The sequence below is a fragment of the Lactuca virosa genome, chromosome 3 (assembly GCF_052849685.1).
Source record: "Lactuca virosa cultivar CGN04683 chromosome 3, Lactuca_virosa_CGN04683_v6, whole genome shotgun sequence".
Lineage (NCBI taxonomy): Eukaryota > Viridiplantae > Streptophyta > Magnoliopsida > Asterales > Asteraceae > Lactuca > Lactuca virosa.
Genome location: NC_136428.1, coordinates 227450563 through 227522651, shown reverse-complemented (window position 1 = coordinate 227522651; position 72089 = coordinate 227450563). Strand labels below are relative to the sequence as shown.

General features: G+C 36.2%; 2 protein-coding genes and 1 pseudogene across 5 annotated transcripts; 1 reads left to right on the top strand and 2 right to left on the bottom strand.

The window, feature by feature from the left end:
• Positions 1–19265: 19265 nt before the first annotated feature.
• On the top strand, positions 19266–22586 carry LOC145167030 (rhamnogalacturonan I rhamnosyltransferase 1-like). The gene is made up of 8 exons (XM_079086110.1): positions 19266–20140; positions 20249–20316; positions 20410–20498; positions 20575–20740; positions 20843–21132; positions 21221–21425; positions 21641–21798; positions 22207–22586. Exons 1-8 carry the CDS (start codon positions 19789–19791, stop codon positions 22427–22429), a joined length of 1551 nt encoding a protein of 516 aa, XP_078942236.1. The 5' UTR covers positions 19266–19788; the 3' UTR covers positions 22430–22586.
• Positions 22587–36948: 14362 nt separating this feature from the next.
• LOC145167029 (transcription factor BIM2-like) lies at positions 36949–40086 on the bottom strand. 3 transcript variants are annotated; one of them, XM_079086109.1, is made up of 8 exons: positions 39878–40086; positions 39705–39813; positions 39531–39618; positions 39000–39069; positions 38815–38910; positions 38377–38732; positions 38166–38295; positions 36949–37273 (listed from the first exon to the last, which is right to left on the bottom strand). In XM_079086109.1, exons 2-8 carry the CDS (start codon positions 39796–39798, stop codon positions 37157–37159), a joined length of 951 nt encoding a protein of 316 aa, XP_078942235.1. In that variant the 5' UTR covers positions 39799–39813; positions 39878–40086; the 3' UTR covers positions 36949–37156. The 3 variants fall into 3 exon arrangements, with proteins under 3 accessions (XP_078942235.1, XP_078942233.1, XP_078942234.1); XM_079086107.1 differs by having other exon boundaries at positions 39918–40080; XM_079086108.1 differs by having other exon boundaries at positions 39922–40080.
• Positions 40087–49266: 9180 nt separating this feature from the next.
• LOC145167028 (F-box/kelch-repeat protein At5g15710 pseudogene) lies at positions 49267–51042 on the bottom strand (annotated as a pseudogene). Its single transcript, XR_013740856.1, has 2 exons — positions 50874–51042; positions 49267–50706 (listed from the first exon to the last, which is right to left on the bottom strand). The product of XR_013740856.1 is annotated as an F-box/kelch-repeat protein At5g15710 pseudogene (transcript).
• Between the last annotated feature and the right edge of the window lie 21047 nt (positions 51043–72089).

Here is a 72089-nt window from a genome sequence, read left to right as displayed (position 1 = left end):
TGTGTAACAAGATGTTCAATCCAATCGACATGCAATCAATAGCTTGCAATGAAAATTTTACAGCATTGTCAAGTCAAATTTTCTTAAATGGGTAATCGGGGAAATGTGCCCTTAGGCTGATTATTTATGCAAGTAATCTTGCACAAACCAAATTACAACTAGACAACAAGCACACATGTGACCATCTAGTTGACTCATCAATTAAAACCATAAAATATCTAAATGGTCCACATGCTGGTTGAATTGGTCCATATATATATCCCTTTGAATTCTTTCTAAAAACTACGACTTTCATACCCAACTTTGTTCAATGATGGATGAGAAATTAATTTTCCTTAAGAGCATGCAACACAAGAGAATTCATTAGCTTGAAAAATCTTCTGGTTTTTCAAGGAATGACCACTTGAAGTTTCAATTATTTTGCGCTTCATAATTGATACATGATGGCCCAACCGGTCATGTCAAACTTTGAAGGTGTTATCATACCTTTTATTTTCAATAGCATGGGATTCAATGATTCTAATATTTGTATAATACAATCCGGAGGACAATAATTTTTCCAAAAGACTTTTCTTACCCGAATCATTTTTGTAATATTAAGATACTCTTTATCACCATCATTGGTTGTTTCAACATGATATCCGTTGTACCGAATATCCTTAAAACTTAATAAATTTCTTGGTGATTTTGATGAAAATAATGTATCACCAATTGTAATTATTGTCCACTGTGGTAATATTATATTCGCTCTTCCGGAGCCTTCAATCATCTTTGCATTACCTATTATTGTATTAACATTTGCTTCTCCAATTGATAAATAAACAAAATATTTTTCATTATTAAAAATGTTATGTGTCCTTGCACTGTCTGCGGACATATATCTTTCTCATTTCTTTTGCGAATATTCATATTTCTCTTCAATAAATAAATAAAACATAAGAAACATCCGACTTAGATAAATAAAGTCATATTTTACTTTGAGAAGATTGTGATGACATCATTTCTCATGAAACGAATATGACATAAAAACATAATAAATGACATGAAACAAAACTATTATATATTATTTTTCCATCACCATCCATAGCACCACTTGTCCCTTCTGGATAGACAAGATAATTCGCAACATCCAAATGTGCCATTTTTTTGTTGATCTTCGTGAAAATCGTTTTGAATAAATTTGTTTCAATATTTTATTTTTCTTTAGATTTAGAGAAGCTTGATAAAGATCAACAAAATGCTTTGGAGAACGGCATGTACAAGACCAATGACTGGTCATTCTACATCGGTGACAAATATTTTCAACTTTCTTTTTTCCTTGACCACTTTTATCTAGGATGTGGGTTTTGTTATTTTCCAACTTCTGGTGGTTACTTGTAATCTTGTTATTTTTATGATAATTATGATAACCTCCATGACCTCGATTATACCCATGACTATTATGATTATATGATGTTGCATTCACTTCAGGGAATGCACTAGAACCGGTCGAGATTGATTGGTGATTTTTCATCAATAACTCATTGTTTTGTTTAGCCACAAGAAGACATGAGATTAATTCATATTTATTTTAAACTTTTCTCATGATATTGATGCTGCAGGAGCATCTTAGTAGCATGAAAAGTAGAGAAAGTTTTCTCTAGCATGGTCTTCCATAATGAAAATAGTAATCAAAATAAAGAATTGTATGTTAAGGAATTGTTAGTTAAAAAATTCCATAAAATAAGTTGTAAGCATTGTACATGTAAACTTATAAAAAAATACATACCTGAAAATGACAAGAACAATAAAGAGTTAGAGCTCTATGGTAGAGTCGTGCTGATAACGTGTTATAAAATATGATCAAATAACAAGATAAATTATAAAGTAAAGAAAGATATGAGAGTGGAGAGAACTTTTATTCCAATACTTGTGATGAAATCATCAACTTTCTAATACATATGACTCACTATTTATACAACCAAAATAAGATGAAAGGTATGCAACTTTTTTTTTATTATGCATTTATACGTCTTCGCCAAGACATAGCCCCGCTTCCGTTAACCTTCGTAAATCGGAGTTTCCAATGTTACGTTATCGAATTCTCCCGGATCAAAGCCTTCATAAAATGGTTTCAAACGGTGCCCATTCACTTTGAATATTTGATTCGTTTCCAAACTCTTAATTTCAACCGCACCGTGGTCAAACACTTTTATAACGATAAAAGGTCCGTGCCATCGAGATCGCAACTTTCCCGGGAATAGCTTTAGGCGTGAATGATAAAGAAGAACTTTTTGGCCCGGAACAAAATGTTTTCGAGTGACTTGTCGTGAAACGCTTTTGTCTTGTTTTTGTAAATGCTTGCATTTTCATAAGACTCGTTCCTCAACTCTTCGATTTCTTAAAGTTGCATCTTGCGGTGCTTCCCGGTTTCTTTAATACTGAAATTACACTTTTTAACCGCCCAATATGCCTTGTGTTCTAATTCCACCGGTAAATGACAAGACTTTCCATAGACAAGGCGGAATGGAGACATGCCAATTGGAGTTTTATAGGCGGTCCGATACGCCCACAATGCATCTTCTAACTTCAAGCTCCAATCTTTTCGTGTGGTGTTGACCGTCTTTTCAAGAATTTGTTTGACTTCTCGATTTGACACTTCGGTTTGGCCATTTGTTTGTGGATGGTAGGCGGTCGAAATCCGGTGTGTGACACCATATCTCTTCATCATGGCTTCCATCATTTTATTGCAAAAATGAGTGCCACTATCACTCACCAAGGCTCTCGGTACACCATATCTTGCGAAAATATTTGACTTCAAGAAGTCAACTACAGTTTTAGAAGCATCATGCCGTGTAGCCTTTGCTTCCACCCACTTTGAGACGTAATCAACCGCCAAGAGTATATAAGTATAACCAAAAGAAACGAGGAATGGGCCCATGATGTCGATTCCCCATACATCAAAGATCTCACAAATGAGGATAGGGCTTTGAATCATTTCATTCTTCATGGATACGGTTCCCATTCTTTGACATCTATCACAACTCTTGCAAAATAGATAGGTATCTCTTGACATTGTTGGCCAATAGAGTCCACATTCTAGCACCTTTCGCATGGTTTTGTTTTGACCAAAATGTCCTCCGCAAGCATACTCATGGAAAAACTTCAAAATTGACTCGACCTCATTTTGATGAACACACCTCCGTATTAGTTGATCCGGACAATGTTTCCAAAGATAAGGGTCGTCCCACACGTAGTATTTGGAATTACTCTTCAACTTGGCTTTTTGGTACTTGGTAAATGCGTGGGGAATTTCTTTAGTAACCCAGTAATTCACAATATCCGCATACCATGGGATGGTGTTTGAAATGTAGAAGAGGTGTTCATCCGGGAATTCATCAATGATAGAAGAAGAGGAGCCACCAATATTCAACCGACTTAAGTGATCCGCAACTAGGTTTTCGACACCACTTTTGTCCTTTATCTCAAGATCAAATTCTTGTAAAAGAAGAATCCACCGAATCAACCGTGGCTTGGCATCTTTCTTGGTCATGAGATACTTTAAGGCGGCATGCAATCACTTTTGTCCCGAGAAGGTATTGCCGGAATTTCTCCAAGGCGAATACAATGGCTAGAAGTTCCTTCTCGGTGGTGGAATAATTGGCTTGAGCATTATCCAAGGTTTTGGAGGCATAGTAGATAACATGTGATGTTTTTCCCTCCTTTTGAACCTAAGACCGCTCCAATGGCAAAATTTCTTGCATCACACATAATTTCAAAAGGAAGCTCCCAATTTGGAGGTTGGATTATTGGAGAGGAGGTGAGCAAGTCTTTAAGTTTGTAAAAGGCCTCTCGGCATGCTATATGAAGTCAAAATCAACGTCCTTTTGGAGAAGGAGGCACATCGGTCGCGTGATCTTCGAGAAATCTTTGATAAATCTTCTATAGAATCTCGCATGTCCCAAGAAGGATGTCACTTCTCTAACACATGTTGGGTAAGGAAGGGTTTGTATGACATCAATTTTGGCTTTATCAACTTCAAATCCCTTTTGGGAGACGATGTGTCCCAAGATGATGCCTTGATTGACCATGAAGTGACACTTCTCAAAGTTTAACACCAACTTCTTCTCAATGCACCTTTTCAAAATCTTCTTAAGGTTATTCAAGCATTCATCAAACGAATTGCCATATACGGTGAAGTCATCCATGAATACTTCAATTATATTCTCAACGTACTCAGAGAAGATGCTCACCATACATCGTTGGAATGTGGCGGGGGCATTGCATAATACAAATGGCATCCGCTTGTAGGCAAACAGGGCATGTAAAAGTCGTCTTGTCTTGATCTTTGGGGGCAACGGGTATTTGATGAAAACCCTAGTATCCATCGAGGCAACAATAATGCGATTTGTCCGCCAACCTTTCGAGCATTTGGTCGATGAAAGGAAGAGGAAAATGGTCTTTTCGTGTGCTTGAATTTAACTTCTGATAATCAATGCACACCCTCCATCCATTTTGAACTCGAGTGGGAACCATGACGCCTTTGTTATTCTCAATAACCGCGATTCCCGTTTTCTTGGGAACCACTTGAACCGGACTAACCCATTTGGAGTCGGAAATGGGGTAAATCATGTCCGCATCAAGGAGCTTGATTATCTCTTTCTTGACAATGTCCATCATATGGGGATTTAATCGTCTTTGAGCTTCCCTCCTAGCCTTACAATCTTCTTTCATGAGAATTTTTGAGTGCATACATTATGAAATATCCCCTTGATGTCCGATATTGTCCACCCCATGTCCTCTTTATGATCTTTCAAAACTTCATCCAATTGGTTTTCTTCAAAGTCTTTCAATTGAGATGATATGATCACCGGGAGAGTTTCGTCTTTACCGAGATAAGCATACTTCAAATGGCTAGGTAAGACTTTTAATTCAAGTGTGGGTGGCTGAATTATGGAAGGGGGCATCTTGTTTGGAGAATGAGATAGGGCAACTTGAGAAACATCCTTCTTTGTGGAATTGTTAAATTCTAAAGTCTTCACAATCTCTTCAACTTCGGGGTCCAATGTATACATATCCAATGTTTTCTTCAAACTCTCACAATCAAGACTCATGTTGAGCACCATCTTCAAAATGTCTCCATATGATAACTCGAATAGTTCTTGAGTGATTGGCTCAATCACATCAATTTGATACAATGGAGAAATGTTGCAAAGGTATCTCATTGCTTCAAAGATGTTGAAGTGAATGGTCTCTCCATCAAACTCCATGGTGATTTTCCCATTATGAACATCAATAATCGTGTGAGAGGTATTCATAAAGGGTCTTCCAAGAAGGATCATAGACGACTTGGAAGGAGTCTTCTCTTCAAGGTCAATGACATAGAAGTCCGCGGGAAATACTAGTTGATTGACTTGCACTCGTACATCCTCCAACACGCCTCTTGGAAATACACTTGACTTGTCCGCTAATTGAATGATTACTCCAGTTTCTTCCAAAGGTCCAACATTGAGAGATTGAAAAACCGAGTATGGCATCACATTGATCGAGGCTCCAAGATCTAGCATGGCACTTTCAACATGCAAATCACCGATAGTGCAAGGGATAGCAAACATTCCCGAGTCCTTGCATTTGGGTGGTAACTTCTTTTGGATGACTGCGGACACATTTGCATTGAATTGAATCTTTTCATTTGCCTTAAATTTCCTCTTATTGGTGCACAAATCCTTAAGAAACTTGGCATAGCGTGGAATTTGTTTTATAGCATCCAATAGTGGAATGTTGATTTGGACCTTGCGGAAAGTCTCAAGAAACTCTTTCTCTTCTTCTTGTTTCTTTGAGGAAGCCAACCGGGACGGGAAGGGTGGTGGTATGACCAATGGTTTGATGGTCTTGTTGGAAGAGTCGGGTTGGTCAATATTTGGCACAATCGGGTCCTTTGGAGTAGCTACAACTTTTGGAGGTTCAACAATAATAACTTCATCATCTTCTTCTCTTGAAACTCTTTTAAGGTTGCTTTCTCCAAGTGTTTTCCCACTTCTCAAGGTTATTGCACTCACATTGGGGTTCTTCTCGGTTTGAGAATGAAGTTTACCCCTTTGTTCGATCTTGTTGAGAGCGGTGGCCAAGTCTCCAATTTGTGCTTGAATGTTGGAGAAAGTGTTCTTGGTCTCTTGTTGAAATTGGGTTTGGCTTTGAGCAAGAGAAGTGACAAGTTATTGAAGGCTCATTTTGTGGTTACCACTTGATTGGCCTTGTTGTGGAGGTTGTTGGTAATTTGGAGTGGGATGAGATGTTTGGGGATATGGAGGTTTTTGTGATGGGTATTGAGAAAATTGGGGTCTCATCATAACATGTGGTGAGTTTTGCTTTAGTGGGTATGGGTTGGTTGGGTTATTCCTCCAATTTGGGTTGTAGTAGTTTTTAAATCCCATGGGTCTTGGTTGACCTTGATATCCTCCCATTTCATTAACATCCTTCGGTTCACTACCAAGTGAGTGACACTTATCCGTATAATGTCCCGTCATTGCACAAATTCCACACACCATTAATTGTTGACCACTTCCCACCACCATTTGACTTAACACATTAGTCAAATCCAAGAGCTTTGATTCCAAGTGTTGGGTGTTGCTAACTTCACCGACCACTTGTGGATAATTTCTCTTTATTTCATTTCGAGTCCTAAAGTTCATTTGATTTTGAGAAATGGTTCCAAAAAGTGATCTTATCTCTTGAGGTGTCTTGTTGAATATGTCACCACCACTTGAAGCATCAATCATCCTTCGATCTTTTTCATTCATGCCCTCATAAAATTGTTGAAGAAGTAATTATTCGGGTATGTTGTGTTGAGTACAACTTGTACACAAGTTGTTGAATCGCTCCCAAAAATCATGAAAAGTATCATTCTCCCCTTGACGAATCCCCAAAATGTCACTTCTTTGACTTGATATCCGGGAGGTGGGATAGAATTTGCTATTGAAGGCTTTGAGTAACTCTTCCTATGTGTGAATAGATCCTGGTGGTAAGTTGAATAACCACTCTCTAGCTTTATCTTCCAAGGTGAGCGGGAAGGCGGTTAGCTTGAAATCATCCAATGTCACATGTTCGGGCAACATGCTAACACATATCATATGAAAGGACTTAAAATGCCTTTGAGGATCTTCTCTATCCAAACCATGGAACTTGGTGAGTTGATGTATGAAACTTGACTTCAATTCAATCCCTCGGCGGTTTGCGGGATAAACAATACCAAGAGGCGTGTGAGTAACATTCGTCTCCATCATTTGTCGAAGTGTCAACTCTTGAGGGGGATTGGGTGGATTGGGGTTATTGGGATATTGTTGCATGTAATTGGGAGGTTGTTGGTAAGGTGGGTATGTGTATTGTTGGTGATTGTAAATTTGTGGTGGATAAGGTTGGTAGTTAGGGTATTGATTGTAGGGAGGTTGTTGTTGGGGGTACATTGGTTGTTGGTATATTAGAGGTTGTGGGTAATGAGGTTGATTTGGTTGATGTGCTTGTGGTTGTTGAAATTGAAAAGCATTGTTTTGAGGTTGGTTGTTTTGATGGAAGTTTTGGTTTTGTGGTTGTGGTTGTTGATAATTGGGTGGATTTGGTTGATGATGGGGTTGATTCCAAGGTGGCATATCAATGAGAGGTTCTTGGTGTTGTTGTTGTTGTCTTGGTTGTTGGGGTGGGGTATTGGCATCTTGATTGTTTGGGTTTGGGTTGGGATTGTGAGGTGGAGTGTGATTCATGGCTATGTAGTTTTCAAACGGAATGTCTTCAAAGGAATGACCAACAATTGGAGAACTCGGCTCGGTATCGGTATCATTTGAAGCTTGAACTAGTTATTGTTGCTTTGCTTGTTTGGCTAACTTTTTCAACCTTTTTGCTTCTTTTTCAATCTCCGTATTGTAGAGTAGTTCACCGGTTCTTGTAGACCTAGGCATAAAAAATCAAATAACAATAACCAATTTCCCCGGCAACGACGCCAAAACTTGGTGGGATGTCAAGTCCACCAAGCAAATTACACCATTTGTTTGCAAATAAAACATAATATAATGGTAAAAAGGGGTATCGATCCTCGAGGAAATGGTTTTATTCAATCACCAATGCAATCCAATAGAACTAGTGTAAATAAACTAACTAACTACAATTAAACTAAAAGGGGGGTGTTGTGATTGCTTGAAAACTAAAAGATTGGAATAACTAAAAAGCTTGCAATTAAACAAGATGATGAGATGCTCAAATATTGGTGAGAATTGGTTAACCAAGGCAATTCAACACGATGAACATTTGTGTGTTTATCATTAGGATTCAACATGAAGCTTATCATTCATCCCAAATTGCTTATAGCAATCATGAAGCATGATATGTCAAGATTCCTCATAGGTAGTATGGAGGTTGGGGAAGCCCACAACACACATTCTTAATCAAAATCAAAGATCCAATTGATGCAATTGAACCCAAGAAGTTAATTAGCCTTAAGAATGAAGGAATCCCCAATTCCTAGAGGATGTCAATGCTCACACATCCATAAAGGAGCTATGATTCATAAGCTAGAGATGATTGCTACCATCATAAAGCTCTTGTTCTAAGTAAATTCAATGATTCAATGCTAAACCAAAGAAATAAACCAACAATTGCTCATTTAAGTACCAAGCTCATGATCAAAGTATTAAACAAGCATAAAAAATATGAACTAGAACCATAAACATAAGATAAATGATAAATAAACATGAATCCTTCAAAAACCCACAAACATTCAAAGGTTTTAGCCAAAGTTAACCAAAATAGAGAGTTTAGCCACTCATGGCAATAGAATAACAACTACAAAAGTCTAATTGCATAAAGAAACTACCAATAACTTGGAAAGATGAAAAGAAATGAGTCTCAAGCTCCAAAATCGTCTTCTTCTGGTCTCCAATGGTGCAAAGTCTCAAGCTCCAAAATCGCCTTATTCTGGTCTCCAATGGTGTAAAATCGAAGTGATAGCTGATAGATCCAATCCCCTAAGGTAATGGTAAGCCAAATGACCAAAATGCCCAAAACTGGGCAGTTGCGCGGGTACCCGCGCGACGGAGATTCCACCCGCACAATTGTTGCCGGAATGCTATTGGCTCATTTTTCCTCCACTAACCATCCCACTACCAAAGATTCCATTGGTCCCCTCCATATCTCACATGATTCAAATTAACCAATCATCTTTTAGCTTCAAATATGGATGCTCCAAGCCCAAAATAACAATCCATGATCCATCTTCACAAGCCCACTTCATCCAAGTCTTTAGCCTTTTTAAGCCGAAATCTCCTTTAATTGATCCACAAAGCCCAATAATGCCCCGGAAGCCCACAAAGCCCATTTCCAAGCTAACCCATAACCGCAACAAGCTCCAAAACCCTGCAAAATACCTCATACAACATAAAAAGTCCCCGGTATGATCCATAATAAAGAAAATAAATAAAATACAATGCAATAATGATAAAAAGAGCTAAAATACAAAATAAACTAATAAAAATAAGGAAATAAAATAAGCTATCAAATGCACATTATGATGGTGCATTATTACACTCATAAAACACAGTGAAATGGTTGTTCCTAATGCTAAATAATGATAGAGAGTTATGGGAGAAATGAAGAATCCAATGGTCATTCACAAACTAATATTTCATAACACTTTTCAGGGAAAAATAGGATAAAAATACTTTGCAAGACACATGAACCACCTGTCACTTTTATAGATTTACTCTTCCATCAAAGAAATCACTCTCTACAATCTGAATAACCTAAATCACCAATACAAACTAACTTATGAAGTCATTATTGCAAATTTAAACCCCGTTAGAACATATTATATTCTTATTAATAATTTAGTTGACATTTGTGGCTAAATTAAAGAGGATTCATGAATGTCAGCATGGTTAACTAAAAATAACCACCCTCAAATACCCTTTTAATATATTTTTTTATAATTAAAACCGTAACCTCAAACACCCATTTAATACTTTTTTTTGTATAATTAAAACCGTAGCAGTTTGTTTTTAGATGTTTAATTCTAAATATTGAAAACCCAATTTTTTTTTGTTTATTCTCAAAGCTAAAAAGATACAACATTACAACTTCCCTACGTCTTGTGATCTTCATGACTGGCTTGTTTGATATTGTTTTGGAAAACAAAGTCACATTCATGCATTAGCACCAATGTCTCACATCTCACAGAAAACACCAAAACATTTCATCGTTGTCATTTGAGATTATTTTTATAAAATCCTGAAAATCAAACTGATATAGATATGGATTGGAAGATGTCAAGTTTGGATTATCATAATCATATTATATTTAACAAAACTTATTAGCAGAAAATAAAATATTTATAAAATTATATGATTGGTCTTTTTACATTTGCCAAAACAGGCAAAATAGCTCCAATACATTTAGTTGGGTTTTATTTCTTGAGTGATTAGTCCATATAGTTTCATTTTGTTTCGGAATGGATCTGAAATTACTATTATATCATTAGCTGATTTTTTATTAATTTTTATTTGTTATTTTATTTTAAATTAACATATTATTATTAAAAAGTAACCCACCCACCAAACCCTAAAATAACTCTTAATTTGATTTTCATGTAGACAAAAAATTCATCCCGTTGTCCCTTCGTCAACCACTACGTATTGCCACAACTACCACCACCGATTCTAGATTTCAGATTCATCCCATTGTCCCTTCGTCAACCACTACGTATTGCCACAACTACCACCACCGATTCTAGATTTCAGATTCACACATGATTTCAGAAATTAAACCCACATAATATTTCAAACAGACACATGATTCCAGATTTTCGATTAACACATGGCTTCAGATTCGATTTCGACAATGATACCCACACACTACACACATACGATTTCACATTTAAACCATACACTACACATACGATTTCAGGGTTTTAGATCCAACAATGAGTCCAGTTTCGTAACCCAAAGCGTGTTAGAGTTTTGGTAAATAAATCTAAAACGAAAACACATACACAAATCTTTGTGGGTGTGTTCTTAGTTTCAGAAACGACAACACAAAGCGTCTTTACGGGTTCATTCTTAGTACCTGAAATGAAAATCGCTTTTAGAAAACCCTACATGATCTGGAATCTGGGGTGAACACCCATACACAAAAGTAGGGCTATCAAAATTGTAACATGGAAAACCAACCAACATCTTACCAACCGAATCAAGAAAGTTGACATCCAATATATTTGGTAGCCAATATGTTTGGTTGGTAGTACCGTACCAACTGATCAATTTTGGTACAGTAATGGCACAAAAAGTTGAATACTACGGTGATACCATACAAACCAATTTATATATATATATATATATATATATATATATATATATATATATATATATATATATATGTAAACGAAATCATATATTTCAAATGTTAATTGTGTTTAGTGTGTATCGTGTTAAGAACATTATGTTATTCATTTGGTCGTATTAGCCAATTGTTATTACCAAGTTAAATCACAAAATTAAAACTTTACTTTAGCATTACTTCAATAGAATTCGTTTGTAAATTAAAAGAACTACGTAACTAATTTCTTTACTCAACATCAAAATTATCTGACGTATTTGCTTACTTTTAAATCTTTCAATAGAAAATTAAAAGAAGTTGATATATACCATGTCCAATTTTTACCAACCAAACTTGTTGGTAGCCAAATATATTGGTACCAAGTATACTTGGTATGGGATTTGTAGCAAATTTTTTATACCAACTATAGTTGGTACGGTACACGGTTTAGGGAAAAAATCGGTATTGTACCAATTCCACCCCTACAAAAAAACATCCTTATTTAGAATCCGACCATAATAATAGGTATACAGGTATGATGACGATGTTGGTTCTTGAGAGATATCTTGTAACACCCAGTTTTTCAAGTGTAAGTTATGTGCTTTGCAATATTGTGGTTTTATGATTTTTCCTATTACCACGATGTGGTAGGCCTTGTACCACGACGTGGCGGTCATTTAATTACCACGCTTTGGTAATAACCTTGCCACGACGTGGTGGCGACTGGGGCTCCAGATCTCAGGCCTTGGGCCCTATTTAAAGGATGTGATGGTTATGGTTTCATCTACCCTTAGCCTCCATCACCTTCATGAGTAGAGAAGCAAACCCTAGCCTCTTTATAATCTTTTGAGTTTATCTTTGGGTGTTTTGTGGCCTTTAAAGGAAGAAGAAAAGCTTTGTAGAGAAATAAGTCATCAAACGACCTCATCTCCATCTCCTTTTGCATATTCTGGACTTTTGTAAGTCTCCATGCAAGTCCTCACCTTTGTGATTCATTCCTTCTAGATCTAGAAAGTGATCTTGTTTCTTCATATTTTTGTTAGTTTGAATGGATGGTTCTGATAAAGTTGGCAACTTTATGGATCATTGAGGTCCAGAATGTGTTAGGGTGCAAAGTCACTCTTGGATGTAGTGTTTTAGGCTTACCCTCTTGTATGTGTAAATGGGTTGAGTCTTTCCTATAAATAGGAAGTGAGTGACTCCCATTATGAAAAAGAACCATTTTGGAGTGTTAGACTAGAGAGAGAAATTGTGTACAAACTCATTTGTATATCCTTTCTAGATCTAATATGAGCTTACAAAGATTTATTTACTCATTGTGTTCTTGATTTTACTTGATGATTCACTAGATCTTTCATATTCCGCACATGCCATCATAATCAACAACACTACAATTGGTATCAGAGCGGGTGTTCTTGATTGGATCAAGAATTGATCCTTGATGGCTTTCTAGATTTGGTGATTCTTCATTTTTTGATCTTTGATCTTCATGTTTTAGAGAGTTTTTGGATTCTAGAAATCGAATTCATCTTTGATTCTATTCATAATTCGATTTTCTTCACTAGAATTCAAGTGATTTTTACTTTCTCTCTCGAGATAACCCATTCAAAATCACTTTCTCTCTCTAGAAATTTTCAAGGTTTTGTGATCATGGTGGATTTGCCATATGATTCTTGGATTGTGATCGTTGAAGGTATCAAATAAAAAGTCAATGAAGATCAATTTTATGGGTTGGTGTTAAGCAAATTGATTTCATGGGGTAATATGGTTTCTTATGGAGATTTGAAGGATGATAATGGAAGCTTGTTTTTTCAACCACTTTGTAAGATTGTATGGTTGAATAAAATTGCATTGTCCATATTAGTTCGTAGTAGAAATCAAAAGGAAGGAGAAGAAAGATATTTGTTTAATAAGAAATACATTTCTCTAATTGAAAACCCAAATGATCTTCGTGCTCTTAAGGTTGTTGAAGTTGTTGACAATGGAGTTCAATGTGATGTTCTTGATGTTCTTGAAGTTCATGATAAGAAGATTCAAGTTGATTTTCAAGATGAAAAAGTTTTTTGCTAGATTGGAGTTCAAACCGATGATATTTTGTGTTCTTGTGATTCGTTTGAAGGAATGATTCCTTATCGGAAGCCGGTGATCCAAGAAATTCACAAGTATCAAACTCCAAAAGATTTGATTCAAACTCATAAAGTTGAAGTTGTGGAAAGTGGGTTTGTTCATGAGATCAAGTCTTCAAGATGCAAAAAGATGATAAAGAAAAAGAAGAAGAAGATTAATCGGAAAAACAAGCGGGTTTACTCACAAAAATCGTCAAATGTTGTGAAGTCGAAATCCGTGAAGCAAATTTGGGTTCCAAAGCAACAATCTCCAAGTGTTGCATTGAATTTGAAGTCAAAACCCAAAAGTGTTGGTGGTTCTTTTGAAGATGTTCTTGGTTTGACGAAGAACATGAAGAACACGAAGAACGAGTTGTACATCTCGCATAGTGGGTGGTACAATGTTCAAATTGGAGATTTTCTCGTTCCGACAAAAGAACCAAGATCTTCTAAATTTGATTCGTTCGTTGCAAATGGATCTCGATTCGTCAAAATGGTATCACAAAATCTCAAATGGATTCCAAAACATCCATGATTTTGATTCGTATTTTACGTTTTTCATTTTTGATCGATTTGACACATTGGATCTAATTCGTTTCAACCCCATTGTTGATCCAATTATTTTTTTTAGATCAAATTCCTAAAAATAAAAATCGAAATTCATTTTTGTTGCTCAATTTCGATATGTACTGTTCATTCGAATTTAAAAATTGTTTGAGCATTGTTCATATGATACATAATTCAAAGTCCAATTAATAATCAATTCATGGATTATTGATTTGAACCCAATCCAAGTTATATTCGATATTGTTCATCATGAAGCCCAATCACTGATCGATATTTAGTCCAAAACATGTGAGCCCAAAATTCTTTTGATCATTTATCGTTAATTGAGTCCATAAATCGATTGTCTTACTCTCAGTTCTTCATTATGCTCGATATGCATAAAGGTGTTGTACCTTCATGGTTTTCTTTATGATCGAGTTCTTGAAGTTCCGTTTTCTATCACTGTGAATTGAACATATGATCTTGTTCAATAGGTCGATTATTGAATGTTGTTTGAAGTCGATTGGTGATTTCACTCTTCTATTTCAGTCGTTGACTGATTTTGATTAGGTTACATGTTCGTGATGCCGACTTCTCTTGACATCAGGTCGAATCAAGATTGGAATTGATTAGAGTTGATAGTACTAACATTTGGATTCGATTTTGATAAAGTGTTCTTTAACATGATCGATTTTGTTGATTTGGATGACTTTTTGAAGTCAAAATCAATGTTCTTGATAAATCGAACAATTGGAGGTCGATAGTTCGATGGTTTATGTATGTGAATATATTTTGGGTTCAATTGGTGATGATTGGGATTTGGATGTCGAATGTTTACTAAGGTCGACTGTGTAAATATGTGTTTGAGTGGTGAATGGATTCGTTTTTAGATGACAAGTTGGAATGATCGAGGAATCTGATTTTGGGGATGAAATCGGTAACTGATAACGAAGGAATCGGTATTTTATGGTTGCTGATTAATTGACGATTCGTGAAGGAGAAAGCGAAGTCTTGGGATTGAACAATTTCGTTAGTGGTTCAAGATGTTAACTGGAAATCGACAGTTTACGAATCGAATTTGATTTTGGAGTTTAATTCAGGTATTAGAAATCAAGAGATTGGAAAATTGAAGAATCGAAATGGGTCTGGTGATCAAAGTCTTTGAGTTAATTGTGATTCGATTTGGATTGTACACTAAAAGCGAAGGCAGTGTTTTTGAAGATTTCGCTTTTATGATGACGATTTGGTTGTATGGGTTAGTTCGTCAATGAGATTTGGGGTCTGATGTCGAACTACTTTCAATTTGTAAATTGATTAGGTCGATTGTCCAACAAGACTTCGCATGTAAGATTGTCGATTGTGACTTGAAGAAGAAAGCAAAGCATTGATTTTGTTTTCAAAGGGTTGTGGTTGATGTGCGAAGGGTATGGTGTGTTGGATTCGACGTCGACAAGAAGCTGGTCGAGTAACGAAACGAAGATGCTTAATGCTTTTGTGCTTGAAAAATCTGATGTGCGAAGGGTCGATGTTCGAAGAATTGATATTTGGAGTCGTTGAAGTCGACTAACGAAAATTTTAATGTCGATTAACGAAGGGTGTGGACTCTCGCTTCGTTATCATGGATCACGATTCGTTAACAAAACCTTCCGATAAAAACGAACCCTGTTGAGACTTTGTTACCTGATTAACGAAGTGAAGGAAGAAAGTTTCGTGCTTGGGAAACAAATTGGGGAAGAAACATAAACTTTCGAAATTGGTCCCTTGTAGTTTTGAAGACATGGCAGAATTCGTCCAGTTTCGAAAAGGTGACAAAAATTATGAAGAAAGCTGAAATTTCTCAATTAGCCCCTGCAGTTTCGAAAGTTTGACAGAATTTACCAAATTTCGAAAATAGCTTCATAAAGCTGAGAAATTGCAAAATTTTACATTTCTGGACCCTGCAGTTTGTGCAAATTGACGCTTTCTACCCAGCTTTGGAAAAGGGGGAGAGTTTTGCATATTTGGCTATTTTGGGCGCAACGGGTCCCTGTAAGTTTCAGAAAGTGACAGTTTCTACCCGGTTTTTGAAAAATCTTGCAACTTTCACCCAAAAAGTCAAAAAATTTCATAAATTGGAAATTTTTTGTGGCTTTTTCGTGATTGTTTTTCCGTGCAAGATTTTTGGTGATTCATTTTTGGTACACATCAAGGGGGAGTATCGTGAAGACTATTCCTCGGGCGCTTCTCACCCTTAGTGGGTTTTATAATCATTTTTTGATTATAAAAAGGGGGAGAATGATGGGTATTCGAAGCTTCTCGGGTTTGTCGAATATTCATTTGCAGATTTGAAGACCGGTGTTACTTCGAGGGGGAGTTTGGTCTTGATCGCGTTAGCTCGTTGGAGATTGAAGCCGGACATCCAATCCTAACTTTGAGGGGGAGAATGTTAGGGTGCAAAGTCACTCTTGGATGTAGTGTTTTAGGCTTACCCTCTTGTATGTGTAAATGGGTTGAGTCTTTCCTATAAATAGGAAGTGAGTGACTCCCATTATGAAAAAGAACCATTTTGGAGTGTTAGACTAGAGAGAGAAATTGTGTACAAACTCATTTGTATATCCTTTCTAGATCTAATATGAGCTTACAAAGATTTATTTACTCATTGTGTTCTTGATTTTACTTGATGATTCACTAGATCTTTCATATTCCGCACATGCCATCATAATCAACACCACTACAGAATGCTTTATATATCTTAGATCTAATCTTCTAAGTTATATTGAATGCCATGCATGACGTTTTGACCCTATTTCTTACCTTTGTGACCTAATTTGGGATGAGACATGCATGTCCTTAAAGAAATGATTTTTATGAAGCTTTTGGGTGCTAGGAAGCTTTCTGGAAAGTATGAGTGTTGAGCTTAACGGATTAGGAACTTAATCTAGTAAGTTGTTTTGGTTAGTTCCCATGGTGTGGGGAGTAACTCACCACGGCGTGGTGATGGGTTTCACACGCGTCTGTTTTGTCATGTGGCTGCCACGACACGGTCAGTGGTTGGCCCGACATGGTGGCTGACCGTTGACCATTGACTTTTTAACCATGATAACTTTTGGGCAATTTGTTAGTTTTAGTTAGTAGACTAATGCTTAGCCTTCTGTGATTCATTAGGTGGCGTGTAGTACCAGCTTCCCGACCTTGTGAGCTGTAGTGTAGTCTACTTTTATTTGTGATGTGAGTCTTCTCATTATGTTGTATAGAATGTTGGATTGTCTTTGTGACTTTGCATGTATGTTGAGCGGGGCCCGTTATGTATAAAATTCTTCACTTCCCTATACTTTATATATACATACAGACATAGGTATATACATACATGTATACACACACACACACACATATATATATATATATATATATATATATATATATATATATATATATATAATAATAAATATGCATCAATGAGATGTTATAATATATTAGTTTGAAGCATGGAAAATAGAGAGAGATGAGAGAAATAGATATGATGGATGTGTTTCATGCGGTGGACCTTGCATCAAAAAACACACCTTATGGTGTGGTGTTACCACACACCCCTCACTACCACATCATCCTCACCGTATGGTGCGGTGGGCAGTGGTCTGTCCAGAATAGAAACTAATGTGGTTCACTAATCGAGTTTAAGCGGGTCGATTCAAGAGAAAACGGGTACCAGGTCGGTTCAACAAAAAAATGGATTAGCATGTATAAAAACTGGTGGTGAAAAGCCTGAGCCCAAATTGCTCATTCCTTAAACTTGTTGTTTTTTTTACTAAAACCATCTTATACTTGGAGTTAGTTGGTCCAAAGTAGATATTAGCATGCTTATGGTGTAAAAATATGAAAAAAGAATCATCTTTTGATAATAGAAAACCCCCTCTATCGTTTTCTTATTAGAGATAATGTGAGACTCTTTCATGCCACAAAATAATGTGTTATATTGTCTATAATTTATTATATTTTCCCTTTTTTTTTGCCAAACACATTAAAATAGGTATTTCAAAATATTTAAGGTAGACCTATAATATTTTTATACATAACTTGTAAAAAATTTAATTTTAGGTGGGTCAAATGACCCACCCTAGCATAATGTAGCCTCGCCTCTAGCGGTGGGTATAGACCGCTTACTCTTTAAAGTCATCTGGTGTACCCATCACTAACCATTAATGTCGTGTGTCACATCATCATCACCCACAACCACTAAAAGTTTGGTATATCCATCGTTATATCCTTCTTATTTTTTGATTATTTAAAAAATATATTTTTTAATTATTAAAAATGTAGAGACAGATAAACATAGATAAAAAGAGAAACAAGATAATTGGTTGTGATGGTTAGTGCTCCCGAATCCCCACCACAAATAATCACGAAAATACCCAACCATTAGTCACCACAAACACCTCAAGATAGTGTTCACATTCGTGGTTCGTGACCACGTAGACCACGACCCCTATCGTTATGGGTATACGTCTAATTCATACGACAATCAACGTGGGTATACACCACTCATCCTTAATTCATATGACAATAAAATCGATGACGTTGCATTAAAACATAAATATATATATCCAAACATTCTCTCATATAATCAGTCTTGCATAATAATTTTTAGAACACACATAAAAACATCAATTAATAATGAAAGAATTGTAAAATCTTATTTTGCTCCCTTTCTCCCACGTGAAAGATAGGATTATGTTGAAAATAGTAAATACAAAAATAAGATTTGAAGGGGTCGCATTGTTTGACAAGTTCAAGTTTGATTTTAATTTTTGATTGTTATGGAAAAAATAACTGAATTTTAAGAAATATTTGTCGTAACAAAATTGATTTTTTAAAAGTAAAAAAATCATTTACCTCAAATACCTATATAATATAATAATTAAAGTACAATTTATTTAATTTTCATAAATCACAATGGTCTTTTGAAGGTACATATACATATACATACACAAATACACAATCATTTTCCATGTTTTGATGCTTTATTCATAAAAAAAATGATTTAATTGTATTCATATTGTCATCAACAATTCTATTAAGACAAAAATACACTCCGTAATTCTTGCAAAGCAATAACAAAACCATGAATTACCAAATAGATGAAACACAAAACGAATATTAATGATAAGATAATGAAAACTTAATTTAATATCGAATCTTGAAAAAGCCTAAAATGTTACTTTTACTATAAAAACAATGAAAAAAAAAAATACAATAATCGACTGCGTAATTAGAGGGCAAAAATTCAGTTTCAACTTTCCACTCGTTTTCTAATAACTCAACAAACTCCCCCTTCTCATCTCTCAACAATCATTCACCGGCTTTCACACACACACACACACACACACACACACACACACAAACACATACACACTCTCTCTCTCATCTCCTCTCTCGCTTCTCCGGCGACACTCGCCGAAATCTGATCGGAAAACTCACACACTAAAAAGGGTCTCCGGCACTCTCGTCATTTCGTTTTCTAATTGATCACATTGATCAATTCAAGATTAGAGAAGAGAAAAGAAAAAAACAAACCCAAGCATTTCAAGATTCTTTCTTGGTTTCTACAATGGTGATTAGGAATTCACAATATAACCGGATCAAGGTCGCCTCTTTTTCACAATAAACAAATACCCACATTACCAAATCGAAAACCCACTTCTTTCCCCCTCGATTCTCGCATCAAAAGATAGTATATATATTATATAAATCGAGGGTTTCGTTGAAATGAAATCAAGAAAGTAGATATGGTGTTCTTGTTAGTGTTAGTGGTAGTATTAGTAATAAAATGTGTTGTTGTAGTAGATTAGTTGACAAGATTGAGGAGAAGGAGGAGGAGGAGGAGCAGTTGAATGAAATGGGTGGTTGTGTAACGTTTACAGGTGGAGGTGGTGGGGAAGGTAGTAAAGGGGACAAATCGAATTCAAGTTTAATGGTGTTATCTCAAGCTAAAATGATACTTTGGATGACTCGAGGAATGACAACGTTGTTACTATGGATCTGTGTTGTTCAATTATTAACTGTTGGTGAAGTTTGGGGTCCAAGATTGTTGAAAACTTGGCCTTCTTGTTACACACATCCACAAACCGACATCCGTTCTTCATCTTTGATCGAACCCAGAATCCTTCTTCCCCCAAAAAGTAAGTTTTTGAATCCAATTCGTATCAAATTCTTGTTTTTCTTAGTTGATTTTGTCCAAAATGACATGTTTTTCATTGGGAATTCTGCAAATCTTGGAAAATTTACAGGGACTTACAAGAACAATGGTTATCTTATGGTTTCTTGTAATGGAGGACTCAATCAAATGCGAGGAGCAGTGAGTGTTTGTTTGTTATTCGAATTTCATAAAATATTATTCGATTGTGAATTTTGAGTGATTAATTTCGTAATTTGTGATTTGGGTATGTAGATTTGTGACATGGTTGCTGTTGCAAGATACTTAAATGTGACATTAATCGTTCCAGAATTGGATAAATCATCATTTTGGGCTGATCCAAGGTAACTTCATCTTCTTTAATGTTCATCAATTTAGTTAAAGATAACAATTCAAGATTTTGAATTTTATGAATTTCAGTGACTTTGAAGACATATTCGATGTCGATCATTTCATCAAATCCTTACGTGATGAAGTTAGAATACTTAAAGAACTTCCCCCAAGGCTTAAAAGAAGAGTCGATTTAGGAAAATTTCACTCATTAGCACCGATTAGTTGGTCTGACATAACATACTATCATCACCAGGTTCGTTTTTTTTAATGTTTTATGCTCATAAAGACATAAACTATTTTGCTTTTGGGGGTTTTAAAGTTATCTGATTTTGTAAAAATATTCATAAATCCACAGATTCTTCCACTTATTCGAAGGTATAAAGTTGTACATTTAAACCGAACCGATGCTCGACTTGCGAACAATGGGCTTCCACTTGAGATACAAAAACTTCGTTGTCGAGTGAATTTTAGTGGTTTAAAATTCACTTCACAAATTGAAGAATTAGGTAAAAAAGTTGTGAAGATTTTAAGAAAAAACGGGCCATTTTTGGTTCTTCATCTTCGATACGAAATGGATATGTTAGCGTTTTCCGGGTGCACTCAAGGTTGCAATGGTGATGAAGTGGAAGAATTGACAAGAATGAGGTGGGTTTTTTAATCAAGATTTGATTTTTACTTTTACCCTTATTGATTTAACGTTTTTACTGATTTGGGTAAGTTTTGGAATTGTTAGATATGCGTATCCATGGTGGAAAGAGAAAGAAATTGATTCTGATATTAAGAGAAAAGAAGGGTTGTGTCCAATGACACCGGAAGAAACCGCTTTGATTTTACGTGCTTTGAGAATTGACCGTGGGATTCAAATTTATATTGCCGCCGGTGAAATTTATGGCGGCGATAGGCGGATGGCTAGTTTGGCTGCAGAGTTTCCTAATCTGGTCAGTATAATACTGTATTAGGTGTTGTTTCTTTTTGACTTAATGAAAGCCGTATATTAAGTCATGGAAAGAAGCCCTTTCCATGAAACCTTTTAGCTTTTTAAAAATTTGTACTTTTGTTACTTTTTCCTTGAGATTCCCGAAATATGTTGTTATTTTTTCAAATATTATTTATCTACAGGGTATTTTATTTGATATTATAATATTATGAACAGGTTCGAAAGGAGATGTTGTTGGACCCTTTGGAGCTAGGGTTTTTCCAAAATCATTCGTCACAAATGGCGGCACTTGATTACTTTGTTTCTTTAGAAAGCGATATTTTTGTTCCGACATACGATGGAAACATGGCTAGAGTAGTTGAGGGCCATCGAAGGTAAACAAGCTTTATTTAAAACACTGGATATGACAGAAGATGTTGTACTGTTTTTGACATGAAGTAGACTTGTGACTCATGTGATATGGAACAAAAACCACAATCTTTTTGACCTACCCAAAAAAAGTGGAACAAGATGGGACATGAACCCACTCTTGATTTCATGTCTGTGTAAAAGACGTAAATAGCCCTCGAAAGCTTATCAAGTACAGTTCAGATGTAAATGAGACAAAAACTGCAACTTTTGTCAATAGGTGAGATAAGATGTGACATGAATTCACACTAACGAGTCATAAAAATTAGTCCTTATAAACGTTATCCACTCTCAAGTTCTGTCATATCCACTCCGGTCTTTGTTAAGTCGTGTCATTTTCTTGAAAACCATCTGATTTGATTGAAATGTGACAGATACTTAGGATTCAAGAAGACGATTCGGTTTGACCGAAAGATATTGATTGACTTAATAGATCGATATAGCGAAGGGTCTGTGAGTTGGGATGAGTTTTCAAATACTGTAAAAGAAGTGCACGCGGATCGAATGGGTCAACCAATGAGACGGGTTATGATCTCGGATCGACCAAAGGAAGAAGAATACTTCTATGCAAATCCATATGAGTGTTTGGATTCATGAGAAGATTAACAAGATTTGCCACTGATTTTTAATCTGAGATAGTTGAAGATTCTCTTTGATTGTATACTTAGAGTATATACAATTTCTTGCAAAAAAATGGTTCATGTTCTTTGAGAGTATTTTGAATATATAGTATACGTAAAGTTTTTTTTACGAAGACTCAGATTATATTATATGTTGAATGAATTATGTTGGTAAATTACAAAAAATTGGCTAAATATGAAATGGGTTTTAATAACAAACTTGATTTTTTTTGTCATATTTACCAAAAATAAACAAAAAAGTTATTCAATATTAAAAATGGGTTAGATAATCACATGTTCTTAATTTGACGAACAATTACATTTATTTAACTAAGACATAAAAAGACAAGAATGAAAATTAAAACCAAGCAACAATCACAACCTAATTTTTTTGTCCTTTAATGAAAGAATATGAGCACACTATCAAATGGTTTTTGTTGAGAATTTGCATCACAACCTTTTTTTGCATTTGCTTTTCTTTTAAATGATGAAAGTAACTTGAAAACGAAATTATATTTGTACTGTTTTGAAATAGGGAGATGATACTTTCACTTTGGTTTTTTTTATTAATCCACTTGATAAAATTGTATTTTTACTTTTATACCCTTTGAAACCATAGTCATCAAAACCTTGATTTCATTCCTTATTTAGATTTAGATTTTGTGTATGTTTTATTTTTCTATTTTTTTTACACCTTTAATTTGGAAACTTGTGTCTTTCGATTTTGGTTTTACTTTTATTTTTTGTTTCCACTTTTAACTTTAATTTTATTTATATATTATTAAAATGAAGTATATATTAATAACAAAAATAACTAAATTATTGGAACAAAAAATAAATAAAACATTATAGAAATATGATACCAACACCATACGAATATAATAGTCTTGGAATCGGTTAAATATCTTCGTTTGATTTATTAAGTGTTATATCATACAATATCATACACTAGTAAAAAAAATTATTGGTGTTGTAATCTAAACTGATATCACGGTCACAAAGTAAATAACGGCCACAGACCATAAATTGAAATAATAGTTCTTACAATGTAATAGTGACGGTAATAAAACACTCATGGTACTCACGTAAGATGTTGTTCAACATAGTATTCAAACAAATGCATATCACAAAATGTTAAAACTAATGTATCATGAAATATTTAATCAATTCAAATATTTAATCTGAATTGGATGAATATTTCTTTATCGTCACTATTACATCCTAAGAACTGCTACTTCAAAATGCGGTTCATGACCGTTATTTTCTTTGTGACCGAGATACTAACTTAGATTTCATCATTAAAAAAAATTAATTTTTTTTATTAGTATATGGTATGAAATTTATTAAATCAAACGAAAGGTGTGGGTATCATATTTGTATGATTTTTTATTTAATTTTTGTTCCAAAATTTATTATTTATTGTTATTTCTATATACTTTATTTTAATAATATATAAATAAAATCAAAATTAAAGTAAAACAAAAAAAATGTAAAACCAATAAAGGGAAACCAAAATCAAGGATATGAGTTTCCAAATTAGAGGCGTAAAAAAAAGGAGATGAAATCTAAATGAAATCAATTTAAGGGATCAAAATCAAGGTTTTTATGATCGTGTTTCTAAATGGCAAAATAGGAAAATACAATATTATTAAGTGGATAGATGAAAAGACCAAGTGGAAATATCACCTCCTTTGAAATAAGAAGAAGACAAAACTTCAAAAATGGTCCCTGTGGTTTTCAAAAATATCAAGTTTAGTCCCTAATTTCAAAAAACCTCACAGATGGTCCCTGTGGTTTCAAAACTTTTAACATTTGGTCCTTCCGGCTCACTCCGTTAGCATTTCACCGTTAACTTATTTTTTAATATTATATTGCAGGGGCATTTCCGTCATTTTACTACCAGAGACCATTTATGATGTTTTGTTTTATTTAAAAAAAAAAAGAAAAAAAAATTCTCTCTCTCTCTCTCTCTCTCTCTCTCCCCCCCCCCCCCCCACCAAGAACATGAATACCAAATTGTTTGTTCTTCGTGTAGCTAACCCAAAAGCAAGATTCCATTAATTGAAATTAACAAAGCTACGAATGCATTCAATTACAAGAGCAATTCCACATTTTAATTTTGTATGAACTGGATCAATGAATTGCCCTAATTCATATTTCATTCTTCATATTCATCTTACTAATGCCACACTATTTATCAGAAAATCAAACACTTATTTAAAGGAAGAATCAGGAAAGATGACCATCATCTCTTTGAACTCCTCGATTACATTCTTGCTGCAGCAGAGATGTCGGATCCCAGTGCCTTCATAGAGTAGACGAGCTCCTCAGCAGAAATCTTTCCATCGCCATTGGTTTCGAAATGGCTAAACCTCTGATTCCATTTCGATTCATGTTCAAGCTCAAGCGCCTAAAACCTATGATTACATTCTGATGCCAATTATCAATTGAACCGCACTCTTTGTTAACATCATAATCGAGCTTGATCAGAAATCATATTAACACACTGAAATCAAAAAATTGTTTCTAACATAGTGCTTCCACCAGAAAAATGCAATCAAAACATGAGCATATCAAATTAACACACCTGCAAATCAAATCTTGAACAGATTAAACCTGATTGGAACGAAGGAGATGGTGCATTGTAGTCGCAGGAGGAACAAGAGCCAACACAAACACATACACAAGTGTAGAGGACTTTCATCCACTAGGGAATTGATTTGAGGACTTTCACCCACTAGGGAATTGATTTTAGTTGTTAAAAGTTTTGAAACCACAAGGACCATCTGTGAGGTTTTTTGAAATTAGGGATTAAACTTGATATTTTTGAAAACCACAGTGACCATTTTTGAAGTTTTGTCTAAGAAGAATGGCTATTAATTTGATATGTCTTTTTTGTTGGAATGAGATTTTAATAAAGTAAACAATCTTATAATAATAAGTTATAATAATAATAAAGGTTAATAATATAAAAAAACATTATATTTTGTTATTTTTTCAATTTAACCATCCAATTTAATTTATATTAAAATAATCATTTTTTTATAAAAGTTCTATCACGACAGCCATGACCTATAAATATCGGTCAAAACCCCGCATGTTTCAAATATATATATATATATATATATATATATATATATATATATATATATATATATATATATATATATATATATATATATATATATATAGGGAAGGGTTATTTGGTAAACAAAAAAAACTCTAAAAATCATAAAAATGCATAAAAAATACCTAGAGATCACAAAACTTTTTTTTGACTTTTTTTATGAAAAAATCGCAGGTCTTTAAAGAAATTCGTTGAAAAAAATTTTAAAAAATAAAAAAATTTATAAAAAAAAAATGATTTTTTATTTTTTTTTCAGCGAATTTTAATAAAAAGCTGCAATTTTTTATAAAAAAAAAATTCAAAAAAAGTTTTGTGATCTCTAAGTATTTTTTTATGCATTTTTATGATTTTTAGGGTTTTTTGTTTTCCATAGAACCTATATATATATATATATATATATATATATATATATATATATATATATATATATATATATATATATATATATATATATAGGGAATGGTTATTTGGAAAACAAAAAAACCTTAAAAATCATAAAAATGCATAAAAAAAAAATACTTAGAGATCACAAATTTTTTTTTTTGAAAATATCGTAGCTTTCTATACAAATTCGTTGACAAAAAAATTTGAAAAAAAAATTTATAAAAAAATTGATTTTTTTTTTTCAACGAATTTAAAGAAAAAGCTACGATTTTTTATAAAAGAAATTCAAAAAAAAAGTTTTGTGATCTCTAAGTATTTTTTTTTATGCATTTTTATGATTTTTAGGGTTTTTTTTAGGGTTTTTTGTTTTCCATAGAACCTAAACCTCTCTCTCTCTCTCTCTCTCTCTCTATATATATATATATATATATATATATATATATATATATATATATATATATATATATATATATATAAACCAAATAAAAAGTTTGTCCACTTTTATTTTGTTTTTTTTTAATTTTAGGCTTATTTTCTATCAAAAAAATTAATATATTAAAATTTATAATTTTTATTGTCTATAAGGTTATGGGGAGTGGAGTGCGGTAAGAATAACATGGTGCCTATGTGGTATAGGGAACACCGCCCCCCTATGCGGTTTGGGGAGTGCGGTTTGAGGTGTGCGTCCATTCTTGGGAGCGCTCATTTATCTCCTTCTCTCTCTCTCTATCTCTCTCTTCTTTCTCTTTCCTCTGTTCATGGTATACCACTCCTTGAGTGTGGTAAGGGAGTGTGGCACCACTCCCTCCAGCCTAATAAAAAATCTATATTGATATATGTAGATGCGAAACAACGAAGTTCGTCTTTATTTTTTTTGCTGAAAAACCATTCGGTTTCGGTTTTCATGATTTAGTTTCATTTTTTTGGGTTAAAAAATCGATGTATTTTGGTTTCTAAGGTTTAGTTTCATTTTTGTTTTGTTAAAAAACATTTCAATTTTGCTTATAATTTTTTTTTCTTGTATTTGAAAAAGCAAACCGTAAAATTTAGTTTGTATAATTTAGTCTGAGAGTACAACTTTCATACAAACACATAGCCCATTTCTATAATATAGTCTAAAAAATATTAAATTTATTGAACTTGGATCATAGAAACCAAAAAATCAATATCTAGAGTTTCAAATATAGACCGGACTTGTTTGAACAAAATCGAAGAGAGGAGACCAAGAGAGAACTTTTGGAGTTTTGAGATCCCGATGTAAATTGTAAAATGTAAACGCTCAATTGGTTTATTAAACATATGTTTTCAAAATTTTAATATAATTTTTAAATTATTAAGATATTAATTAGTTAAATTCGGTAATTCGGTTCAATTTGGTCCAAATATCATTCGATAACTCAAATCATAAACAAAATTCATAATTTGGTTTAGCTTGAAACCAAACCAAAAACCAAATTCACAATTTGGTTTGGCCCGAATTCGGTTTCAATTTGGTTTGATTTTCGGTTTTCCGATTTCAAACCAAATAATGTCCACCCCTAACGAGAAACTCGTTTTTTGTCTTTTAAAAATTTTCAAAACCCGAACCATCCATTTTTTCCGATTGTTAAGTTTTATGTTTTTTTTTTATTTGATTTGATTTCGGGTTTTATTTTTTCTTCGCAGTCCTAATTAATAACAATAATGGTTGTGAAGTGGTGAATTCATTAGAATATTTTAGGGGAGCACATTGAGAAATTTGATATTATAAAAATGTGAATTGTATTCGAGGAGGGATGTGATCCAAGAAATTCTAAATGGTTGAAATTGAATGATCCAAGAAAAGTAGCTTTTGGGGCTTATTATGCATCAAACCCACATAACCCCTAAAAAGAGGCTATCACCATTAAAATACTCCTTGAGTATTGAGCATTATATTAATTGTTTTATCATCCAAAAATTAATAAATATAAATTTCGAATGAAGCAGAAAAGAGAAGATAACTATATGACTTAACTTGAGGAACAAGTTAATAGGAAAATGTGCACATAACCACACTCGATTATAGTCATAAAAGAAAATCGTATTACTTATGATAAACGTTAACTATTGGTGACTTTCTTTTATTTAATTGAAAATACATATCGTACATGCAATATATCATTTCTTTATTTCACTATGTTAGCTTTTTTTTTTAGGGAAAACTATACGAAGTAACATGGAATGTTTAGTTAGACCTGGCAAACGTGTCGTGTCGTGTCGGGTTCGTGCCGTGTCAAGACATTAAACGGGTTGAGAGTGCTTACCCTAACCCGACCCGTTTAATTATCGTGTCGTGTCGTGTCAACCCGTTTATTTTCGTGTTAATTTCGTGTCGGGTTTCGGGTTAAGGTTTAAACCTTATAAATATGTTGTGTCATGTCGGGTTGAAACATTTTAAAGGTTGAAAAGTAAGCTCACGGAGGAAAAAAACTGAGAAAGTGAAATGCTGGAGTTGGGAGGTGGAACGGAAAAAAAATTTATTCTCCCTCCCTCCCATATTTATTGTCCATTTTTGAGTTTTGAAGTTTTTATTTTTCTACTTTGACCTTAAATAGTTTTATTTGTGTTATAAATTACTTGATAAAACTTATAACAATGAAAATACATTTAAAACAAAATTCATTCATATATTTTGCATTAAGTGTTATATATATCAAAAACAAAAATATTTAAGGTCAAATTTGAAGAATAAAGACTTCAACAGTCAAAATTGTACAATAAACATGAGACGGAGGTAGTGGTAAGTTTAGAAAGAAAAATGGAAAGAGTTAAGAGTTAGGATGCAAATGAGATAGGTAGTGAGGAAGAGTAAAATTAAGTTACTTTAAAAGTTTGAATTTTACTTTTAATTCTTGAATTTGGGCCACTACAAATGTATAATATTGAAAATATTTATAAAAATATGAAATATATATATATATATATATATATATGAAATATTTATAAAAATATGAAAATATTTATAAAAATATGAAATATATAAATTACTTGATAAAACTTATAACAATGAAAATACATTTAAAACAAAATTCATTCATATATTTTGCATTAAGTGTTATGTATATATCAAAAACAAAAATATTTAAGGTCAAATTTGAAGAATAAAGACTTCAACAGTCAAAATTGGATAATAAACATGAGACGGAGGTAGTGGTAAGTTTAGAAAGAAAAATAGAAAGAGTTAAGAGTTAGGATGCAAATGAGATAGGTAGTGAGGAAGAGTAAAATTAAGTCACTTTAAAAGTTTGAATTTTACTTTTAATTCTTGAATTTGGGCCACTACAAATGTATAATATTGAAAATATTTATAAAAATATGAAATATATATATATATATATATATATATATATATATATATATATATATATATATATATATATGAAATATTTATAAAAATATGAAAATATTTATAAAAATATGAAATATATAAATTACTTGATAAAACTTATAACAATGAAAATACATTTAAAACAAAATTCATTCATATATTTTGCATTAAGTGTTATATATATATCAAAAACAAAAATATTTAAGGTCAAATTTGAAGAATAAAGACTCCAACAGTCAAAATTGGACAATAAACATGAGACGGAGGTAGTGGTAAGTTTAGAAAGAAAAATAGAAAGAGTTAAGAGTTAGGATGCAAATGAGATAGGTAGTGAGGAAGAGTAAAATTAAGTCACTTTAAAAGTTTGAATTTTACTTTTAATTCTTGAATTTGGGCCACTACAAATATATAATATTGAAAATATTTATAAAAATATGAAAATATTTATAAAAATATGAAATATATATATATATATATATATATATATATATATATATATATATATATATATATATATATATATATATAAATTAAACGGGTCATCTTCGAGTTGAAAGTCTTGACCATAACCCTACCCGTTTAATTATCGTGTCGTGTCGTGTCAACCTGTGTACATAAACGGGTCAAAATCTCTGACCCTAACCCGTTAACTTCGTGTCGGGTTCGTGTCGGGTTGTCGTGTCGTGCCGGATTTTGCCAGGTCTATGTTTAGTGTGTGTTCAATACCATTAAGTAACATGGAATATTTAGTGTGTGTTCAATATTTGATATCTTTTAAGAAAAAGTTCGAAAAAAAATGTGTTTTGCAATAGGAAATTTATCTTTTATTTTAAACAAAAAATTTATAATCTAGAAGCTATTTCAAGTAGTTTTCCATGGGCTTTTAGCTTTTTTTTATTATCTAATTTTATATATTTAAGAGCTAAAAGCATCTTTTGTCAAAAATGTTTGTACAATTAAAAGTTACAATTTTCATATCAGTTTGTGGATTTAAACTATTGGCTAGTTTTGCCAAAACTCTTAGCATATTAATAAAAAAAAGAGTAAATTATAGTTTTGGTCCCTATGGTTTGGTTAGATTTGCATTTTCATTCCAACTTTTGAAAATTTAACAAGATGCATCATTGTGGTTTAAAGAAATTGCAATGCAGATTATTTTTTTATATTTTTTTCGCTTGCATTTTATTTTATTTATTTATATTTTTTATTATTTAGATTTTGTTCGATATTTTTTTGATTATATTGTTTAATGTTTTTTACATTTAGTTCGCTTATATTTATTATTATTTTTTTTGAATAAATTTTTCTAGATTTTTGACATGTTGTTTGAATACATTTTTTTTGACGTTTTGTTTGTTTATATTTTTTAAATTATTTTTTGTAAAAAATGTAAAAATGTTCGTTAAATAGATTACGTATAAAATTATTTTTTTAATAGGATTAACAGATATACTAACCGAAATTCGAAAAAGAGTTTCAAGTTATATAATGGCTAATTGGAAACCATATAAAACGAACAAATTTCTAATAAAAAATGAACTCGAAAACATTGATACATGTGCTTAAGTTATAAGAATTCTGATTAGCATTTGCTATTCGGAACAAAATATAAAAAAAAAAATTAAACTTGAAGCAATTGACCCTCGTTTCGAATTCCGGTTAGCCTATAATACAATAACACTATTAAAATAAGTAATTTTATACCTAATATGTGTTAATCATACTCACATTTAACAAACTTTTATATATTTTTTATACAAAAAATATTTATAAAAAGATTTACAAAAATATAAAAAAACAAATGATCAAAAAAATTAAAAAAATGTATTCGAACAAAAAATTAAAATAAATTATAAAAATTATTCAGAAAAACGTCAAAAAATATAAACGAACAAAAAAAATAAAAAATCTATTCAAAAAAAATATAAATTATATAAAAAAAATATAAATAAAATAAAATAAGATGTAAGCGGCAAAATATACAAAAAGTATATATATATATATATATATATATATATATATATATATATATATATATATATATATATATAGATAAAAGAAAATACAAAAATATAAAAGTAAGGGTAAAATGATCTTTTTAAATGGACTAAGGATGTGCAGTTCAATTTCTTTAAACCACATGGATGCATCTTGTCAAATTTGCAAAGATTTGACTAAAAGTGCGAATCTAATCAAACCATATAGACCAAAACTGTAAATTACTGCCATAAAAATGACAACATGATTATTGGAAATATAAGTAATTAACCTAATTTTGATCACTTTTCGAATCGTTTCGAATTCCGGTTAGCCTACAATACAATAACACTATTAAAATAAGTAATTTTATACCTAATATGTGTTAATCATACTCATATTTAACAAACTTTTATATTTTTTTTTACAAAAAAATATTTATAAAAAGATTTACAAAAATATAAAAAATAAAAGATCAAAAAAAATTAAAAAATGTATTCGAACAAAACATTAAAATAAACTAAAAAAATTATTCAGAAAAACGTCAAAAAATATAAACGAACAAAAAAAATTAAAAAATATATTCGAAAAAAATTTCAAAAAAAATATAAATTATACAAAAAAATATAAATAAAATAAAATAAGATGTAAGCGGCAAAATATACAAAAATTATATATATATATATATATATATATATATATATATATATATATAAGAAAATATAAAAAAATAAAAGTAAGGGTAAAATTGTATTTTTAAATGGACTAAGGATGTGCAGTTCAATTTCTTTAAACCATATGGATGCATCTTGTCAAATTTGCAAAGATTTGACTCTGACCTTTGGTCAAAGTTTGGGGTTTTGGGATCAACGGAAGCGCAAAATGGTCTTTTTTACCCTTAGTAGGTTTGACCGTGGACTTTGGACTCGTGAGTGGTTGTGGACCTTAATTAAGGTTAATTATTTTGTTAACTAGACGGAGTCTAGATCCGGCAGCTCGGGTGCTAGGTTTTCGTGTCATCAGTATCAGGTGAGTCTCCTCACTTATCCTTACCTGTGTGGTAGAATAGTTGTATCTGAAATGACCAGTTAGGTCTAGATGTTATTATATTGTGCTGTTATTATGTGATTCAGAGTGCAGATAGTCTCCAGGGTTGCTGACAACCCACAGGGTGTGCTATTAGCCCACTGGGACTGTTGATAGTCCCCAGGGCTGCAGATAACCCATAGATGTTATTTATGTTGTGTTGTATGTGGTATATTGGGGAACTCACTAAGCTTTATGCTTATAGTTGTTGATTTATATGTGGCAGGTACTTCGCAGGACCGTGGGAAAGCGAAAGTCTGATTGTACACATGCACTGGAAATTTACTATTGGGACATGATCTTTATTTTACTCTGATAATTATGATATTTGTGGTTTTGAGATGACTTGTACTTGATGTCTGGTTGTGAAACTATGTTTTTTGAAAGTTTTTAAAATGAAAAAATTGGTCTAAAATTTGAGGTGTTACAGTTTGGTATGGTTTTTAATATATATATTTTTTTAGAATTTAGTAAAGTAAAAACTAAACATTTCTTAAAATTTTTGGACTTCAGACATGTTATTAAAATTTTAGAATACATTTTTTTTACTTTGTACGCAACGTTTAATTTGAATCCAAAATATAATATGTTTTTCTTTTCACAAACTCACATTTGATGTGACATAAAGCTAATCCAACAAAATTAAATTGGTCCAAAATTTAATATTTTAGACAAAATAGACATTAGGTTAAGCCAAAACAATTTGGGTTATTTCTAGGGATGAGCAAAAAATCTGATGGTACCGTACTGGAATCGAAAACGATACCTTATAATTACATGCGAGTTGGTACTCAATTCCACTAATCAAGCATTTCAGTTCTCGGGACTAGCGGTATTCGGTGCTTTGGGTTCGAGTAAGTACCAAAACTGAACCAAAATTTAAAAGAATACCCTTAAAGATCAAATGAACTAATTTTGACCCTTATAACACTTTCGTACAAATAATCTTATTCTTCTTCATGCACCTTCTTCTCTGTATATTAGGTTTAAGCATCAACTATGCTAGATAAGTATAGTCTAAGTCACATAGCCCTAAAAATGGAGACTTAAAAACTTTAATTTTCTAGACTTAGTTTTTTTTTCTTATTAGAATTTTTGCATAATTTCATTCAACTTTGAACACTTAAGAATCTCTCATATGAACTCAGATTAACCTAATTCTTCCTTTCACCTTCTTCTCTATCTTGGTTACGTGTTAGGCTCAAGAATCAACTGATTTGGATAACTATAGTCTAAGTTACATAATACTAAACATGAGTACTTGAAAAAATAAAATTTCTCAGACTATTTTCTTCTTAACAGAAGTTGTGTAAAAAATTTCTTCAAATTTGTACACTCATAACTCTCTTATATGAACTCCGACGGGGCTCATTATTTTCCTATATGTTCTTTGTTTTCTTAATTTCAGCTGTGGGTTAAGAACCTCTTGTTTTGTTGTACTTAAGCCCGAACTCTATAGCGTTAAACATGAACCGTTGCACATAGAAAAATTGATACTAAAATGGGATTGACACTCGATACCTACAAAATTAGGTTCTCGATTTCAGTACTTTCGGTTCATGTACAAGTTCAGTGCGATTTAGGACCCGGACTCGCTCGTGGTTATTTCTCAATATTTTTCATAATATTATGGTATTTTATGATTATCCACAAATTGTTTGACTAGCTATGTAAACCTAAACCAAAACATTATAAGACAAATAAATTCAACTAAAATTAATTGAGTGGGCTGATGAACGACTCATGGCCCTAATGGCATAATCTAATAGGATGATTTCTTTTTCTTTGTCAAACTTATTTAGTAATTAATTATATTTTATTCTTATTAAAAGTAAATAATACAGTATACAATAAATACCTGATTTTTTCTACTTATATATATATATATATATATATATATATATATATATATATATATATATATATATATATATATATAATTTTTAAAAACTTAAAATTGAAAGATAAACATAATAAAATTTTAGTTTTTTAGAAAAAAAAATGTTTTATTTTTTATAACCTTGAAAAATAATAAAATCAGATTAAAAATTATAAGTTTTTATGATAAAAAGTTAGGTTCAGTTGGTTGTTAATAAAATTACAAAAAAAGAAAATTTGGATTATGTGTATGGATGAAAAAGAAATTAATATGCTAAATAAAGGTTTGATAGAATTATGTTTGCTCATTAACAAAATCTTGATTTTTTAAATCTGTTACTTTGGCTAATGCATAATTCTGTAGTGGCATTTTTAATTATTTTAAAATTTGAGTCAGTCGCTTTAGTTAAATTTTATATAGTTTTTTTAAGAACAACAATCACACAAATAATCCTTACAGTACTCTTATACTATTTATTTTATTTCCAACGAGACTTGAACCCTTAACATTTGGCTGATACACCTTTCCAACAATATATGATACCGCTAAAATATATCTAATCTGAATGATATTTTATTCGGTTACAAAAAATTCCATATAGGATAAATCCTATTCTCTATGACTTAGGTTTTTATTTTGACCTAAATTTTTATCTTAATAAAAATCTAAAAAACGGGTACCGTCATACTAGTCGTTTGAACCCAGACAATGATCATTTTCCTCTTAGAATTAGTATAAAAATGTGTTAGGTTCATTTGGTTTCAATACACCATAAAAATACTCCTTATTCTCAAAGTTTTTTGCAATCTCATACTTTCCACTTCTTACTTTAAATTCCAAATTGATAATGACATGTTCACAAACTTTCACTTTTGTTGGTAGTACCAAAGTAACCTCAAAAAGCTATATGAATGTTGATGAGGTGGAAGTCGTACATGTTGTTAAACCCGACAAATTGATCTCATTTTGATTTGTGCACTATGAATGACATAAAGTGAAAGTCTCAATATGTGTATTTATGGTAGGAGCAATGCTTGACAAAGAAACTAGGTAGACACTTACTGTCATACTCTTAAATCTATATATTTTATCTTCAATGAGATTTGAACCCTCAATCTTATATCATAAAAACTTTTTTATCAACTCCTAACACGATTACATCATAAGTCTTTTGGTTTCTATTTGTTTTATGTTTGAAATTATTTTATGAAAATAAGTGTGTTTAAAAGCTTTTGATAATAATCTAGCAAAGAAGGCCAAGTTGTTGCACTTCCCGATAAGGTTTTAGGTTTGAGATGTGCTCAAGATTTTATTCATTATGCTAATTGTTTTAAAAGAAACAACTTATTTATCTAGTGTTTATCATACTAGTCCCTTGGTTTTCAGTTAATTTTATTTAGTGTAGAAACCGAAAAAAAATACCTAATTTTACCAAAAAAAAAAAAAAGTTGCTATTTTCAACAATATCTTTTTGAAACTTATTTCACATGTATTCCAACAAATATGATCAAAGTTTAACCCAACAATTGATCATATAATGAGTGGGATAATAGAGGAATATCTTGTGGTCGTGATCAGGATGCGAATATTGACTACATAATACTACTTTACAAAATTATGCTAGAAAACAACAAACTTCCTCACCATATAGTGAATTCGGAAATTATATGACATTAGTTATTATTAGGTCTGACAATCGTGTCGTGTTCTGGTTGGCGGGTCGCGGGTTGACGGATCAAAATACACCAACTCGAACACGGCCCATTTAACTATACAGGTCACAGGTTGGCGGGTCACGGGTTGCCAGGTTTGGAACATAAACTCATATATGACCCGTCAACCCACTTATTTATAAGGGTTCCCAAGTTGGCGGGTTCGTGGGTCAGATTTGGGTTCGTGAGTCAGATTTCCATAAATAAAATTGATAATTAAACATGAATAAATTCTTGATGCAAACATATCCCAATTTTAGACACTTATGCCTTAAACATCCAAATGAAAATTAAAAACATTCATAGAAACATGTTTAAACTAAAACATTAATACAAACATATTGCACATGTCAAATAGTCAATGGCATCATGTCCTGGTGTATAAACTGTATAATACTTAAGTCTTAATACATTTAAAAAATATATAATTTTTTTTTATTAAAATTCTAAACGGGTTGGCGGGTCAACCCGTATATTTTTTGAGAAACCTATATATAAACTGTTTAATAAACGGGTTGGCGGGCTAGCGGGTTGAAAAACTCAACACAAACCTGTTTATTTTGTGTCGTGTCAAGAATTGTCAGGCCTAGTTATTATCAAATGCATGTGTCAAAAAATTAAAACCCTAATATTCTGGTTTTGGGAAAATGACTCTTTAGGGTAACTAACTGTTGCATTTGTTTTCATTTGGTCCCTTTCCTTTTTTTTGTACTCAATATACCATCGAACTTGTTGTTTGTGTGCACCATAACCCTTTGACCGGCTATCACAGGTCAAAAGTCAGTCAAAGGGTTATGGTGAACACAAACAACAAGTTCGATGGTATATTGAGTACAAAAAAAATGAAGGGACCAAATGAAAACAAACGCAACAGTTAGTTACCCTAAAGAGTCATTTTCCCTTTGGTTTTCGAAATATGCTTTTTCACTTAGTAGCAAACAAAATTAAGAAAAGAAAATGTCAAAACTCAAACATTGATTCGTTTGTTTCAAATGAGTAATTAGATGACATACAAAAACAAAAGCAGCTTCTCTAATTTGCAATGGAAGCCCAAGACTACAAAGTTAAATACATAACTCCCCCCATTTTCTAGTAAAAAACATGTACAACGAAACAAGTTTTTCCATATTTAAAATTTTTTAAATAAAAAAACTTATAAATTATGAGTGTAACAGAAAAGAAATAAGTAATTACTGGTTTTGTTCTGTTCTTGGTTTCTTGAGCACTTGATCATAAACAACATCATCTCTCCTCCTAATCCCACAATGTGCCATTCCTTGATTACCCTCAGATAGAAAATCATGCTCCTGAACACACACACACACACACATAATTCATGAATATTGTCATAAGGGTAAAATGGTCATTTAGTCTTTCTCATTAAGACGGTTTATCTTATCCGCTATAGGAAATACAAAGAAACAGAGACCACTCACTCTATCACTCTATCCATTTTCCGTTCATTCACTTCAGCCATACAAACCTTAACGAAACTAAATGACCATTTTACCCTTACACTTCCAAATATTTTCCTGGTAAAATGACCATTTTACCCTTGCACAACCTGCTTTCCCGATTTTATCAAGGGCAAATTACATAAAAGCCACTATATTTTGGACATTTTTGTATTTTAAACACTATAGACCAAAATGACCATTTTACCCTTACATTTCAAAATATTTTCCTGGTTACCCAGTTATATAAATGGTTAAAATATAGAAAAAAACAACCTACTTTCACCATTTCATCAAAGGCAAATTACATAAAAGCCACGATATTTTGGCCATTTTTAACTCGCTATAAACTAAATGACCATTTTACCCTTCCATTTCAAAATATTTTCCTGGATACCCGGTTTTATAAATGGTTAAAATATAGAAAAAAAGAACCTACTTTCACCATTTTATCAAAGGAAAATTACATAAAAGCCACTATATTTTGGCCATTTTTTACACACTATAGACTAAATGACCATTTTACCCTTACATTTCAAAATATTTTCCTGGTTACCCAGTTTTATAAATGGTTGAAATATAAAAATGCATAACCTACTTTCACTATTTTATCAAAGGAAAATTACATAAAAGCCACTATATTTTGGTCATTTTGTCAATGAAAGTCAAAATAGAGTGGCTTTTAATCTTTTTATGTATCTTGCGCATTTTATAAAAAACAAAAAAATATGGTTTTTTTATTGACCTTGATTCCAAAAGATGTTGAAATTGATCCACTACTTGTGACTTTTCTGATATCAAATTGCACAGAAATATTCGCTTGTGAAAGATCAACTCCAGAAGAACCCAATGCTTGAGTTAGATTATTTAACAGCCTGTAATTAGTAATTACATAAAAATATTAATTAACAAAAACATTAAATTAAATAATTCAAGAAAATGAAAAAAATACTCACCCTTTGGAATAAGCATCTGAGATTCTATCTCTATCTCCTTCTCTTTGCATCTTCAATTCTTGAAGCTCATTTGGAGTAGCATCCTCATTCATTAGAGATCTATCATCCCAATATTCATGAGGAATCCGGGCAGCCTGGGCAGGGTCAGGGTCAGGGTCGGGCAGGTATGTGTTTTGCTGTAATGGTATGTCAAGGGCAGCTGCTCGGGCAGCTGAAGAGTGACTCAGTTCGTGTTCTATCAAGCTCTGTGTGTTTGACAGCATTGGTGGGGAAAAGACGATATTACCCTCGTGTAAAGATCCGTTTTTTATGGGTTGTGATTGATCTGTGAAGGTATCTGTGACACTATTTCCTCTCTGTTCAAAAAAGATTTATCAATTATAGATTAATATAGATTAATATGGATATTAATATTATGATGAAAAATTATATTTATACCCATGGCATTAACTTTGTGGGCTCTGGACTCCAACCATGGAATGTTCCTTCATATACTTGTAACTTTTCTTGTAAAAAATGGATATATTGAATCACCTAAGTTCATAAGAAAGATTAGTAAAGTTATGTTGAAGTATAGAAAAGGTTGTATTTGTATATAATAACAAGGATACATAGTTACATACCTCTAACAAGAAAGAAGCTCTGTCTCTTTTCTGATCATTTTGAGGAATGAGGTCTCTTAAAATCTGGAATCTGTGTAGTTTCAAGGTTATTAGGTTGATAATTGATTAGAAAGTAGAAACAGTGTGCATGAGAACTTCTTGTAGAATAATTTGCATCACAATGAAAAGGATGCATCAAGTTGCATGTAGAAGTAGAACCTTTTTATTCCCCATTGTAAAAGCAAGAAATTGGAATACTTTGTTTATATAAAAAGTCCGAAATGAAAACATGTTTCCATTGTGGAATAAACATCTCCTTCAACCCTAATCATCCTGATAGATTATACTACATGAATCCTTTTCCACAATTCATATATGGAAAGAGAGGCAGAGAGACTTTTTTTCTTCAATTTCCCTCCCTTTCTTTCCAAAAATACAGAGTGTAAGCAAGCTATGAGCAGAAATTCTTTAATCCTATGTTGAGAAAGCATGTGTATGTAACAGAAAAGGGTAATGATCGAAGATAAGATGAAAAAAATCAAGCATGCATGCCTCTCGTTAATTTTGCTCCTTCGCCGCTGCTCCGTCTCAGAATGCTTAGAACGATGAGAGCTCGCCTTCTGATCATTCCTCCTTCCATCTGCATTCAATTAGAAAGTTCAATTTCAATTCTGCATGCACAAATCTAGGTATATAAAATACGTATGTGTTTACGAAATAAAAAACCTTTCTGTGAGGAACCATCAGTTGTTCTCGAAATGAAATCTTCTTCATCCTCTTCTTCTTCTTGATGGTGATGATTCTTCACAGTCCTTACCATCAGCTCCAATTCCTTCTGAAGAAACACAAAATTCTATCATCATATAAATGGCGCAATTGAGGCAAACAAACAAACTCACACGATACGCATAAGCAAGGGCGTAGATACGGAGACACAACCTACTGTTTAAGCGTAGAGAGAGAGACGGAGCTGCAGCCGGTGTTGCGGCGACGTCGGCGGCGATAAAAGTCGGTACGGCGGAGGAGTTTGGTAGTTTAATTTCCGAGAGGGCCGGAGAAATGGGATACGGTGGACAACTGTACGGGTCACTGAAAAGCCCTAGCTCGATGCTTTTTTAATTAAAACATTTTTTTGTTTGTGGTAATGGTGTGTGATAAAATACGCCGCGGTGCACACGTTAACGTGGACCAGGTGCTAAAGTGTACACTTTTGGGCTTGCACGGACGAGGCCCATATTGGAGTTTGTTTGGACTTTGGAATTTGAACTCTCTATTTTTATTTTTAATAATTACATTTTCTAAAATACACTTTATTATTTATTTGATGAAAATACAGCACTATTTATTGGGCGATGCTAATAAAACACTCATATACACCCTATTGAACACTTTATAAAAAGTCAACCTATAATTAACTACTTATAATCAGCTTTTTCGGAAAACAATGCAATTTCATCCAATAAAAATATTTCAAAATTTAATTAGAGTGTCGATATGGTAAAATGGGGTGTCTTTTTAGTCAATCCTATTTATTTTGAAGTATATAAAATATTTGTAAAATATTTATTCCTTTGTTGTAAATATTAATAATGTTGGTACGCAATTTTATAAAGTAATTTTTGTATATCAGAGGTCAAGCTTTTGGTTTCGAGTTTTATAAAAATTACTTTGATATCCCTTGAAAAAACGTCACTTTTGGTTTCGTGTTTGATTTGAATCTCTTATTTATAAGGTTGTGGGGAGTGGTCACACCCAACCCACCGAAAAAGTACTGCCACCTCTGCGCCACGTCAGCTTCACCACCAACCCACCATCAACCCACTAAACATTGGAAATGGTTACCATTCCATAAATTCTTTTTTTTATTATTTTTTTATTTTTTTAACATTATAAATAAAAACATAATTTATAACATAAATTAATTTTTTGAAAACAAAAAAAAAATAAAACCACATTTCATTAATTAAAAACATAAATATTTAAAACTTAAATTAATAAAATTAAACATTACATTGTCTAAATAAAATAAAAATATAAAAACATAAAAAAACATCGAAAAATTCTAATTGTCGTCGTTGTCGTCACCGGCATCATCCGCCTCGTCGTTACCGTCCTCATCCTCCTCGTCGTCACCATCGTCATCCTCCTCGTCTTCACCGTCATTTTGCCCTTGAAATTGTCTTTCCCATATGTATTCGGTCAAATCATGTCATAGATTGTGATGTGTTTCACGGTTTTGTATTTCCAAAACCCTTGAGAAGTATGCCGGACTGCCAACTTGTATTACTGCAGGTGGATTAAGTATATCGTTTGTGGTATATGAACAAATAGCCCTACCCTCTTGTTCTATTATCATGTTATGTAAAATAACACAAACAGTCAACACCGTCGTCAATTTTTCCCTGTCCCATGTTCGTGTCGGATGTTTGATTACGTGCCACTTTTGTTTGAGGACTCCAAACGGCCGTTCTACATCCTTCCTTGCAGATTCTTGTGCTAACTTGAACATTTTTCTTTTATCGTCGGCCGGAAATGTGTATGACTTGACAAATGTAGCGTATTCAGGATATATCTCATCACCTACGTAATAGCCATATTTATATTCATTTCCATTGACAACATATGACATTTCTGGTGCTTTACCCTGTAAAATATTGTTAAATATCGGAGACGCTTGGAGCACATTCAGGTCATTGTTTGACCCCACCATACCAAATAATGCATGCCAAAACCATAGGTCATTTGAAACAACCGCATCCAAAATAACAGTCGCACCCCATGATCACCTCGCGTGAACTGACCACGCCACACGTTGGGACAATTTGCCCACTCCCAATGTGTACAATCAATGCTACCAAGCATCCCTGGGAACCCATGTTTAGCTTGATGCGCGACATACAACTGTTCGACATTGCTTTTAGTCGGATGTCACAAGTATATGTCACGGTAAAGCTCTACAACATACTCACAAAATAGATATGTACACTCTCGACCCGTCTTTTCAGACATTTTCAGATACTCATCTGATGCGTCTGCAGCAATGCCGTATGCCAATTGTCTAAGAGCGGCCGTGCATTTTTATATCGTAGTAAAACCGCATTTATCTCTAGCATCCCATCGTAATTGGAAAAATTCATAATTACGTGACAAATCTCTAGCTATACGTAAAAATAAATTTCTACTAATACGAAAACCTTCTTCGAATTTCGATAGATCATATAAACAATCAACGACAAAATAACCATGTACCAAACGTTCATGTGCCGCCTCTCGATCCCGGTTGATCCATTTTTTATGCTTCTTCTCGACGTTTGAACTTTCGCCCCTCTCACGTATCATGTCTCGTGCCGCAGACAACAACATATACAAAATGAAATCCTCATCAGAATCGTTATCATCGGATGACGAAGAAATCGGAGGTAGAAAATTATCCATTTTTTTGGTTGAATGTGTGTTTTTGTTTTGAAGTAATATGGGTGTGTTTGTGGAAATTATGTTTAAAATGAATGTATATATAGAGAGAATTTGAAAAAATAATAAATAGACAGCCTAAAGATCATCCTTCACGCGTCTTGGGTTGCGCCACATCAGCCTTCACGCGTCTTCTTCTTCCCCGTACCAGACAGCCTAAAGATCATCCTTTTCTACTCCTCATTCTCTTAAATATCAGAGATCAAGATTTAATTATTTTTTCATTAGGGAATTTTGTATATCTAAACTTCATCGATTAATACGTCGCCACTTCCCTAAATTGTATGCTTCATCTATTCATGTGTTTCCTTTTGTGCTTATGAGTTCATTTCGGGTAATATTGGAGATTGAAAGTTGTTAACGTCTAGGAGTCGTTGTGGTATGGTAGGATTTGATAGATGTAAAGAATGTAAATGCCCCTTTCAAGCAGCTAATCGATTGCATTAGAAAAGGGAAAACCTGTAAGATCTTACTTTCTACTCTACTTTACTGTCACTGAAATCAAGTTGTGTTTAAGATTTTCAATCACAGTGATTGTAGTTGGTGATTGTATGTTAGTTAGATTACAGGTGATTCTTCTTTCTTCATTTCTTCTCTTCCAATCATACCATATATATTCATTCCATTGAAGCTGTTCAAGTTGCTCATTAGCTTACATTCTTCTTCTTTTTTCACATCCACTTTTGGTGTACATGTGTAAGGTGGATGGACAACACCACCCAAACCCAAATACAAGTCTCAACGTATTTCTCAAAATCTTCCTTGCATCTTTCAAAATACATTTCGATGTTGTTTTCTTTCATATTTATTTTTGTGCTTTGATTTTCTGCAGTTATGATTTTTATCAGGAGCTAGAGGAGTTTGTGGTGGTAATCTTTTGAGGTAATTATGATTGTTTTTCCATACAGTATTTAAATGTTCATTTTTCTTAGGCTTGGGGGAGTGGTGCGGTAGAGGGAGTGCTCCCTTGCCACCTAGGCAGCGAACATCGCCCCCTCACCGCGGTTTTGGTGCAGTTTAGACTGCACTACGGCTAAATAATGTCGCACCTTTTTCTCTCTCTCTTTTGCCTCTTAAACTGTCTCTCTCATTCTTTTTCTGTTTTTTTTCTTTTTTTTTTCCTTCATATCTATTTTTCTTTAGAAATCAATTTTTTTATATTAAAACCAATTCTTTTAATATCTATTTTTGTCACACCCCAAAACCGGAACGGCGGAAACGTTCGGGGGCGGAGGACGTCATGTACAGTATCACAACAATGCATAATAGTAAACAAGCAACAACATCATCCATTGCATTAATAGTAATATTTTAATACAAGTGTGTTCTGAAGTTTATAAGACACCAAAAATAAATAATCAAAATAAGAGATGAGTCTTGATCGTACTCCATCTTCTCAAAACCTGGTCATCGGTACCTGTCTACTGGTGACCTGAGAATACAAGTTATTTTGAAAGCGTAGATCAGCATTAAAGCTGGTGAGTTCATAAGTATTTTAGCGTCATTGTTTGTATAAGTTTGAAAAATGTACTTGTAAATGTTTGATGTAAAAGTTTGTAAGTATTTGATGTAAATGTTTGTAAACTTCCTAGAAAATCCTATATTTTCTACTAAAGTAGTCTTCTACCAAAGACTCAACTGTTATCTATGTTTGTTCTTTTGTAAAAGCGTGAGTTTTCCCAAAGTATGACTATCATTACCAAAATATAGTTTAACATTACCGTTTATGTGAGAAGATCACAATGTGAATGAATTGGGAAAAATAAAGATGTAGTGTAGTTTTATCTAGGTAACTACTAATGTACTAACTACCTTTAAACTTGTTAGTTAATTAAGGTAAAATGTGATATGATTGTAACCATACTCGATTGACCAGTAAAACACGACGTTCGAGACGGCGAAATGATATGACATTCGTCACCCGCAGACCTACAGATCCCACTGTAGCTAGCAGCAAGGTGTAGGAGGGTCAGTCCCGTATAGATCTATACACAAATTCACGCTCTCCCTCTAGGAGACTCTGGGTACAAAACGTGACACAACAATATATGTTGAGCCATGAAGTAGTAGCTCACAGTAATGTTATAGTATTCTTGTATTTGTATAGTATGTACTAGTGTAATGTATGTTCTCTCTGTCTAGTATGTAGTATGTTCTCTAGTGTATAGTGTGTAGTATGTATTGATTCTCGTTATAGTATGCTCTATCTGTTTCTCTTTATAGTGAGTATTGTTTCTCGTTATAGTATTCTCTATCTGTTTCTCTTTATAGTGAGTATTGTTTCTCGTTATAGTATGTATTGACTCATGTATGAACTGACTCTTTGTATGTTTCGTTGTTCTAGTAATAGTATTAGTGACTTCCTAAACTATACCTATTATAGTTTACTAGCAATGTTGTTTGTATGAATGAACATGAATGTACACCTTTGCTACCCAAAGGTATTGAATTGAAGGATTAACTTTTATATCTGTATACATATACATAATATATAATTAAGATTCAAACGACCTTCAGACAAACAACCGATACCCTAAGTCCACAACCAAACAAGGAACATGAAGTAAGGCGAATTATCAGTCCTAAGTCCTTTCAACCTTACTTATATAACTATATCTATATAGATATGCTTTTGACAAAATATAAGTTTGAAAGAGTTTAATAGAAAGAATTTAACATGTAAAAGAGTTTATAAAACGATTTGAAGCAATTTGATTGATAACACAGTTTGAAATATAAGAAATCCACTTGTTTGATAGTTATTAATCACATGTGATTGATATAATAACTATAATAGTTCTACTTGTATTCCCCCCCATAAAAGCATTTAAAATCATTTAAAAGATAAGTTAAGGGGTATGAACTCACCTGCAGTGAGTTATACGAATGAAAGATCGATTTGAAGGATGCTAAGTGCCAAGTGAAGCCTTAAGCATAACGGATCCTAATAAGCATATAATGACACATATATGTATATAATTAGTGTTTAAACAACTAATCTTGTAAGGAACACACCTTAGGAACTAGGAAACACTTATATGGAAGTGTTCTAATCACAAGGGATTGCATCTAAGGAGTGTATGGCCAAACATTGGAGTTTACGGCCATGTGTTCACGGCCTCACGAGTTTAAGACCATAGGGTTTACGGCCCTATGAGTTTACGACCGTAAACTCAAGAAGTTTTGTGCCAAAAAGTGTTGTCAAGGCCTTGCAAACATCAAGGAAGTGTTCTAGACTCAATGCTTAGCTTAAGGGAGTTTATGGCCAACAAATGCACCTTTAACAAGGGTTTACGGCCAAAGGAGATGCTATTGGCCGTAAACTCCTATTTTTCATGGGAAAAGGATGTTTTCCAGGTGCAAATCGAGGGTTCCTACTAGATAACATGTATAGGAAGAAGGTACTTACAATATGGAAGCAAATAGAGTTGATTTCGGCCCAAAACACTAGTGTGTGTTCTTGGTGTTCTTGGTGTTCTTAGTGATCTTGAAGATCAAACCCAAAAAGATGAAGTTAATGGATGAAATCAAATGTTGATACTAGATAATGAGATGTATCAACTAAACAAAGGATGAAACACTTACATTTTTGAAGAATAAAATGAAGATCCTTATGATACTTGAGAGAGAATTCGAGTTTTTGAGGTTGAAATGGTGAATAATGAGGAAGAAAGGGTGGAATATCATGTTTATAGGGTGAGTTTACGGCCACCTTGAGTTTACGGCCGTAAACTCATATGATGTGGCCGTAAACTCCACATAATGAAGTTTATGGCTTACTTGGTGCACAATGGGCTCAAGCAGTTACTTCTTAATACCCGATCCTTGGATGTACTATGATTAAAACTCTCAAATAGACCCTAAATAATGCTAAAAGATAGCAAAATGAGTCCAACCTTGATTGATTCGATCAACTATTCAAGATAGAAATTCTGGGTTGTCACAATTTTCAACATATATATGTATTTAATTTTTTTTCTCAATTTAACTTTTTTCTCCTCCCTCTGTATTTTGCAATGTAATGTTTTTTGAATTTCAATGTAATTTTTTTTTTAATTTTCAAGTAATGAAAAATTATGTTTTTTTATTAAAAAAGAAGTTTTATTAAATTAAAATACTTAAAAAAAATAAATAAAAGAAAATAAAAGTGTGGCACCACTCCCTTGGTGTGGCAAGAAACCACACTTGTGTGGTAAAAAATGACGTGACGCACATGTGGCGGTGAAGGGAGTGCAGTTTCGGTGGCACCACTCCCTCCAGCCTTATGAAAGGTTGCAGGTGGTGATGAAAAGGTTATCTATTTGAAATAGGTTAGTCTATATCAGTAGAAAAAACAAGCAAATCATTTCAACCTTCATTATTTTTATTCTATTTACTGCATATTAGGTGTTTGCTAAAATGCCACAATGAATCTACCAACCTCTAAAACCTTTGATCTCGGGTATGTAAGTCATTTCTGATGAGGTTGGAGTCTTTAAAGAAGATAGTTTTTAACTTACTCATTAATTATTATTCACTAATGTATAAAATACGAGTAAAAACAAAAAACTCTACATTGTATTTACATATATTATATTGTCACATTTTAGCAAATGAGTTGACTATTAGTTTAAGCTACAAAGGAACACCTTTAATCACAAGGGTAAAACGGCCATTTACTCTGAACAGAAAGGTGAAATGGTCATTCCCTCACATAAATAGTAAATTTTTATCCAACAGATGGCTTTCTCCTATCCGGTTCAACTTTTGACCATTTTGCCCTTGGTGTTATTTTGGTGAAACAAATGGGGATGACAAATTTATTGTGTTTTGAAGATGAAAAAACTCAAACCCCATGTTCTTCATGGTTCATCTGGAATTGGAGATGTGAAAAATTTTGAGGGATTGAAAATTGCAACACTGACAAAGTGACAACAAATACTATTACACTTTTAATTTTTTGATGTCAAAGTATGTTATTTCTAATAAAAAAGGTTTCTCTTTTGATTTTCTTACCACAATAAAAATGTTTTTATATATTTTTTTCGCTAGATATAAGATTTTAAAATTTCAGATTTGGTGTTCGATTTAATGGAGATCTGGTGCTCAATGTAACTAAATAAAATCTTTATGTTTTGTCCATTTCTTTGGCGTATCCATCCCCGCAAAGCGGGGATTCTTCCCTAGTTAAAAGTAATTAAAAGTAATTTCTTAAAGTCTATTTTATAAATAAGAGGAGGCTTTATGAGTTTCTTTTTCTAAAAAATAACCATTTTGTGATGATACCTCTATTTTTGATATTTTAATGAAAAATATAAATAATATTACTATGCTGTGTCGTAGTTAACTTCTTCAACAACAATATATTTATTTCATATAAAAAATTTAGCAACAATAATTAAATGACTAAAATAACTATTTTTCTTAACCATTTACACAAAAAATAAGGCAATTTTTTTTTTTACCTTTTCCTCAAAGTAGCCATACATTTCGCGGTAGGCCACAATACAAAATAGGATATACTGAATATGAGCCAAATGCAACACGGGCAGAGAAATTTGTGATTTTCTGTATTTGGGTTTAGTTTTCACAAAATATTAATAACATTTAAAGAATTATTTCACCAAAAATGAGTTGGGTTTATGTCCTAAATAGGTAACCAACTTTTTGTAATGTATTAAACGCTCTCTTATATGAGGAGACTTTTTTCAAAAAATATGATGTATACATAAAAGGATGACACATTATATGAGGAGACTTTTTTTTTTATAATATTGAAGATAGATAGAAATAAGTTAGTTAATTTTATAAAAAATACTTTTAAAAATGTTAATCGTTAGTGAATTTTTTTTTACAAAATGTTTTTGTTAAATAAAAGTTAGTAGATAGCTGAGGTGATAAAAGTAACAATTTTTTTTTAGGTTAATCATTGATGAAATGCCCAACAAACACTTAAATGTTTGATGAAATGCCCAACAAACACTTAGTAGATGAAAGTTCATTAAAATTGCAAAACTAGTAGAAATCATATTCAATTTGTATAAAAAGGTGGACAAGAAATAGTTCATACACCTAATTTAGTAATCATTGGAGTCTCTTTGGGTTTTGTTTATTGGTATACAACAAAACTTGTATACTTGTCATAAAGTGATACATAAGACACAAAAGTGGTATATTCTTGAGTGAATCTTTCACTATCTTTGTAAGTTTACTCCTTTTATAGATATAGGAAATATGCTTTATCTTTTTACCCACAATACTTAAATATGTAATACTTAAATATTTTCACATGTAACATCAATGTACTTAAAATTAGAGTAAGTTACAAACATGGTCCCTATGTTTTAACCCCAACGAGTCTTTTATGCAAAATGATAGCAACCTAGTTTTACAAGCAAGCAATGTAAAAAGTGCAAACCTACTTTGATTTAAGGTGACTTCTAAGCTTCAAACAAAGCTTAAACTCTTAGCTTTTAAGTTTTAATATAAATAAAAATGTCACACACCCCATTTTCAAATGTAAAAGGTCACAAACAACGGTTTCAAAAGATTGAATTTTATGTTCAAATTTAAGTAGCCACAATGCAGAGTTTTAATTCCGATGCGACTTGGACTCCTTACATGCATTAAGCTCTAACGACAGTCATCTAGCAAACAACTGTATACCTGATTTACATCTCACATAGCAGACAACTGTATACCTGATTTACATCTCACATGATGATATAGGTTGCAGGACATGTGGGCAAACTAAGAGGTTGCTACAACATGTCAAATGTCTCTACTAAGGTCAAAACAAAAGAATAACACTTTTTGCAAAAGTACAAAAGGACCAACATTCTTAACAAACTAACTTCCATGTATAACCAATTTTCAATAACTATAGATAAGTGTCAAAAGAAAAAAAAAACAAAATTAGAAGCCAATTTTTTCACTTTAGTAGATCGATGCATCGAATCTTGGCTCATAGAAACAAACTTGACCATTATACAAACGAAGACCACAACCCGCAATCCAAGACCACACCTTTTTATCCACATCATACAACAAACCTTTCCCTTGATTCCAAGAAGTAAAAAGAATCAAATTATCTTGTCCAAAACACTCAAATCTCTCAGCCGATAACCTCAACAAACCTCTAAAGTACCTCGGGGGCATTCTTGTAACTTCAACCCACATCACCTTACCATGATCCAACTCCCATATCCTCATACTTTGTATAGTACTATAAACACCAACTCTTCCAACCAAAAACAATCTCTTTTTTACCTCTGCAATCAAATACCCATCTAATAAAGATCTTGGAAACTTAGCAGGAACATGTTCCCAATACCCCGTGTCCACTCTATACACCATTAAACCAATCGGTGAAAGGGTTTCAAGATACAATCTTGAATCACAAAATGCCATTTTTGATGAACAGAAATTGACAGCTGGCATAGTTTGGTTGACTGACCATTGACCGAATCTTGAATCGTATACTTCAGTTGGTAAGGATTTGTCCCCGTAAAGATCGTTTGCAGCTATGATTTTGAAGGTGCGTTGACTTCGGTCAACCACCATTGTTAATTGTCGTTGAATGTTGTAATGCATAAGTGGAAGGATTTGAAATGTTTGTGTGAGGGGGTTGCAGATTAGGGTTTTGAAAGTTGACCCATCGAGACCTGAAAAGCAAACAAGCCCACCTGATGACCCGATTAAACAGATTGCCCATTGAGGAAGAAAGGTGAATGGGATTCTGTACCATTGTTTTAAGGGTAAGCTGAAAACTGAACATTGTGGTGTTTGAGATTGTGAATTGACGGAGTTTTTGTAGAATGTTAGAAGGCAAGGGCCATGGGAAGGGACTTGGGAATGGAATTGAAGAAAGGCGGAATCGAGTAGGATTGAATTCCATCTTTTGCAAACGGAACGGAGTCGGAAGATCATGAATGGTGGAATCCGAGCTAGGATTTCGTTTAATAGATCTTCGGGTAACATGGCCCAGATATCGTCTTCCATTTGAACATCGGGTTGAGGAGATTTAGCGAATTTGGCGATTGTTTCTTCATCTAAACCTCTTGGTTTCGTCTTGATTGCTTTCTGCTTTGATGGACTAACGTTCCTTGACCCGACCCGTCGACCCATCGGGCTCGTGTTCCTCGACCCGCTTCCACCATTCGCACCCATCTTCACCAACTGGGTCATCAAATCTCGAGACTCCCCGATTCCGATTCCGATTCCATTTCCGATCCCAACCACCATTTTTTCAAGAGCCCTAATTTGAAACTGAGTGCTCCTAAATCAAAAGCTCATTGATGACCCAAATATGGTTCGATTGTGGGTTAATAAAGAAAAAACCCCTAAATCTATCGGATTCAAAATTGGGCGACTTTTAAAAAAGCAAAATTAAACGGATCGATGAATATGAACAAGAAGATTCAAAGTATTTCAGTCAGAAATTACCTTTTGATGGCGGAATGGGTTCTTTTTGTTCTTGAAGGATTGATACTCGAATAACAATCATGGAAGATGATGAGTTGTGGATAGAAACAAAAAAAGAGTCAGGGTCAGGGGAGAGAGTAATGAATCGTCGTTGGGTGGTAATGGGTTCTGATTATTTTGGAAATAGTTGTTGAGGGGTTTTAATTCGGTGATAAATTAATGCAATATTTTAAAGAGTTTAAAGTGGGTGATTAATGCTATTATTATGTTTTTTTGTCCCCACAATTTATTTAAATTCAAAAGTTGCCGCTATTTGTTTGTTATGTCGTGTACTTTGGAAATGCCTTATTAATTCACGTGGGAATATGACTTATTAAACTAATTAACTTTTCGTTTTGTTCACATCTAGGTAACTATCTTTTTTTTTGTACACGTCTAGATAACAAACTTGTTGGATGTGTTCACATATGACCATTACGACCTGCTGTAGCAGGTTACATCCTAGATGTGAACACTTTTAACAAGTTCGTTACCTAGATGTGTACAAAAAAATAGTTACCTAAATATGAACAAAACAAAAAGTAAGAGCAAATTACACGAATGGTCCCTGTGGTTTGGGGGAATTTGTGTTTTTGGTCCCTAACTTATTTTTTTAACTCGAATGGTCCCTACTGTTTATTTTTGTTGCGCGTTTGGCCCATGTCTTACCTAAAAAGACTATTGTGCCCTTATTAATTTATTTTTTAATTAATTTTCTTATTTATGTATTTATTTTTTATATATTTAAAAAAATTAATAGACCCCACATATATGTATCTCATCACCGTAAACCTGAAACCACATTTGAGAAATTTAATTTGGGTCTCATCAGTCACCATCCCATCTCTCATCCTCCTCAACTTCTATTTCTTTTCCATCTTTAATGACATCGACGTCTTCACCATCATTCTTTTTTTGGTCCTTCAACTCTGGCAAACCAACACCATAACCCACTGTCTCTTCATCTTTAGTGGGTTGTGGTGTTGATTCGACGAAGTTGAAGGATCGAAAAAAGAAGGGATGGTGAAGACGTCGATATCACTAAAGATGAAAAATAAATAGAAGTTGAGGAGGATGAGAGATGGGATGGTGAGGAGATACAAATATGTGGTGTCTATTAATTTTTTTTAAATATATAAAGAATAAATACATAAATAAGAAAATTAATTAAAAAAATAAACTAATAAGGGCACAATAGTCTTTTTAGGTAAGACAGAGACCAAACACGCAACAAAAATAAACAGTAGGGACCATCCGAGTTAAAAAATAAGTTAGGGACCAAAAACACAAATTCCCCCAAACCACAGGGACCATTCGTGTAATTTACTCTTACTTTTCGTTTTGTTCATATTTGGGTAACTATTTTTTTTGTACATATCTAGGTAACGAACTTGTTAAAAGTGTTCACATCTAGGATGTAACCTGCTACAGCAGGTCATAATGGTCATATGTGAACACATCCAACAAGTTTGTTACCTAGATGTGTACAAAAAAAAAGATAGTTACCCAAATGTGAACAAACCAAAAATTTAATTACCTTAATAAGTCATATTCCCTAATTCATTCATATGATTAGACTCTTATCTAGGGAGTAAGAAAAACCCAAAACTAAATAATTTATCCCAACCAAATAATTTGAGTTATTTAGTTTGGATTATTTGGTTTTCGGGTTATTCAATTTGATTAACCGAATAAAAAAATTATTCAATTTAGGTTTAGTTAATTTTTTTTTTCTAATTTAGGTTCATCGAATAATCCAAATAAAATATTAAAATATTAATTTTATATTTTATATTTATATTTTAAAACTCAGAATCATTAGTTAAACAAACCTAAAGTCATCCAACTATGCTTAATTAACTTGTTTTTTGAAAACTCTTATAGAATCACTTTTAGTTATTTGTTAAACATTCTATACAAATAAGACATTTATCGTTTTTAGGCTTGTTATTTGTTTTTTTAAATGTTAAAAAACACTTATAGTTTTATAGACTTGTAAATTGTGATATGTTATCTTCTTTTATTTAAAACTATGGAAATGACTTTTATTTTTCTTTAAGGAGCGACATGGGAGGCCTAGAATCTTTTGATCAATTTCCCTCCCATTTAAAAGCATGAAGCTTGAAGTAGACTTAATACTTTATTAGGTTATTTAAAAGTTTTTATTTGAATGAAATTTGGCTGAGTTTAAACCACATTACCTGATACAGGAATTATACCCAAACTGTAACATCTCGATTTCCAGGTATTTTACATTTTGACCATTGGTATGAGTATTGTTTGCAAATTTGGCCATGCATGACATTTTGTAATTTTTGGGAATTGCTTGCGTATGTTGGGCGTACCCAAGCGTACGCTGGGCGTACGTGGCCTGGACCCAAAACCCTTTATGTTTTGTGCACTATTTATAGATCCTTAACTCTCAAGGCTCATTTCATTCATCAGCCTCCAACCTCATATTCGACCCTTACAAACCCTAATCTATTTTCAAAGCATCTTTGAGCCTCGAGTGTGTATTTTGGTGATCTTGAATGAGGAATAAGGAAGAGGAGACCATCTTAGAGGAGTGAAACACTTTGTATCCAGAAACACATCATCATTTAACACTACTCGGAGGTAAAAAAAACTCTAATCTTGATAAAGGTTTGCTTAGATCTTAATTAACCATGATTGTATTCATTTTGGTGCCATAAGCTTGATGTATTTGAGTATGGGTTACTCTAATTCATTTGAGTTGTTCTTTCATATGTTTTGGAGTGTCTAAAGTCATTAAAACGCAATCTTGGTTATTAGTTTTCTTCCATGCATGGGTTATAGTGTCTTAATAAGTTAAGAAGTTAGGGTTTTTGGTTTTGAGCACCTAATAGCCATGCAAGATCATAAATTTGGAAACCTTATGATTAAGGACATCATTTAAGGACTAGATCTGGATTTTGGACGAAAGAGCTTAAGGGATTAAGCTCTTAATAGAAGGAAATGGTGGTAGACACGTACGTTGGGCGTACACTATGGTAAGCTGGGCGTACGAGGTCAACACCCTGTTTTTTTGTCAAGACCTTGAGTACGCTAAGCGTACAAGTCGAGTATGTTGGGCGTACTCAGCTTAGTCAACTGGGCTGACTTTTGGATTTTTCGACTTTGATCAGATTTTGACCAAGTTTGAACTAGGGGTATTTCGGTTATTTTTATTTATAGTTAAGTTTGGTCATTTTCCAATGAATAGGTGACCGGTAGAGTTGATATTCGGATCAGTGTGCTGTTCAACTATCTTTTCAGACTGAGAGGTGAGTTTTCCACACTGTACTTGTGGGTTGAAGACACCAATGTCAGCCTACTGGGTTATATATTATGGTATGTAGGATGTTGCTATGCAATAGTGATTTGTAGATCTGCCTGTGAGTCTTTGGAATGGTTATGTGATTATCTTCTTATTGGAAATATGTTATCTGTTATGTATATGTCGACATTGTATGGTTGGGTTGAGGCGATGTTGCTTTGTGCGGAAGCCAACAAACCTGGGAGAAAGCCAGACATAAGCTGTGGGCCTGAGGGGCAAGCCAAACTTATGATGTGGGATCGGGAGTAAGCCAGAAATGAGTTGTAGGCCGGAAAGCAAGCCAGACTCATGTTGTGCACTCAGAGGTAATCTGGTCTGTTAGCTGTGGACCCAATATGCATGTTGTTATATGTTTGTGTAGTGGTACCTTGGGGGAACTCACTAAGCTTTGGCTTATAGTTTCATTTTTATGTTTCAGGTACTTCAGATGACCGTGGAAAATCAAAGGCGTGATCGTGCACATCCTTTTGGTTTTGATGATACTGATTTGGGACACTCTGATGTATGATTTCTACTTTTGAGAACAATGTTTTGTAAATGTTTGGTTTTGATTTGGGTTTTATATGAAAACAATGATTTCTCTGGATTTAAAAATGAAAATTTTTACTTTGATTTTTGGGATGTTACAAGTTGGTATCAGAGCCCTGGTTTAAGAGAATTGGACGAGCATTTGAGCTAATCTAGAATCAAACTAAGGATCTGTAAAAGCTTTCAAAATGATTTTCAAAAAAATTGTTTTCAAAAGTAACCAAAGAAGGATGAGATGTGTACGATCAGCCAGAGCAAGAAAAGTACACCCCAAGTTACCTACACTGTTATTTGTTATTGATGATTATGATAGAACTGCATACTAGTGGTAGACTAGGGTTCTTCAAAAATTGCATGATAGAATTGCCTGATATATGATGCCGGATAGCCTAGGAGGACTTCTTATGTGCTAGATGGAACTGACATCATTACTGTAGTTTCTTGGTGTGTGCATCATAGTTGTACATAACTGAGATTCTATAGCCTGAGAATGTTTGGTTTAACCTTATTTCTTGTTCCTTGTTTGGGTATGGGCTTAGGGTAGAATCAAGTATTCGACTGTCTATAGGATCTAGTGTTATGTATGATTAGAATGAACGAGCAGCTGCAGGGTTAGTGGAAGTTTCATGAGTGAGTATGTGTGTGAGCAGTCGGCCAGATGAGGAATGATTAGCCACTCTCAAGAGAGTGAGGATAGAATGTGTGGGTATCCTGATTGTTGTATTTGTTTTCGGGAGGTTGTAATGATACTTGAGACAAATACGAGTATGTGTGGAAGGTAGTATGGGCCCATACTACTAAAAGCACAGGACCCGTACGTGTAGCAAGGAAGTCATAAACCCTGGGGGTTTGGTCTCGTCATGTGATTGTAGCAATGTGTTTTGTTGCCTTTCTTATATGTCTTGGTTTATTTTCAGAATGGTGGAGACGATATGATCAGGATCTGGAGGTGGTGGCTAGGGTAGGTAGGATTGTCTGATGATCAGATACGGGAGATCATCGCCACTGAGGTGGTTTTTGTTGTCCGGGGTTCTATGCCGGAGATGTTTGGGTCTATTAAGACCACTATGATTGAGTTCTTTGATGATCACTATGCTGCTCTTTCGGAGGCTGCTGATGTAGGGATTCGAGGGGAGAGATCCTTCTAGTACTGGGACTTCAACAATATGAATCCTCCGGAGGTTGATGGGGTCAAGGACCCGATTGTGGCGATGAGGTGGTTGTCTGATGTGTAGGGTTGTTTCTTTACATGTTCATGTCCGAATGACCAGAAAGTCAAGTGTGCCCTGAAGATGAGGCGGTTAGTGACTGGTTCGTACACTCCTGAGCAGAGGGCTACTGTTTCTTGGGAGCAGTTCTCGGAGATGTTCCGTGCGATATTTTTTCCCCTGGTTGAGAGGGAGAGATTGGCTCAGGAGTACTTAGATCTGAGACAGACGAATGGGATGGTGACGAAGATCACCAAGATGTTCACGAAGAGGGCTATTTTTTTTGCCTTGAGTTTGCTGCGTCGGAGCAGGCTCAGATGACTTGGTACTTGAGCATGCTCAAGACGTTTATCCGGCAGTTCGTGCCCACCCAACGTTATGGTACCATCTCCGAACTTCAGGATACCGCGAGGAGGCGAAAGATCGAGATGGAGCTTCAGACGAGAGAGCAATGGCAAGCTTTCGTTCAGTCACAGCCAGTAGCGAAGCGGTTCAAGCCCGCTGATTCGTGTTCTTGGGGACAGAGTGTAACATCCAAAACTTTTACGCCAAATTTAAACTTTTTCAATCATAAATAAAACCAAATAGTATTTGTTTACAAAATGTTTTCAATCATTATTCATCAGAGTGTCCCAATAACCAGATCATAAGGATGAGGAGCGGTACGGTCACGCCTTCGCCTTGCCATGATCTCCTGAAGTACCTGAAACAATAAACTGAAAACTGTAAGCCCGAGGGCTTAGTGAGCTACCCCCAAAATACCAATACCACACTGATAATACCATATCAGTAATAGACAATCAACAACATGCATACTGGGCCATCAGCCTGACTGGACCGCCCTGCAGGGCCTACAGTCTATCTGAATCTGTCCCGAGCCTTCGGCATAACTTGACCGCCACGTGGGCCTACAGTCTTCCCGGACCGCTCATAGGGTATGTTGGCCTTCAGCACAAAGCAGGACCACCTCAACCCAAGCAACAAGCAAATAACCATGTGCGCATAACTAACATATACTGGCATATACAAATATCAAACATATCTATCTCACTTATCACCAACCATAGCAATCTCTCATAACTAGAGCACCGACCTAGCAGGTCACTAACATATCAATCCCTACGGATCATAAGAGCATAACATACTGTCTATCCTGATTCCGATCTAACAAGTCATAACCACATGTAGCATACCATAACAGTAACAACTAAAGGGCCGGCCTTGGTGCCTTAGACCCTATTGATATAGTGAGGATAACTCACCTTGCAGATGTCGACTCGGTAGATAAAATCCAACCCTCGGATCACTGCCACAAACTCCACCACATATTACCATAGCATAATCATACCCATAAGTTCCCAGCCTTTCAAGGTACCCCATAAGCCAACTAATCAAACCCCTAGTCAAAGTCAAAGTTATCAGTCAAGGTCAACAGTCCATGTTGACCTTGACTCGCCGAGTACCCTCGGCTACTCGCCGAGTTCCTTGAAGTACTAACCCACTCGCCGAGTCACCTGAGTGACTCGTCGAGTTCCTTCGGTTTACGATCGAAACCCTAAGGCCACTCGTCGAGCTTCCTTCTTGCAACTCAACGGTTACACGCGCATACATAAATTAGGGAAACCTCAACCGACTCGCCGAGTTGTTCATCCACTCGTCGAGTCTACGACAATCTTCATCGGACTCGCCGAGTTGTTCATCTAACTCGTCGGGTCCAAGCACATCTTCATGAGACTCGCCGAGTCAACCTTGCGACTCGCCGAGTTCCATCAGTCCTTAAGCCATACAGACTCTTTTAAGCCATGCAGTGGCTCCAAATTACAGATCCAAGCTTCTAAGGCATGCTTTTCACGTAAAGTTGCAAACTTTACGTGCATTCATAGCTACAAAGGCTCTAAATGTTAAATCCAAGCTCACAATGGGGGTTTCATACTCAAAGAGGTTTCACACATGACCAAATTTGGGGCTTTATGACTCTAGAACCCCAGAAGGGTCCAGATCTGAAGTTACAACTTCAGATCTAGCCCATATCCCACCTTATCTTCTCAACCAAACCATAAAAACCCTAAATCTCAACCAAAAGAGGTCTAGAAGGAAAAAGAAGAAAAGGTGACGACTTGATACCTCCAAATGATGCTATCTGAGGTAGATTTCTGATTTCCCACACCTCCTTGCCCCTAGCCTTTTGTCCTTTAAGCTCCTCTTCTCAAAAGATCTCCTCTAGAAAGCTTTAAACACACAAGAATGAAGCACCACACGAATTAGGGTTTTCTGAGCTCTCAATGGACTGTAAAGAGGCCAAAGGAGGCTTATGCTTCCTTAAATAGGGTGCAAAACCCCGGGATTTAGGGTTTCATCTGCCAGATCCTACTCGTCGAGTCCCTTCATGGACTCGGCGAGTAGGCCACTAAATACACGAACCAACCCGCTGCTACTCGACGAGTAGGGCAACCAACTCGTCGAGTAGGCCTTGAAACCAATTAAATTCTTATTTAAACAATATCTGAGAATCGGGGCGTTACAATTCTCCCCCACTTGAACTAGACTTCGCCCTCGAAGTCTGCTGGAATAAACAACGCCGGGTAATGCTCTCGCATTTCCGCCTCCGGCTCCCATGTCCACTCGGATCCCCTCCGATGTTCCCACTACACTTTCACCAAAGGTATCTCTTTGTTCTGCAAAATCTTCTTCTTTCTTTCCAAGATGGCCACAGGCCTCTCTACGTAATTCAGGCGCTCATCGACCTGAATATCATCCAGCAATACTACTGCCTCCTGATCCATAATACACTTCCGCAGCTGCGAAACGTGGAAGGTGCTGTGGATCCGACTAAGCTCCTCCGGCAGCTCTAGCCTGTAAGCCACCTTGCCAACCCTGGCAATGATCCTGAACGGACCAATATATCGGGGACCCAATTTTCCCCTCTTCCTGAAGCGGATCACACCCTTCCAGGGCGAGACCTTCAGGAGTACCATATCACCGACCTGAAACTCTAGCTCAGATCGTCGCCGGTCGGCATAACTCTTCTGCCGACTCTGAGCGGTCTGCAGCCGCTGCCTAACCTGCTGAATCTTCTCGGTAGTCTGCAAGACTACTTCCGTCCGACCCATCACTCTGTGTCCAACCTCACCCCAACAGACTGGGGTGCGACACCTCCGTCCATATAACAGCTCGAAAGGCGGGGCGCCAATGCTGGAATGATAGCTGTTGTTGTAGGCGAACTCTGCAAGCGGTAGGTGAGAATCCCAGCTCCCACCGAAATCAATAACACACGCCCTCAACATATCCTCGAGGGTCTGAATGGTCCGCTCACTCTTACCGTCGGTCTGCGGATGGAATGCTGTACTAAAGTGCAGTCGCGTGCCCAGTTCCTCGTGGAACTTCAGCCAGAAATGGGAGGTAAATCTAACATCCAGGTCGGAGACAATGGAGACCGGAACTCCATGGCGAGCAACGATCTCGCGGACATATATGTCGGCTAGCTTCTCGGCCGACAAACTCTCCCGTATTGCCAAGAAATGGGCACTCTTGGTCAATCGATCCACGATGACCCATATAGCATCACACCCCTTCGTCGTTCTTGGCAACTTGGTAATAAAGTCCATCGTGATATGTTCCTATTTCCACATGGGAATCTCCAGGGGCTGCAGTTTACCATGCGGCCTCTGATGCTCGGCCTTGACTATCCTACAGGTCAAGCACCTTTCGACGTACCAAGCGATTTCTCGCTTCATGCACGGCCACCAGTAGCTCAAACTCAAATCCTGGTACATCTTGGTGGCCCCCGGGTGTATAGAAAAGTGAGACTTATGAGCCTCCTCCATCACTGTCTGCCGGAACCCTCCGGATATCGGAACCCAAACCCGACCGTGTCGGGTCAATAATCCGCGGCTATCCTGAACTAACCGGGCGCTCTCGCCGTTAATCCTCTCCATCTTCCAGTTCTCTGGTCTCATGCCCTCAACCTGGGCATCCCTAATCAAGCTCATAAGCGGGTAATCCACCGCTATCCTCATACATCTTGCTGGGGTAGAAGACCCAGCTGACTTGCGGCTCAAAGCTTCCGCAACCACATTCGCTTTACCAGGATGGTAAAGGATCTCGCAGTCGTATTCCTTGACTACATCCAGCCACCTGCGCTGCCTCATGTTTAGGTTCGACTGATCCATGATGTGCCTCAAACTCTTGTGATCCGTGTATATGGTACAACGGACCCCATATAGGTAATGCCTCCAAATCTTGAGAGCGAATACCACCGCTCCCAACTCCAGATCGTGCGTAGGGTATCTCGTCTCGTGCGGCTTCAGCTGCCGTGAAGCATAGGCTATCACTCGTCCTCTCTGCATGAGGACTGACCCCAAACCCGTGATGGATGCATCATAGAATACTACAAAATCCTCAACTCCCTCAGGGAGCGTCAACACCGGTGCCTCACATAAACACTGTCGGAGGGTCTCGAACGCCCTCTGCTGCTCGGGGCCCCACCGGAAATCCACCCCCTTCCTCGTTAGACGAGTGAGGATTACTGCAATCTTGGAGAAGTATCGAATAAATCTCCGGTAATACCCTGCTAGCCCCAGAAAACTCCTGATGTCTGAGGGAAATTTCGGAATCTCCCACTGCATAACCGCCTCGACTTTGGCCGGGTCGACCAAAATCCCCTCCTGATTAACGAGATGTCCGAGGAACTGGACCTCTCATAACCAAAACTCACACTTCGAGAACTTGGCATACAGCCGTTCTCGTCGCAGAACCTCCAACAGCTCCCTAAGATGCTCTTCGTGCTGCTCTCGGGTCTTGGAATACACCAAGATATCATCTATGAACACAATGACCGAGAGATCGAGCATCGGTCTGCAGACCCGATTCATCAAATCCATAAACACTGCCGGCGCGTTGGTGAGCCCAAACGGAATCACCACGAACTCGTAATGACCATAACGAGTTCGAAACATGGTCTTCTCCACGTCTTCCTCCCTCACCCTGACCTGGTGATACCCGAATCTCAAATCGATCTTGGAAAACCAAGATGCACCCTGCAGCTGATCGAAAAGATCATCTATCCTTGGGAGTGGATAACGGTTCTTCACCGTTAACTTGTTCAACTCCCTATAGTCAATGCACATCCTGTGCGAACCATCCTTTTTCCTGACAAAAAGGATCGGTGCTCCCCATGGGGAACTACTCGGACGAATAAACTGCTTACCCAGCAGCTCCTGCAACTGAGATGACAACTCCTGCATCTCTGGCGGTGCCAGACGGTACGACGCCTTAGCGATAGGGGCCGCACCCGGCACTAGATCAATCCTGAACTCTACCTGCCTCTCCGGAGGCACTCTAGGTAACTCCTCCGGAAACACGTCAGCGAACTCTCTAACCACCGGGACCTCTAAAACTGAAGTCTGATCCCTGACCCGCGTATCCACCACATACGCTAAATAACCGGCACATCCGTGCTGAATATATTGCCGAGCCCTGGCGGCCGAACAAAACCCTGATCCTACTCTGGTGCCCTCACCATATACCACCAGTTCTCCCCCACTTGGGGTTCGAACTACCACTCGTTGTCCCTCACAATCGATCATGGTGCCAAAATGGCTGAGCCAATCCATCCCTATGATCACACATACTTCCCCCATGGGAATAGGAATCAAATCTATCAGGAATGATACCCCGAAAATCTCCAGCTCGCATCCCCGGTAGACCGAAGAAGCAGAAACCCCATGCTCGTTGGCGATCGAAACTCGCAACGGACACTCAAGCTCATCTACCGACACACTGAACTCTCTACTGAAAGTCTGAGATACAAACGACCGACTCGCCCCCGAGTCGAATAAAACCAAAGTAGGCAAGGAGTTTACTAAAAACGTACCTAAACACAGGTACCACCGATAAGCATAACACAGATACAATAACTGAAACAGAAAATAGAAACATACCAGCAACCACATCCGGTGCTGCCTTGGCCTCCTCGGCTGTGAGCTGGAAGGCGCGCCCCTGAGCCTTCGGAGGCTCCACCTTGACTGGCCTCCCATCTCTCATCCTCAAAGTAGCCGATGCGGATCCCTGTGCCGGCTTGGCGGCGAGCTGCGGGCAGTTGGTCTTAACGTGACCAACCTGATGACAATGATAACAAATCCTCATATCTGCTGGAGGGGCGGACTGGCGACAGTCCCTGGCATAGTGCCCCTCCTTGCCACATTTGTGGCAACCACCTCCTACTCGACAAATCCCAGAATGACCCCTGCCACACTTTCCACAAGTGTGGCTCTGCTGACCCCCGGTCCGAGTATCAACGGTCTTGGACCGCTTAGGTGCCGGCTGAGACTGTGCCGGAACCTGACGCTGCTCCTTCAACTGCAGCTCTATCTCCAACTCGCGCCGCCTCGCGGCTTCCTGAAGATCCAAAAGAGTCTCACAACGTTGCGTAGCAACAAACTGTCGAATATCAGTCTTGAGCATACTCAGATAACGAGTCATCTGAGACTGCTCTGAAGTAAACTCAGGGCAGAACATAGCCCTCTCCGTGAACATACGAGTGATCTCCATCATTGACTCCCCATCCTGTCTCAATGTCAAAAAATCATGAGCAAGCCGCTCCCGCTCAACGCGTGGAACGTAGCGGGTGCGGAACATATCCCAGAACTGCTCCCAAGTAACAGCAGCTCGCTGATCATCAGTGTACGACCCTGTCGTCAATCTCCACCAGTCCTTTGCCCCAAGCCTCAGCAGGTTCAGGGCACACCTGACCTTCTGGTCAGCAGGACATGAACACGTGAAGAAACATCCCTCCACGTCAGATAACCACCTCATAGCCCTGATCGCATCCTGTGTACCATCAAACGTCGGGGGCTTCGTGTTATCGAAGTCCCAGTACTGGAAAGCCCTGCCGGCTCCTCCTACAACCCCTACCGCAGTTACAACCGATGTGGCTGCAGCGGCAGCTGTCTCTGCTAGAGCTGCATATCGCTTATCAAAGTACTCAACCATCGCGGTCTTAATCGACCCAAACATCTCTGACAGCTGCGCTCGGAATGCTGCAGCAATCTCGTCGTGCATAATCTCCTGGATCCTGGCATCCAACTCCTCTGTCCCTATCTGTACCACGGGCTCAGGTGCTATCGGCACCTCCGACCCTCCGTCTCCCGATCCTAATCCTGACCCAGATCCAGTAGTAAAACGTCTCGTCACCACCATACTGAAAATATAACCAAGACATCAGATAAGCATCATATATCGGGAGACCAATTTCCACCACCCTAGGGGTTGTGACTTCCTTGTTACGCGTATGGGTCCTGTGCTTTCAGTAGTACGGGCCCATACTACCTTCCGCACCTACCCATATTTGTCTCAAGTATCACCACAACGCCCTAATACTATCATCAACATAATATGTGCTCAACCCTCACTCCTAGAGGAATATCGACTATCTCGCCACTGGTCTCACAGCTTCCATAACTCACACATCCATGAAACTTTCACCAACCCTACAGCACTGGTGTATGCTAGCGACACATAACGCTGGACCTGATAGACTTTCGAATATCCAATCCTACACTAAGGTCGAATCGGACATTCTCAGGCTATAAGATCTTGGTTATATACAGCTGTGATGTATACACTAAACACATATAGTTATGATGTCAATTCCATATATGAGAAACCCTAGGCTAGGAGGTATCATATAGTCAGGCAAGTCTATCATGCGATTCCTGAAGATTCCTAGCCTAACACTAGCATGCTGTTCTATCATATCAAAATATCAAATAACCGTATGGTATTTTGGGGTTTACTTACAGGCTCCGACTGATCGTACCCTCTACATCCTCCATCCTTTATTTTGAAAACCATTTTAGAATTTATTCCGAAAACTCCCTTGATTTGAGACTGGGTTCACACGAGTGATCCCCCAATTCACTCAAACCAAGGCTCTGATACCAACTTGTAACATCCAAAAATTTTACGCCAAATTTAAACTTTTTCAATCATAAATAAAACCAAATAGTATTTGTTTACAAAATGTTTTCAATCATTATTCATCAAAGTGTCCCAATAACCAGATCATAAGGATGAGGAGCGGTACGGTCACGCCTTCGCCTTGCCATGATCTCCTGAAGTACCTGAAACAATAAACTGAAAACTATAAGCCCGAGGGCTTAGTGAGCTACCCCCAAAATACCAATACCACACTGATAATACCATATCAGTAACAGACAATCAACAGCATGCATACTGGGCCATCGGCCTGACTGGACCGCCCTGCAGGGCCTACAGTCTATCTGAATCTGTCCCGAGCCTTCGGCATAACTGGACCGCCACGTGGGCCTACAGTCTTCCCGGACTGCTCATAGGGTATGTTGGCCTTCATCACAAAGCAGGACCACCTCAACCCAAGCAACAAGCAAATAACCATGTGCGCATAACTAACATATACTGACATATACAAATATCAAGCATATCTATCTCACTGATCACCAACCATAGCAATCTCTCATAACTAGAGCACCGACCTAGCAGGTCACTAACATATCAATCCCTACGGATCATAAGAGAATAACATACTGTCTATCCTGATTCCGATCTAACAGGTCATAACCACATGTAGCATACCATAACAGTAACAACTAAAGGGCCGGCCTTGGTGCCTTAGACCCTATTGATATAGTGAGGATAACTCACCTTGCAGATGCCGACTTGGTAGATAAAATCCAACCCTCGGATCACTGCCACAAACTCCACCACATATTACCATAGCATAATCATACCCATAAGTTCCCAGCCTTTCAAGGTACCCCATAAGCCAACTAATCAAACCCTGGTCAAAGTCAAAGTTATCAGTCAAGGTCAACAGTCCATGTTGACCTTGACTCGCCGAGTACCCTCGGCTACTCGCCGAGTTCCTTGAAGTACTAACCCACTCGCCGAGTCACCTGAGTGACTCGTCGAGTTCCTTCGGTTTACAATCGAAACCCTAAGGCCACTCGTCGAGCTTCCTTCTTGCAACTCGACGGTTACACGCACATACATAAATTAAGGAAACCTCAACCGACTCGCCGAGTTGTTCATCCACTCGTCGAGTCTACGACAATCTTCATCGGACTCGCCGAGTTGTTCATCCAACTCGTCGGGTCCAAGCTCATCTTCATAAGACTCGCCGAGTCAACCTTGCGACTCGCCGAGTTCCATCAGTCCTTAAGCCATACAGACTCTTTTAAGCCATGCAGTGGCTCCAAATTACACATCCAAGCTTCTAAGGCATGCTTTTCACGTAAAGTTGCAAACTTTACATGCATGCATAGCTACAAAGGCTCTAAATGTCAAATCCAAGCTCACAATGGGGTTTCATACTCAAAGAGGCTTCACACATGACCAAATTTGGAGCTTTATGACTCTAGAACCCCAGAAGGGTCCAGATCTGAAGTTACAACTTCAGATCTAGCCCATATCCCACCTTATCTTCTCAACCAAACCATAAAAACCCTAGATCTCAAACAAAAGAGGTCTAGAAGGAAAAAGAAGAAAAGGTGACGACTTGATACCTCCAAATGATGATATCTGAGGTAGATTTCTGATTTCCCACACCTCCTTGTCCCTAGACTTTTGTCCTTCAAGCTCCTCTTCTCAAATGATCTCCTCTCTAAAGCTTTAAACACACAAGAATGAAGCACCACACAAATTAGGGTTTTCTGAGCTCTCAATGGACTGCAAAGAGGCCAAAGGAGGCTTATGCTTCCTTAAATAGGGTGCAAAACTGTCACACCCCGAAACCGATGGCGGAAACATTCCGGGGCGGAGGACGTCATGTATAGCATCACAACCAATGAATAACAGCAATCATAGCAACACAACCATTACAGTGAATACTTAAATAAAGATGTTTACACCAGTTTGAAACTTAGTTTAAATTACATCCAATAGTTTTGTATAGTAAAACTTAAAAACTCTTAATGCTTCAGTTCCTCAAAATCCAGCAAGTACCTGTCTACTGATTTCCTGAGAATACAAGCAGTTTGAAAATATCAGCATAAAGCTGGTGAGTTCATAAGCGGTAATTTGTAATGAAAACTTGTTGATGAGCTAGTCAAAAAGTTGTAAAGTTTCAAGAAAATTCGATATTTTCTTTAGTGAAAACGTAGTGTTATAAGTCTTGTAATGAACCATGTATGTCTTGTATGTTTCCAAGAAAATCCGATATTTTCTTTAGTGAGTAAGTAGCGTTATCGATTCTGTATAAAACCGTGAATGTTCGTTACTGAAAACAGTAGTGATATGTGAAAATACTACCTCATGTGACTAACTAGAGCTAATCATGAAGTATAGGTATTTGTGTGTGAAACCAATGCATAATCGGTTATGTTTGAAAACCCTGGCTTCAGCCAGTATACGTAGCGTGTTAGTTCTATTTAATATAAATAAAACCGTTGAAGAGTGTCAGATTGTAAACTAAATGTGATTTATACATAATGTGAGTCGTATAACCATGCTTGATATGACTAGAGACCTTTCCAACGTTCTTCAGGCGTCGAGTTAAATGACATTTGTACATCTCAGGCGTGCCCGCCTAACTGTAGCTAGCAGTCCAGATGTGGGATTGTCAGTCCCGAATAGATCTATTCACAAATCTCACGCTCTCCCTCCAGGAGACTCTGGTTATACAGTGGTAGGATTTATCCCTGTACACCTAAGGGTACAGTAGTGAAGTAGCGCCTCACAGTATCGTACAATCTAGTTTACATGTAGTGTAGTAGCGTTCTACCGTAGTGAAAATCCGTATGTATACCGTATATAGTGATAATTTCAGTTATGAATACCATGATAAAGTAGTGATGTAAACTGTAAACAGTTTCTGTTTCAGCACATATGTTTAGTAGTGAAAGTTTCTATACTTGATATGTTTTAGAAAAATCCCAAACTATACCGATTATAGTGTGCATGTATAATGTAGTGAATAGCGAATCCGGAAAACTATGCAGTTTTAGTGAAAACGTCCCTTATGCTCGACACAGCACAAAAGGGTTAAAGTATGAGAATTGCATGAGTTTTGAAAACATTTATGTTTAGCTTGTATTCCCCCTGAAAACATTAAAAATACGGAAAATGTAGGGGTATGAACTCACAGTTCTTGTTGGGAGATTGTTGACTGAAATGAGGATCCTCGAGTTGTTGCACGTGACACTTAACAGAATCCTATTATCAAATATATATATATATATATATATATATATATATATATATATATATATATATATATCTAAATTAGCGATTTCGTTAGATAACGTGTTAGAGGAACACTTGAATTTGGTTGAGGAATGTTACCGGGACTTGATCGAATCGAAGAAAATGAGTTTTCAGCCAAAAGCACCACCAAAAAGGTGTTTACGGTCGAAGAGGGGTTTACGGTTCCTGAAGGCTCGGTGAGTTTACGGCCGTAAACTCAAGAACAGAGTTTACGGTTCTTGAAGGCTTGGACCGTAAACTCAAGAACAGAGTTTACGGTTCTTGAAGGCTTGGACCATAAACTCAAGAACAGAGTTTACGGTTTCTGAAGGCTGACCGTAAACTCAAGAACACTAGAGCTGGAGGCTGATTTCGAAGAGATGAGCATTTCCAGACGTTCCAAAGCGACCCAAACGTGGTTTTCTCGATGATTTCCGAAATTTGAAGGCGTTTTGAGTGTTTACGGTTAAGGTTCTTAGAGAGAGAAGGAGAGAGTTTTTGGCCAGAAATGTTCTAATGAAGGTGGAGGCATCGTATTTATAGGGGTGAGGTGGGGGGTCCACTCGTTACTGACCATAAATAGGTTTACGGTCGTAAACGAGTTTACGGCCGTAAACACGTTTACGGTCGTAATCTCATGTAGACCGAAAATGCTTGATTTTTCGAAATAATCGGGTTTCCGTGCGATTTTTGGTTCCGACTCGTAAATAATTTAATTAAATATAACTAGATTATTTTCTAAACCAAAAAGTTTGACGGAAAAGTTAATGAATTCGAAATTTTATTAACGGAAATCGCGAAACGGAAACGGGAAAAGTTTCGGGTTGTCACAAAAACCCCGAGATTTAGGGTTTCATCTGCCAGCTCCTACTCGTCGAGTCCCTTCATGGACTTGGCGAGTAGGCCACTAAATACACGAACCAACCCGCTGCTACTAGACGAGTAGGGCAACTAACTCGTCGAGTAGGCCTTGAAACCAATTAAATTCTTATTTAAACAATACCTGAGAATCGGGGCGTTACATAGAGGGGCCGCACTTGTGAAAAGTGAGGCAAGGTTCATGAGGGTTCTTGTCGTTCTTCTTCTGGATGCCATATTTGTGGCAAGATAGGGCATTATGTGAAGGATTGTCGTCAGTAGGCCCTAGTACCGAGCACCAGGATTTGCTACCACTACGAGCAGGTTGGCCATGTGACGGCCAATTATCCCTTGCTCGTTGCGAGACCGGATCAGGCTCCATCACAGGCTACTTTTGAGGATCACAGATGGATATCGGGGTAGGACGGAGCCCTCGAGGGCTCGGGGTTGTGCTTTTCAGCTCACAGAGGAGGAGGCCAGGGTGGTGCCAAACGTCGTTATTGGTATGTTTTTATTTATTACTCTATCGATATATTTATTTGTATGCTTATGATGTAATTATGTTAGGTACCTTCCTAGTGAACTCCTTGCCTGCTCTTGTGCTATTTGACTCAGGTGCGAGTCGGTCTTTTATATCTCAGTCTTTTAGTAGGGGTTTTGATATGACTCTTGGATAGTTGGAGTGTCCGTTGCGTGTTTCTATCGCTAACGAACATGAGATTTATGCATCGAACGTTTATCAGGGTTGTGTTTTGGAGATCTTCGGGGTGTCTTACCTGATTGATCTGATCCCTATCCCCATAAGGGACATATGTGTGATGGTGGGGATGGACTGGTTGAGCAGGTTTGGTGCGATGATCGACTGCGAGGGTCAGTGGGTGGTAGTTCAAACCCCAAGTGGGGGAGAGCTAATTATTTATGGAGAGGGTACCAGGATTAGATCGACCTTTTGTTCTGCTGCTAGGGCTCGACAGTATCTGCATCACAAGTGTATAGGTTATCTTGTGTATATAGTTAACACCCGGGTTGGGAAGGAGGTTTCAATTTCGGATGTGCCTATTGTTAGATAGTTTGCTGATGTGTTCCCGAAGGAGTTAGCCAGTGTGCTTCCTAAGAGGCAGGTTGAATTCAGGATCGATTTGGTCCCTGGTAAGGCCCCTATTGCCAAGGTGGTGTACCGATTGGCACCACCGATGATGCAGGAGTTGTCCTCTCAGCTTCAGGAGCTGTTGGGCAAGCAATTTATTAGACCGAGCAGTTCGCCGTGGGCAGCACCAATCTTGTTTATATAGAAGAACGATGGTTCACACTGGATGTCATTGATTACCAGGAGTTGAACAAGTTGACAATGAAGAACCGTTACCCACTTCCGTGGATTGATGACCTCTTTGATCGGTTGCAGGGTACATCTTGGTTCTCCAAGATCGATTTGAGGTTGGGGTATCATCAGATGAGGTTTAGAGAGGAGGACATGGAGAAGACCGCATTTCGGACTCGTTATGGTCATTACGAGTTCGTGGTGATGTCGTTTGGGCTCACCAATGTTCCTGTGGAATTTATAGACTTGATGAATCGGGTATGCAGGCTGATGCTCGATCGATCAGTTATTGTTTTATTGATGATATCCTGGTCTATTCCAAGACTAGGGAGCAACATGAGGAGCACCTTCGAGAGCTTCTGGGAGTTTTGAGACGAGAACAGTTGTATGCCAAGTTCTCAAAGTATGAGTTTTGGTTACGGGAGGTCCATTTCTTAGGATAATTCATTAACCAGAATGGGATTCTAGTCGACCCCGCCAAGATTGAGTCTGTGGTGTAGTGGGAGGTTCCGAAGTCTCCCTTGGAGATCAGGAGTTTCTTGGGATTAGCAGGGTATTATTAGAGATTTATTCAGTACTTCTCCAAGATTGTTGTACCCCTCACTCATCTGACGAGGAATGGCGTGGATTTCCGCTGGGAGCCTGAGCAGCAAGCTGCATCCGAGACTCTGAGATAGAAGTTATGTGAGGCCCAGATGTTGACCCTCCCTTAGGGTGTCGAGGATTTTGTAGTATATTGCGATGCATCCGTCACCGGTTTGGGAGCGGTGCTTATGCAATGCAAGAGAGTTAATGCATATGCTTATAGGCAGCTGAAGCCACATCAGGTTCGGTATCCGACACATGATTTGGAGTTGGAAGCGGTGGTGTTTGCTCTCAAGATTTGGCAACATTATCTGTATGGGGTCCGGTGTACTATCTACGTGGATCACAAGAGTTTGAGATATCTCATGGATTAACCGAATCTGAATATGAGACAACGTAGGTGGCTCGATGTGGTCAAGGACTATGACTGCGAAAATTTGTTCCACCTGGGGAAAGCGAATGTGGTCGCTGATGCTTTGAGCCGCAAGTCGGTTAGTTCTGCTATGGATAGCCTATGTATGAGGATTTATATTATTTCACCATTACTGGATTTGATTAGGGAGGCTTAGGCTAAGGGAGTCAAGAAGGAGAATTGGAAGCGGGATCAAATCAGGGGCGAGATTGACAGGTTTTCATTGTTGACCCAATGCCGTCGGGTTTGGGTACCAGATTTTGGTGGGATCAGGCAGACTGTGCTGGAGGAGGCACACAAGTCCAAATTTTCGATACACCCTGGAGCCACCAAGATGTATTGGGATTTGCATCTTAGTTATTGGTGGCCATGCATGAAGAGGGAAATAACCTAGTATGTAGAGAGGTGCTTGACCTGTCAGATGGTTAAGGCCGAGCATTAGAGGCCACATGGAAAGCTTCAGCCTCTGGAGGTTCCTATCAGGAAATGGGAACACATCACCATGGATTTCATCACCAAGCTACCTCGGACGGCTAAGGGGTTCGATGCGATATGGGTGATAATGGACCGTTTGACCAAGAATGCCCACTTCTTAGCTACCCGGGAGAGGTCCTCGACTGAGAAATTGGTTAATGTGTATGTGCACGAGATGGTCGCCCGAAATGGTGTTCTAGTTTCTATTGTATCAGATCGGGATGTTCGGTTCACTTCGCGGTTTTGATAGAGATTCCACGAGGAACTGGGTACGAGACTACACTTTAGCACTACTTATCATCTGCAGACTGACGGTCAGAGCGAGCATACCATTCATACACTTGAGGACATGTTACGATCCTGTGTGATTGATTTTGGTGGGAGTTGGGACTCCTACCTTCCCTTAGCTGAGTTTTCATACAATAACAACTATCACTCTTGTATCAGTGCACCGCCATTCGATCTTCTCTATGAGAGGAAGTGTCGTACCCCAGTCTGCTGGGGAGAGGTCGGCCACTGGGTTATGGGAAGGACCGAAGTAGTACTTCAGATGACATAGCTTATTCTGCAGATCAGACAGAGGTTGCATACAAATCAGAGTCGGCAGAAGAGTTATGCCGACAGACGCCGATCGGAGTTGGAGTTCCAGGTCGGTGATATGGTTATGCTGAAGGTATCACCCAAGAAGGGTGTAATACACTTCAAGAAGAGGGGAAAGTTGGGCCCCCGATTTATTGGGCTATTTCGAGTGATTGCCAGGATCGGCAAGGTATCTTACTGGTTGGATTTTCCTGAGGAGCTCAGTGATATTCACAACACCTTCCATGTTTCTCAGTTTCGGAAGTGTGTGGTTGATGATTCAGCAGTTGTTCCTCTGGATGATATTTAGGTTGATGATCGCATGAACTATGTTGAGAGACCGGTGGAAATTTTGGATAAGAAAAAGAAGGCCTTGCGCAACAAGGTAGTATCTTTGGTCAAGGTCAACTGGAAACATCGGAAGGGTTTCGAATGGATCTCACACATTGTTCATAGCCCTGAGTTGTTCATAGCAGCGAACTTCGAGGTCGAAGTCTGATTCAAGTGGGGAAGAATTTTAACATCTCGATTTCTAGGTATTTTACATTTTGACCCTTGTGTTTTGGTCAAAAATCGACTAAGAGGATATTAACCAAATTGAATGAGAGGATGTGGTGTTGTGAATAATGTGAGTACTGAATTGAGATAAACATAACACGAGTAGTTTACAAGGAAAGCCCTT

Bases quoted from the DNA above. Each gene is read 5' to 3' on its own strand.
- LOC145167030 (XM_079086110.1), top strand. From the start codon at position 19,789: ATGTGTTGTTGTAGTAGATTAGTTGACAAGATTGAGGAGAAGGAGGAG. The intron at 20,741-20,842 runs GTTCGTTTTTTT...ATAAATCCACAG, and splicing joins TAACATACTATCATCACCAG to ATTCTTCCACTTATTCGAAG. The intron at 21,799-22,206 runs GTAAACAAGCTT...GAAATGTGACAG, and splicing joins GTAGTTGAGGGCCATCGAAG to ATACTTAGGATTCAAGAAGA.
- LOC145167029 (XM_079086109.1), bottom strand. From the start codon at position 39,798: ATGGTAAGGACTGTGAAGAATCATCACCATCAAGAAGAAGAAGAGGAT. The intron at 38,911-38,999 runs GTATGTAACTAT...TTATGAACTTAG, and splicing joins GAGCTTCTTTCTTGTTAGAG to GTGATTCAATATATCCATTT. The intron at 37,274-38,165 runs GTCAATAAAAAA...GTGTGTGTTCAG, and splicing joins CAACATCTTTTGGAATCAAG to GAGCATGATTTTCTATCTGA.